This window comes from Cyprinus carpio, chromosome A16 (assembly GCF_018340385.1).
Source record: "Cyprinus carpio isolate SPL01 chromosome A16, ASM1834038v1, whole genome shotgun sequence".
Classification (NCBI taxonomy): domain Eukaryota; kingdom Metazoa; phylum Chordata; class Actinopteri; order Cypriniformes; family Cyprinidae; genus Cyprinus; species Cyprinus carpio.
The window spans coordinates 12602368-12674456 of record NC_056587.1 but is presented as its reverse complement, the minus strand read 5'-3'; the positions used below and the strand labels follow the sequence as shown (position 1 = coordinate 12674456).

Here is a 72089-nt window from a genome sequence, read left to right as displayed (position 1 = left end):
AGGTGCAGATCTGTCTGGGCTGTGAGTTTTCTGAGTCCGAGCTAGGTGTCAAGCTCTTTTGAAGGTTGTGAAGGCGATGATGCAAGGCTTCAGAGCTCCTAAGACAAGGCTGGCCGTCTCCACACTCCTCTCCAACCAGCAGCACGTTCCCTAGGTGCGAGATGTAGCTGGAGGCCAACCGCAGCGTCTCAATCTTAGACAGCTTCCTGTCGGCTGGTTCGGTAGGTATCAGCGTCCTCAGAGCAGTGAATGCCGTGTTCACACTGTTCGTGCGATCCCGCTCTCGGGCGTTTGCGGTGTTCCGCTGGCGGATCTCGACAATCTGAGAACGGAGCTCACTGGGAGCCGCTACCGGTTGGCAGCCATACCTCTTTTTACGAGCACCTAACTTAAAGGTGCCAAAGCTGTGGCCAGCCATTTGGAAGGACTTGTCGTCAGATCCAGAACCTTCACTGCCATTGTCGTCATCCTCGGAGTGCATGCTGATCTCAGAGCACAAGAAATGACCTGGAGTTGGTCGCACCATCGCAAAAGACATGCTCAGCACCTTACAGGACCCTTGGAATTTGCTCTTCGTCCTCGCACCAAAATCTCTGTTGAATCGTTCTACTTTGCACAAACACAAGAGTGAACTCAATCTCTATTTCTAATCGTACTCCCCCAGCACCAGGTGAAACTATGGTGTCTTTCTTGAGTCTACATACGAAGTGACAAGCTTCGGTAACCAGTCCTGCTTTAGGGCTCCAACCAATCCAGCGATGCTTGACCGAGTCACTTCTGACTCAGTCATTCATAAGAACTGCCCTTCTCTCCACTGTCATCAGTTATTTGGGCTAACAGCATGCCAAGCCGCCTCCCAGACTCTGTATGTTCGTGTGTGTGAATGAGCTTGTGAGCTCCAGATCCTTCAGTTCCACGTGTGATTTCAGCTGAGTGTTTCCTTATGCCTTGGATTTATAGTCAGGGGGTGTGGCTGGGGTCCACTCTCCCTTCAACCACTGTAAATGTGAAATCCAGTGAGCAAGTGGGAGGAATGAGAGAATATGGGGACTCTTTCTCTTTCTCCCTCTGTCTCTTTCACTCCACGTGAGTATTATTTTTTTTTAAACTTGACCCTGAAAGGCTTCCACTGAAGATTCATCTCTGTGATAGATTGGTTAATTTCTTGCAGTGCATTACTTCTTTTATTTTATTTCTTTCACACTGAAATTTCAATTCAATCCATTAACTTTCCATTTTTTTTTCTACTTTGTCAAAAACGTGAATTCTCAGAGCCAAATGCTTCGAACCTAAGTACATTCAGTTAGTAGACTTTATCCCAGATCGTTTTGCCTTCGGCACCACAGACACAGGAGACCTGACAAATGATTGCACAGTAATATCACTGGATATTATGCAACACTCATAATATTAATTCTTCATAATTCATAATATTGTGTATGGAGATTGTCCACTAGCAGCTCTAGTGCTGATTAAACAGGAAGAGCCCTGGGCTGGGGAGAGTTTGGACTGAAAGCACATAATGACGCTCAGAATGGTTGAGTGGAGGTGATAGGTGGATTGTTTGTTTGAAAAGCTGTGTGACAGTCATGAGCACACTGACATTTTCATTTGCCAATCTTGTCAAACGTTGCCAAAAATTGTGTGTTCATTATCTAAATATTTTTCAACTATTATAAGATCCTAATGCACTTACATTTACAAATCTGGTCTTTCCTGTTGTACATTTTGAGCTATGTATGTAACTTTTGAAAACTGAATATGTTTGGGGAAATAATGAGGTAAATTTAGCAATTGCTCAGTAAGGGATTGGGCATGAACTTATTTTTAATCATTTTTTTAAATTGTTATATTATCATACTAATTTCTGTTTTCAAATAAGATGGAATGTTTTAGAATGAGACAAACCAAGTAAAACCACAAAATATAATTTATTAAGTCCATTGTTGTTTAATATGTGATTTTTATTTATTTATTGCAGTTGTTTTCAAACATGATGTCACTTCCTAGTTGATAATACTATTTTGTACCTGGCTTTTATTAATTATTCACAAGAAAACACATTTGATTAAAAACGTCTGGTTAGACAAAAAATTTAATTTTTATTGTGTAGTTAAAACCTAGTAAACTGCAGACCATTCATATATACATATACATAACCAGAATGACTCATTTAGATGAAAGAAATAATAATAATACTCGTGTCATCAGTATGAACAAACTTGCACAAGCTCATTTCATTAATGCTGTGTATTCTGAAGCTTGATGTCTATAAATCAGAGCAGATCGGTAGTTAGTTCTTCTCTACATCTGATTATCATTACTTTCTGTGGAACATTTGTGGTAAAACGTCATCCCAGTATTAAGTGCCCTTCTCTTTGTGCCCGATGTAGTTGAACTCTTCTGGCATTGTTTGGGAAACTGTCAAAATCCATCACTAATCCTTTGCTCAGGACATCAGACGGTCATTATGGATGTCTGCCGGACTTACGTCCAGTCAACTATCGGGGGAGTCCGCTGTCTAGCCATAGTTGGGGACAGGCCAGCAGGCAGCAGCCACGCCTGACAGGACAGGGCCTCCGCAGCTGGCTCATTTAGTGTAAGAAGAGATGGATTTAGGGGTGGAGGGAGAGAGAGAGGGAAAGAGAGACCCTATCAGCTGTCTCATTTTAACGTGCATATCACTTTACGTGTCACGCAATAGGTCTAATTAGTAATGAATTGTGACCTCATCAGTTAGATGTGTAGACTGGGGCGGTTTCTGTCAAATGGGGCAATGCTGCTTACAGTAGGTCATGCAAGCTCAACCCCTCAGTTGAAATAAGACAAATAATTTGGCATCTCTCCACTGCTGACTGGTAATTGCCTTTCTTGTGGCCTTGCCTCTGACTTCCAACCCCTCTATTTCAGGAGCAGAAATGAAGTCAGTCTTCACTGAAATTCCATGTCGTAATTGTCCCGTTCCTCAGAAGCCAAAGAATTCAGACGGCAAAGCAGGTCAATGGGGTTTTGAGATGGAAAAAACAAACCATTTAGAAACTTCTGGAATTCTGTGCCCTTTAGAGCTTTTCTGACAGATCTTACCCTACAGAATCCTGATCAGACATTGATAATATAATATAATATAATATAATATAATATAATATAATATAATATAATAATGAAATAAAATATTTTATTAATATTTTAATTTTTTTTTATTTTATTTTTTTTTGTTTTATTTGTATTATATTTTTTTTTTAGTTTTTATATATAAATTTATTTTATTAGTGATTAATCTTTTCCAGTGAATATTTTAATACAGAACTTTGACTTCAGTACAGTAATAATATAAAAGCCACTTATTTCATTTGGCAGACAATATGTCTTTATATTTTCAGGGGTTTTTTTTTTTCACAAATGTAAATCGGTCTTTATGCTTGCAAATATATGGCTGCCTGTGCAGTATACATTAGTGAGGGGGGCCTTTGCAGAAAGATCATCATATTTTGGGGTCTGTGGACCCCTGCCATCATTTTGTGTGACAGGTTTCCCCTCAAACCCCATTAGTCAACAGGCATTTTCTCACACACTGGAGTGTGTCACTCAGAATAAGTCATTACAAGTGAACTGTGAGACATGTTGCTTTACTCACACTGTGTTACCCAAAGAAGGAGTGTAGCTCGTGGTGTGGCTGTTACTGGAGGGGGGTAAGTCAAGGCCTTATCTTTGAAGTTTGCCTTGTAAAGCAGGCAGCTGGTGAAGGCAATCCCACTGTGGCTCTTCAGCATGTGCTTGTAAAATCTACCTCCTCCCTTTGTAACTGGAGCCCTGGGACTAACCTGTGGCCCCGCTAACAATGGCTCACTGCTAATTTAGTGACTCTTTTTAAATGCATTCTCCTCTTTGTTCGCTGTTCATTGTGGGAACACTTCATATATCTGCTCCAGGTGCCACACTAGAACCTAATCTTAAAACATCTGCTCGTCATCAAGAATGCAACCACTTCACTAATTTGTGGCTTCACACCTTTTTTTATTTTATTTTAGTGAATAAATATTTTTATTATTAATAAAACGTTTTTAACTATACAAAGGTGTTTCAGGATTTTTTTTTTTTTTTTAAATATACTATTTTTACATTATTTGCTGTTTAACATTTGAGTTACGGGGTTTACAATTACATGGAAAACAGTGAATCAGAACTTATTTTAAATTGTGTGTGTTTAAAATTAGTTTCTGTCCAGAAAAACTTTTTTATATAATCAAATATATGTTATTAATTAATAGCTAACAGCTAATAATTAAGAGTTAACAATTAACTCCTGTTCGACCAAGGCAGAATGTCAGAGTGCAAAAGGTCACATATGTTTTCATTACAACATTTACCAGCATGGACCATGAAATATGTTCATTACATAGCACATTTTGAAATATTTGCATTACATAACGGAGTGCATCAGTGATTCATAGAAAACTCATAGTAACAGTGGGTGTACAGCCTTGACTGTCTATCCTCAGCATTTGTCTTTAATCTAAATTCTAATCGAATTAGATGCATAATATAATGTAATATAACTGAAATATACAGCCATGATTATACATAAAATTGAATGACCTTGCTTTTTAAATTACACTTGCTTAGCTCAGTAGCAGACAGACACACACAGACATCTCAAACATATCTGAACGGAAATAGACCTTAAATGGAAACTGGAGTTTTTCCTTTGCATCTCATTCCATCATGGACTGTTTCCAACACCGTTTCATCTCCATCAACACTGCACTTCCCCACTTTGCTGCTTATGGTCATTTGTAATGTAAGCAGTAGCTAACTGGCTGCTTATATCATCTTTTTGCAGAGAGACCAATTTTTTGGGGCTGTACGGTCCTGTTAACGTAGATTAGGGCCCAAAAACCAGTCATCCATTTTGGGTGTGGGTGAGTACACGCAGACAGATTTTTAGAATAAATATTTGCTGGAAACTCTCAGGGCTCCATTATGTATGGTGTAAAAAACTGAGTATAATGTACAATTGTGTCTGCTTTATCCTCAAGCGCTGCTGGCTCTTTCTTTTCTTTATAGTGTTTGGCAAAATTGTTTGACTATAGTGGCCAGATCAGAAATAATATGAAAACACTTATTTCAGGCCATAAAATGTTCAAATGATTTATAAAATGGCCTCAGTAAATTTGGCGTTGAAACTTATAGTAAATTGTCAATAAAATGTATGAACTTTCAGATGTACTTTTTGAAGCCTAACAGGGAGTTTTTGCTATTCGTTTATGTTGGTGCTTTAGCACGTTTGATCATGCGGTCTATTCATAATTTAAACTGATTCCTGTGTGTGTGTTCGCAGAGTTCGAAGGATCCTTAGGACATATGCTTGTCATTATCCATTGAGGAAAAGCTCTGAGTGAGTGTAAGGGAAATCCACAAGGCATATATCAGTCATAGACTGGCGGAACATTTGCCCTCACACATCCTTTTTCAAAATGTACATTCTCAATAGCATCCAAAAACAAATAATTGCGGTCACGCCGCCATCTGAAATGAATTGCCAGATTGCCCTCTTAATACTGCCTCATTTCAGATGAATTTGTGTTGCTGAGTTATGCCTGAAACCGGCCTGAGACAGAAAGGGGATATCAGCACTTCATCAGCATCACAAAAAAAAACTTTCTGTAAAAGAGTTTCATCAGATCTGGATACGTCATCATGGGATGATTATGGATGGACTGGATTTTTTACTAGTAATTTGTAATGATGCAGTGTGGGATGAAGCTGACCATTACAATTTTAAGGCGTTGTGTGGGCAGAGACTTTATGATATGAATGAGAGAAATCATAACACTCATTGTGGTGCCTGTAGGTTGTAGTTACAAGATTAAATTTTTCATGTTGTTTACTCATTGGCTGCACCAGCCAGAAAAAAATAGATATTGTTGGTGTGTAATTTGATGTAAAGAAGTACAATTTATGATAATATTGTTGTCAGATTTATTTTCTTTCCCCATTCAAGTAAATGGGAGCTGTACTTGAATTAATGGAAATTGCTGCTTGGAGATGGCCAAGATGGCTGCAGAGTGGACTGACTGACTGAAACGGGACTTTGGTCTGGGTTTCTGGGGTGTTTTTAAAGAGGTGAGTGACACAGAACATATATAAAAAAAATGCTTCCCACATCCTCACTTATCTCACGTTATCTGGATACCTCATTCATCATTTAGATTATCCATGATTATTTTGAAAGTTTTCATTTCAAAACTATTTCTTTTAGTGAGATGTAACTTGCTTAATCAGATGTGCAGTTTTTCCTGAAGATGGGTTGGAATGGTGCCTTGTTGATTTAACCTTTGCCCTGAAATGGTCTTCCAAGAGTATCATGAATAAGTTCAGCTGAAATGTCCTCACGGCAGCCTGCAGAGATTACAAATCACACAAATGTGTTTGTAATGGCTGTAAAATAGAAAATAAATGCAGGGAAAGTGCAGCTTACAGCTCAAATCCTCTGTACGCTTGATGAAATTCAATAAATTATGGCCAAAAAACCCTGCTTCTCTCTGTACTGGAACTTGAAAAATATTTGTATTCTTTTTTTCTTATTTAATATTTAAGCGTTGCTTGGCTATCTTTAAATGGAGAGGAGGAGCTTTAGGACTGAACTGAGAATGTTTCAAGACTTTTAATCTCTACAACATCCACTCAGGCGCTGATTAGTTCTCTTCCAAGCCTTTCAATGCTACCCTCAGGAGTGATTTCTGTGCTTATATTCTTCGTGGCGTAAGATGTTTTACTTACAGCAACACTGCGTTTTTATGGGCCTGCCAGAAACCAAAATTAAAGATTTTTCTTTTTTCTTTTTTCTGCTTTCCCCCAGAACAGCAACCATACTGATGTACTCTATCAGTTTTGGACTAAAGGCTAAATCAAATCAAACAATTTTGAAGAAACACTGGTGTTAATTTTTTTTTATTGTGATCTAATATGCAACAGTGGTGTAGTTCATTTATATCCTAGGCTTTTTACTTTTACCAATTGTATTTAGTCTTCAAAATTCATAAAAGTTGTGGTTATTTGTGAAGATTATTATTATCAAATTTTCACCAACAATATGTTTTGATTCAGTTCACATATTTATTGTCATGATGCACATTTTCCGTCTCGTCTAATCACTGACAAAATCAAAAACCCTTTGTTAACAAACTTTTTTGTCTGTAATTTCACGACAAGGTTACCAGTGCTTGTGGCTTGGAGAGAGATTGTAAGTTTGGAATTTATTTTCAGCCGTCAAGTTCACTCTGAAGTCATGAGCTAAGTGGCCTCAGAGTCTTTCAAGGCTCCGGTTCTGTGACTGTGGATATGCTTAGTTTCATTCACTGAGGTGATGCTAGACCTGACAGAGGATGGAGGGTCTTCCAGCCAGTGAAATGTGCTTCTGCCACTTTTGTCTACTATGCTCATAAAGTTCAACCATATATGCGTGGACAGAGGCTCCTTGTGAAAAACAAGATGGCCATGCAGAGCTTTGCCAAGAGAAACATAAGTAGACAGAAAAGCGTGCACAAGCCTGAAGAACATTCTTCTCTTCATGGCAGATCCATCATTTTTGAGTTCCACATGGTTTGTGTCTGAAACGTTATGCAGTGTATTATAATGTGTTGGGTTTGTTTAACCTTTCTTCTCCCTCTCTGAACCTGATACGTTCCTTTATTGCTGATTGACTTGTCTGATCTATTTCTTACATTTTATGAGTTGGAGTTATAATGCAACTTTCGCAAGCAATGCCACACAAAAAAATTGTTATTAAAATAATCTGTGCTTTTACATACTTGATATACTTTGAGAATCTGTCAAATGTCGTATTCAGAATGTTATATTTACAACACAATGTTACTTTCATTAAAACAGAGATTATTTGTGGTGTTCATTCACATTTATGCAGAGAATTTGAAGATACAGATTGTTCTGTTTGAGCCCACATACATATACATGTGGTTTTGATGTCAGCAAGATTCAGTATCACTCAAAATGTATTATGCTGAATAATTTAGATGCATGGAAATGCAAACTCTCAGCCAAAACAGTTTTCCGTCTTATTTTTTTTTCCCACTCAAGTATGTTGTTGTAGATAGTAATATCTGACTTGGCTGTACACAATGGCAAAACCCAATGTAACACCTTCTGCTTCAGAAAAGCACATGTGCCTGAATCAGTGTTATGTGATTCAGAAGTGAGATTTAACAGTGACTGGTTGCATAGATGTATATTCTGACATTTAATAAACTGTTATAATGAAGTGGAGGTCCATAGGGCTTACATTTTCCCTGATACAAAACATAAAATGTTTGATTTTATTATTGAAAATTCTCTATATGAGATATGGCTTGAATTTTATCTGTTTCCTTTCTTTCAGATAAGTGATTTTTTTTTTTTTTTGGCAGATCTCAAATATCACCACTGTTCCAGGATTATGGACTTCTTTTAAGGTGCGGTTTATTATGAAATAATTTATTTTGGACTTGATATGATGTTAGCTAATAAATATCCTCTCTATATCTATCTATGGAGGGAAGTCTAAATGATTTTTAAAAGTTTTACATTTTATGTAAATAAAATAATTCCCTTAGGAAATAGAATAATGCTGGACTGAGCATGAGGATGAGGCTGTGATTTCTCACATTCACTTCACTTGGAGAAATATAAGGAGAGATTTGTTAAAAAGTCAAAGTGTAAAAGCACTACTGTAAGAGCAGGTGCTGTAGTGTTTCCTGTGTAATTCATTTTCTTATGAGGATACCCACTCGAGCCACTTTAGCTGTCAAATTCTGACCATGGCAGCCATAGTAAAGCAGCTCTTCCTGCTTCCTTTCCTTGATTACCCTTTTCTCTCTCTCTTCACCTCCTTCATAACCGTACTTTGATTTATCCTTCCTTCGTTCTCAAGCATCAGCTGTGTATTGACCTTCAGCACAACAGGAAACCCCCAGAGTGCAGTGAACCAGAAAGCCAGAGTCCTCAGCTGGAAAGCACTTACAGGGATAGTTAACCCAAAATGAAATGAAAAATTCTGTCATTATTTACTCACCATCATGCTTTCTTTCCTCTCTGGAAAACAAAATGTGAAGTTTAGCAGAATGTCTGAGCTGCTCTCTTCCATACTCCATAAAGAGCAAGAAAGTTCTATAAAATTATCACAAAATTAGTCCGTGTGACTAACTAGATTATGAATCTTCTGAGACCATTTGTTAGATTTGTGTGGTGATCAGACTAAAGTTTACAGAAAATCTTACTTGAAAACTATGGTCACCATTTGTTTTTCTCCAATGGAAAAGAGAAACTTATAAATAACTATAAATAAATAACTTATAAATGCATCAGTTTGGAATGGGGATAACTAAATAATGACAGAGTTTCCATTTTTCTGTGATCCGTCCCTCAGACTTAGTGGTTTAGGATTAAGAATCTTGTTGTTTGCTATTATAGTTTGCATGAACATTGCACCACAATAAATCTCCTAACTTAAGAGCTAGACAGGCCGTTTTACACTCTTTAGGGATGTGCAGAATGACCGTGAAATGAATCCCTGGTCTTCCTAATATAAAACACATGCTTGACAAGTGGCTTACTTCCAACAGATGGCATTGGACTAGTCTTGCTCCCAAACAACAAGAATTTAGCAAGCAAAGACTGCTCCCTAATTTGAATAAAAAGGAATAACAATTAAATAATGTTTGAAATATGGCTAGATGAGGCTAAAACTTGTTAAATAAGCTCTTTGTGGAGCCTCTTTTATGCTCCCTGACCTGTTCACTTCTACAGACAGGTAGCAAAGAATGAGCTAAATGAAGTTCAGTTAAGTGGAACAGAATGCAGCACTCTTGGGATGTGTTTTAAATGTTCATTTTGTTTAGCTGTTTTTAATTTGACACAGCCTTCTAAATACAAGGCTGAAAAACCATTGGCCAAAGACATCCATCTAATGCATGTCTAAGCAACTAGATGTCATTGATATTCAATGAGATGCCTGCAGGGACTGTTGTAGGCAAAAATTTTGGATAGCCAAGTTGGACCATCTACTGGAGACCAATATCATGAGGATTCCAGCATTTCATTCACCATCACTAAAAGTGTCTCTTTTTCTTTAATTATAAAAACAAACAAACAAACAAACAAAAATCTCTATTGCAAAATGTATTGATGGATTAAATTAAATGGTTCATATTTTTAACAGATTGACAGCTCTATATATGAACTGTTAAAGTTGAAAATGGCTCGAAGTGGTAAATGTATTCACAGAAACAAGGATATCTTCAGATAAGCTCATTGGCTAGAAAGATTTAGGACCTGGCTGTTACTCCCAGGTCTTTTATGCAGTCTGAACATGTCCTTAGTGGATCTTTAACGGTTCAGGTTTTCTATCCTAAACGTTAGCCAAGCACGCATAAAGCATAAATTCATACTTCTGCTTTGTAATAAAGTATCTGGTAGTGCCAAAATTTATACAAAGGACAAAATGTTTCTCTCTTTCTCAGATTTCTCTGACTGTCCAATCTCAGCCACAGTGATTTAATTCATTGAATACTAAGAATATATTGTGCATGGTGTTAAAGAGAAATATTGATATGCAGGGGCATATTTATTTCAGGGTATAGTATGTGTTAAAATTCCTTTCATTCTTTCTGACTTTCAGTCTCACAGAAAAACTATGGAGCTTGTAAAGCATCATTATGTGTGCCAGGACACTGAAGCCTTTCTCTAGCTGCACAACGAAAGATAAAAAGTGTTTCACAGTTGCTGCTTTCCATTGTATTTTGAGGACCTCCCGGAAGAATGTTAAACTGCTTTCATCTCCTTATTATGTTCCAGTTTATGTAATACATATACAGTTTGACATATACACTTCAATTGCTTTGTTTTTTATTCCCCTTGTCAAAGCATTAATTTAATCCCAAATTTTCCATTAACTGAGAATAATTTTCTTTTTAAAAAATAAAAAAGGTTATCATAGAGTTCTTTATTCACTGGATCAGACATTCTTTGCATTTTGCAAAAAAAAAAAAAAAAAAAAAAAGAAAAAAAAAAAAGACAAATTTACAGTAAGTTTGAAGTAATGGGCAAAATGATGAAACTAACTATGTTGGCGGACTTGCATGGCTGGTGCTCACTTCAGCACTTCATATACAAAGTGCAGGTAAACTAACATCATTCAGTTGGCCAATGGATATTTTTTGGAATGGAATTGAGACACAGTTAAAAAAAAATAAAGCTGGAACAACATGATACATTTTTTAACCTGCTTTTAATTTAGGGTGAAAAAAAAAATAGAGCTGGAACAACATGATATATTTTTTAACCTGCTTTTAATTTAGGGTGAAATACAATAGACTGTATTTATGGTAAATGTTAATTTTTAATAAGGTATTATTGGAACAAATATTGAAATTTTAACTCAAATGGACCATCACGCTTGTTTATGTCCCTTGGATGTGATCGGAGTGTATAGAATTCTAGTTTAAAGGTTTTAATTAATTAGTTACGTCAACTGTGCTTTTGCAATTCACATCCCCGAGTAAGCACAATTAACTCCAAAAGGGCCCACCTCAGAATCATGATTAATATAATTCATGTGCAAAACGATAAACTATAAAAGATTTCTGAGCATGCCACTGTATCACCTTTCTTAGGGATTTGTAATGGGTCAGCAGGTACAAGTTACTCTTAGCCTTTCTTAAAGAATAAACCTGCAATTAAAGGATTCACTATTCAAACATGATCATGTATCATCTGACTCATTGCTGAAAACGGCCCAAAGCACACATATATATGAGCTCAGCGCTGCCTGGTATATGAAGACCAGCCTGCGGTGGCCAATCACTCAAAGCCCAAAATAAAACTTTATTCATAGAGATTTACCGATTTACAAGCTGGTGTCAGTGTCCAGGACGAAAGACAGGAGAGGGGTGAACTCATATTTTTGCAAGTGTTGAGTATCCTCAGGAGAAGTAAAATTGTAGTTCACAGCTGTTCAAACACAAAGCTATTTCAGCGTGCTTAATAAGAAAAATCCACAACGGCTGTAAAATATTGTGTAATAAAAAGCTGTGTATGTGGAGAGTTGCAAAGATCCTAACACTACACTGTTTCCATTCATTCTGATAAGCTAGTACCTTCCGCTGCTGGCAACGGACAGAAATAAAGAATCTTAACATGTTTTTTAAAATTTTTGCATCATTATTGCAATTGCTCATCATCTAGACAAAACATAGGCATCTAACTAGTTCCTGTTATTGGCCTTAAACAGTGCTGGTTATTGCTGAAAGTTGTGTCAGCCTTAAACAGGAAAAACTCAAAAAGTTTTTAAAAGAACTCTTATACTTGCCAAGGCTGGATTTATTGGATCATGAATACAGTAAGAGCAGTAATTCTGTTAAATATTGTTACAATTTTAAAGAACGGTTTTGTGTTTTAATATATTTAAAAAAAAAAGTAATTTATTCCTGTCATGGCAAAGCTGAATTTTCAGCAGCCATTGCGCCAGTCTTCAGTGTTACATTATCCTTTGGAAATCATTCTAATATGCCGATTTATTATTATTATAAGACAGTTATTAGGCTTAATATTTTTGTGGAAACCATGATATTTTTTTCAGGATTCTTTGGTGTACATAAACTTCAAAAGAACAGCATTTATTTGAAATAGAAATCTTTTAAAACATAATCAATGACTTAACTGTTACTTTTGATCAAAAGTTTTAATTTCTTTAAAAAAAGTGTAATATTGAAATATTTCCAAGAATGCCACAGTGCAGGATAAGAAAAAAAAAAGAATCATTGGAGAAATAAAAGAATTCAGACACACAATCCCATAGGTCACTAAAATGACCTCATTATCATAACTTCATTGTTTCCTCAGGAGCCAAATTCCACCTGCAAAATTTCTCACTGGGATATTTTACACGCAGCTATATCCACATATTTTAAATCAATGACAGTGACAACACAATTGGATCTTGGAGAGCGTGTTGTTTGGGACAGGTATGGTGTGATAAATCTGGCCTTTGGAACAGAGAGTTTGAGCGAGCCTGGATCTTTCAGATCTCTCTCCTGTGTTTGTGGATTGTATTAATGTCAAGAATGCTAGAGCCAAATTTTAAAAGTCGAGAAAGGCATGAGCATAAACTGCAAGAAAAAAATTCCAGGTTGGGCTGGTCACTTGAAAGTACGGTTCAAACAAACACACATACTGCAAAAATTTTATCTCATATTTATGCCTGATTTGCATGGTCTCATTTGATCCAAGACACATTTGTTGCCAGACTCTTGACAGGTAGATGCCGTATCAGCTTTCAGCCACGGGGCCCTCGTCATATGGATTGCTTTACCAGCCAACAGCACTGGATTCATTCCGCACACAAAAGAGGACCAAGGAGAACACTGGCTCCAGACCTTGCAGACAGTTTAATACCATTAATAAGATCATTTCCTCCTCTTCCAACCTCCCGCCAGTTAGCGTGATATGACATCACCACAGGTAATCTCCAGCTGTAGATATGTGACTTAAAAACAGTTATATTGGACTCTAGATTTCAGACCTATGGGCTTACATATTCTTCATAACGGCAATAACTCTGTCAAATCTGTCTAGTATAAAAAAGCATTAAAATACTGTTTTTAAACCAACTGTCAACAAATTCATCAGCTGAAACGATCAAGACCTGCTGTCGGTGTCCTCAGGGGGATGTGTCACTTTTAATAAAGCTAAAATACTCCTGCACTTTTTTATTGGGCAAATGTGTTTATGTTGTGTGTTTCATATGGAAATGATGTAGACCTATACATGTAAATGCAGATCAAAAGATCAAAAACACAGATCAATCCAGTTAAGAAATGAGACAGAAGTTCTCTTTTAATTACGCACAGTATTTAGTGCATGTGCACACGCTTGTGCTTTTGAAATCATGAGAAGTCTACAAACCATTCTTTTGGACGGTTTTATTCAATGAACCAGTCAAATGAGCAATTCAGCAGTTCTTTTACAGCACCGCGCATAGTTATCTGATTTTCTCAATTGTTTCTCAGAATTCAATGAATGATTATTAGACATAATGCTGAGAATGTCTCTAAATTAAAATGAGTAGTTTCTTTTGGACTGTTTGATTCAATGCACCGGGTAAAAAAACTATTGAGCTGTTTTTTTTTTTTTTTACATCATCACATAATGACTTCACTTGTACATATCTGTTTTTCTCAGTTGTTTCTAAGTCTTCACTGATTGTTTTTTAGACAATGCATAATTTTGATAATGAGAAGGTCTCTAAATTAAAATGAGTAGTTTCTGTCAGATGATTTGATTCAATGCACTGGTTAAAAAAATCTGGACTCGGATCAAATTCCACTCCTGTCTGTACTGATCCATACCACCCTGCACTAACAGCAAAACTGCCCCTGACGTAGTGCTGCCGTTTGGAATTTTTTCCCCCTACATGTGGTCTTGGTTTCTAGGGTAGATTTAGAGCTTTGGCGTGTGCCTAACCTTTATATTCATGCGATTCACCTTTCGTTTCACTGGATATGAAAATATTAATTCTAGGAGTAATGACAGAGGTGCAAGGGGCTCTAAAATTGGTCATGCCATTAAAGAGACTGAGTGCATTACAGACACTACTTTATGCAGTGTGAGGGACTTTTATTAACTTGATTTATTTATGTACATTTCAAACTTATAAATTCTTCTGCTGATATAAAGTCAGACCCATATGTGAATCTGATTGCTAGACATACGCCAGATTTATTGAGTGTGTAAATGTTATATGAATTATTGATCTATATTAAAGGTGGTTTGCATATTTTGATGGCAGCAAAGCCTATCATTTCCACATGAAAGCTGAAAAAATAATCCTTTCCATTATAACTGGCTGTTTAAACGAACATATATTAAGAAACATATTCAAAACAGTTCTAAAATGTCACATTTTTCATGACTGAAAATATCTCATCTGCTTATTTGGCTGCATAGAGCACACATGATTCTGTCACACATTAGGTGCCTTTTAGTAAAAGCAGCAGGTTTTTGTGAGCGATCCATTCTGAGTTCTGTTTATGAGACTGACTCTGTAATTCTCTTTCAGACCTAGAGTCCCTACTGGGGTGAAACAGAATGACTTTAATGGCTGCCAGTCCTCTCTATGCATTAACAGAGGAGAAAATATCTCAGTGGTTTTGGATTCCTAATTAAAAAGGCCACACAGTCTAGTGGACATTGGATTTTGTTTAATAAGTCTCAAAATCCCTGTTGTGTCTCATCAATTGCAGTAAAACTTTCATTAAACTCTCTGACAAGGCCAAGAAATAAAGGAGTGAAAAATATGGTGCATGCTGTGCAAATAAAAGCTGTGTAATTACAGCAGTGTCTGAACAGCAGGCCACACAAATCACTTATGCAATACATCATTTCAAGACATTTGCATTCAAAGCTGTGTTGAAATGCTGTTTGAATATTAGCACTTTAAAAAATGCTGGTAAAAAATTAAAAGACATTCAAACATTTAAAAGACAAGTTTATCATTAAAAATAAAGTTTGGATGATTACAGTTTGAGAAACTCCTCAAAGCTAAATATTTGTACAGAACTGATTTGTAAAAAGCCAAAAGTCATTCTTAAGGCCATATTTATTTGAGTGAAGTAACCATACTCTCAGTACTCATATACATCAGATGTCAAAACTTGTAATATAAAATGTGCATGCATGATAACTATTTATTTTATGTTGGCCAGATGCAGAATGCATTGCATTGAATTTTACAGTATTTGCAATGTGACTGTAAATGTTTGCAAACACGCAACTAACAGTCAAGCAGGACACAAATGATCACTGATGTACAAATGTCATTGTGGCTCACTGCAGGGTTAATGTAGTTAATTTAAACTATGGGGTCACACAGGGACTGGAGCACTTGTCAGGATAGAAGGAAAATGGATGTGACAAAGGCTGCAAAGCAGCAAAATGTGATATTTGGGGGGGTGATATTTTTCTAAACCCACTGCATAATGAGGGCAGGGATGGTTGTTTGTCACAGGGGAATTTTTTTTATATCTGAGAATAGTTGTTTTGTTTTTTTTTAGAGAGTCCAATTACACAAATGTGTTTTTAGACCCATATGGAAAAAGTTTTAAGGCCCAGGGATATGCCTGTCTGACAAAGCCTGAAAGGTTGCTGATACATTTCATGTCAAAAGAGCTCACTATCTTCCTCTAGTGGTTATTGTGTGAACTGAGAATAACACCTGTTAACTTCTAAACCCATTTGGGACAGGCTCACTGCAAAAATTCAAAATTTAAGTATTTACTATTTTTCGGGACATGGCAAATCTAGTAATACAGTAAGAATATCAAGTCAAGTCAAGTCAAGTCAAGTCAAGTCTGCTTTATTGTCAATTCTTCCACATGTACAGTACATACATACAGAGAATCGAAATTGCGTTACTCTCAGACCCCCGGTGCATACAGATAACACGAACAGTAGAGCCTAAAAATCTAGATCAAATATAAAATATAAGATAAAACTATACAATAAGGGAATGTAAAAAAGACATAATAGAAAATAAAAAATAAAAATAAGGTTAAATAAAAGCAGCGCAAGGCACATGGCAGATAGAGTGCGTGAACAAACAGTGCAGATAAAAAGATTTTTAGTGCATAAAAAAAAATAGCTTATTCAGTCTGATTAAAGTGACAAAGTGACAAAGGGCTCAGAGCAGTTATTTTATTAAACTGACTGATGAGGAGGTAGAATGATGTCAGATCCATGGTGAATGAGGTAGTGAGCAGACCACTGCTGCACAAAGTGACTGGTGCATGGGCGTCTGATAGAATATAGAGAAGGACAAAGTTTTCTTCATGACTCATGCTGCTTAATCTCTCTATAGTGGTTCCCAAATGTTTTGACCTCCCCCTTTTTCCAACACAATATTTTAACATTGGGGATAATTCTGATAGTTCTGCTGTAGCTGGTTGTTTTAACTAATCTGTTGAACTTGTTCCAGTGGAACAAATTAAATGCACATTAATAAACATTAAATTATTGTTTGTTTGTTTTTAAGCATGTAGATACAACGTGGGTGATATTTAGCCATCCCAAATTGTACGTTTTCATCGGACACGGCACATATGAATAATTAAGTAGATCGATTTGCATGCTGTGTTTTCTTCGCTGGTGTTTGGATGACTTGCGTGACAGACCACGCCCACTCTGATGCGTTCTTCCTGAGCAGAAGCACGTGATTAGGCGTGTTTACCTATGGTACAATGTAGCGTCTGTGAGACTATCAACCTCAGCCGAATAATCAATTATACGGTCACATTTGGGATCAGAAGCGGTTATTGGATTTTCATCAGGGCCTTCGCTGATTAGTAAATGCTCGATGCATCTGAGGAAGGGGAAGTCGTGTGTGTAGTCTGAGGTCGAGCGAGCCAGCCAAGCAGACAGACGAGGGGAAAGGTAACACAAGATTGACATATTGCGCATCTTTAGACATAAAATCATATTAAACCGTTGTATTCGTATTGCAGTCGTCTTGACCGCATAACAGCTAACGCTGGTGTGATGCAAACGCTGTCATAGTAGTTTGATGGGTCGCCGTGGCTTTGAGGAAGTTGACATTGAACGTGACTGTGGATACTAATGACTGTTGAAGTGACCTACGATGCTAGTACAATAAGACTGGAACAGACATTATTATGTGTCAGTATCTCGAAACGTTGTGTTTTCAATGCATATTACATGATCTGAGCTTTTTCTGTGTCATATTGCCTAATCACGTGGAACGCTGGGTCGGGCTGTGTCTCAAAACCTATTGAGCTGCCTACCTAGACCGCATTTTTAGGTATCATAGGTGCACTTGCATTATATGATACCCCACACCGATGGCTAGGCTTAAACACTGTGTAGTTTAGATATATTTTCTATGACTGGTACTGATATTTACAACACGTTGTTTTATATTTTAGATTTTTGACAATGATAATTAAATAATCTTTAGAATGCAACATGTAAATATGCAATGCATACTGCAATAACATTGATTATAACACTAAAAATACTAACAAATCATAAAGTTGTTGAATAAGTTATGGATGTCCAAAAGAGAACATATTTAAAGAAAAATGTGCCCTTTATTGGTAGGCCTGATATTACGAAATTTGAATAATAGTGGTCTAACTGATAATTGGTTCTGATTATCTCTAACATTGTTGGTTTATATCTGTAGAGTGGGCTCTTTTGAGGGATACTGGACCACCAGATGAATTCCTAAATCTTTGCTGCTAGCCTCATTATGGGCGTTATAGAGGAGACCGATGTAGAGCGTGAGTAACACACTTATCCACTTTGCCCACTATATACTTCATGCCAAAGAATCTAATGTCCACACACCTACACATAAGCAACTGTAAGCATGATCTTGTGACACTGAATGTGTAGCCTAGAGTTATAATATCATGTATGTTTTTCGTGTTAAACATTGAGTTGATTTTTTTATTTCCAGTGTCTCAATGTATAAAGCAACACTGGTTACTTGTAGTGCTTTTGGCTGCTGACTGAAACAGGCTATCTAAACATAGAGGTTAAGGCAGGGTGATGTAGTTGAAAATATATCTCTTTTTTTTCATTTGTATTAAAATTTTGTATTTGTGTTAAAAAGTTGTGTCGTGGAGGCTTTGGTCACGTTTAGTGTGAGAATCCAACTCTTTAACACTGTAAATAAGTCAGAATGCATGAAATAGCATAGACCTCCCCATTAAAATATAATTTATTCTTGTGATGGCAAAGCTGAATTTTCAGCAGCCATAACTCCAGTCAAATGTCATATGACCCTTCAGAAATCATTTAAATATGCTGATTTCTTATCATTCTGAAATTTTAAAAGCAGTTATTTTGCTTAATATACTGTGATACATTTTTTTCAAGGTTCTTTATTGGATAGAAAGCTTAGAAGAACAGCACTTATTTTAAATTGAAATCTTTTGTAAAATAAATGTTTTTACTGTCACTTTTGACCAATTTAGTGCATCCCTGCTAAAAAACATTTTAATGTCTTTTAAAACAAAGAAACTTTGTTTTAGGAAAAAATGTTACTAACTCCAAATTTTTCATTGTTAGTGTATTTAATGATTATTCATCCATTTTCGCCCATATCTGTACCTGTATATGTCTTTATTAATGTTGCTTGTTGATGCCAAAGGGGATATTTAGGTGCAAAACAAAAGCACCTGTTTTTCATTTAAAATGGACTCCCACATGAATCTAGTCACACTGAACAGAGTCATGACTCTCTCTTATCCCATTAGTGTCTTTCAACACTATTCTTTAGGTTGGATTTGAAGCTAATTGCCCAATGAGTATGTTTAGGCAACTCGTTTACTGCGCTGTAGGTAGATTAGAATAATCTAATCAGATGGGAATGTATGTGAAGATTAAGTGTGGTTAAAATGTCCAGATGTTGCAAAGTCTGTCTTAAGATATTCTGCATTGCAGATCTTCCCTGTTACGCTGTACTCTCTGTAATGTGAGTTTAGGAGCAGGAGCGAGTCATATGATCATGATTAATTGGTCACCCACTCACTAAAGAGATGTTTTCGAGTAGACAAGAAACAGCAGTTCCTGGTGTTGAAAGAATATGTTCTATCTGGATTTACCACATAGTCTGATATATAGTATTACCAATAAAAATATTTAAGATTAATCTGTCCTTTGAGATACAAACACAGTGGCAAAACAATGCAAAAGATGTACTTGTAAACAGTGCTGTCCAAAAGTTTGAGGTCAGTAAGATTTTTTTTTTTTAAAGGTATTATTCAGCAGGGATGCAAAAGTGAATTTTCAGTAAAGACATTTAAAACGTTACAAAAGATTCCTGTTTGACAAAAAAGCTGTTCTTTTCAACTTTCTAATCAACTAAGCATCCTGAAAAAAATTATCAATTTCAACAAAAATATCAGGCAGCACAATAGTTTTCAACACGGATAATAAGAAATATTTCTTAAGCAAATCAGAATGTTTTCTGAAGAATCATGTGACATTGAAGGAATTTATGACTGGTGAAAATTCAGCTTCGCCAGCACAGGGATAAATTACATTTAACATAGAAAATATGTACCAATATACATATTTTAGCAATTCATACCTATCTCCATAACGTTCTGTGCACAAATTCATGTGTTTGTTTTATCCAATCAGAGGTGACCCTGGCTCTTTTGGATGCTGCCAACGACAGGGATCCAGTGGTGCAGGAACAGGTCAGGAAGTCCATCTTGACACTTGGCAACCAGCAGCCTGATAAAGTCCTGTCCATGTGCCAGGACTACCTGCTCAAACATCCCAAGGTCAGTCAAAGAGTTTCCATCAGGATATACTACCATTCAAAAGTTTGGTGTGAGTAAATGTTTTTATTTGAAGAAATGAATAAGTTTACTCAGAAAGGATGCATTAAATTGTAGTACATGTTCATGAGTTTACTTGCAAGTCATCTTTGTCCTGTGTAGCTGGTGGTCGGGCACAGAGTGTTGATCTTGCAAACCATTGAATTGGTGGTGAAGAGCAGGATTGATGACATCAGTTACCCCAAAATCAAGAGTGTCATACAGCTAGCATCAGATGAGATGACTAAATCGAAGGTGAGACAGCTGACTTACACTTAGGGCTGGGCGATGTATCGCATGCAATTGTCACGCGCATTTCGTCAGTAAAGCCGGTTCCCTGATTAGCGCTAAATCGCCATCACCTGCTTTCAAATGGAGCGGCATTTAATATACAGAGCCGTAGATCACTGAAAAGCTACGCAATGTCGCGTTCATTATCGCAGATGAATCGCCTTCGATAATGAACGCGATATTGCGTAGCTTTTCAGTGATCTACGGCTCTGTATATTAAATGCCGCTCCATTTGAAAGCAGGTGATGGCGATTTAGCGGTAATCAGGTAACTGGTTTTACTGATGAAATGCGCGTGACAATTGCATGCGATATATCGCCCAGCCCTACTTACACTACTGTCCTAAAGTTTGGGGTCAGTAAGATACTAATACTTCATATTTCTGAAGGATCATGTAACTCTTTGCCATCACAGGAATACATGACATTTTAAATATACAGTAAAATAGAATACTTTTTATTAAATTGTAATAATATTTCACAGTTTTACTGTTGGTGAGTGTTTGAGACTTCTTTAAAAAACATGAAAAAGTCTTACCGACCCCAAATATTTAAACAGTTACATTAAAACTATAAAAAAATCTGTTTGAAATCTCTTGCTTTTAAATGACATTTTGGAAAATATTTATGTGACAGTTCAATCATAAATCTGGAAAAGTTTAGTAACACAAAGGATTACTTTTATTAGTTACTTATGTATCATTTGTGTATTTAACATACAACACAAATTATAGAATGAGGATTTTTATATTTAAACATATAAAACAAATTGTCCTCTTCTGTATAGGAGGTTGTCCCGGAATGGCAGCAAGCAGCCAGTAATATTCTGGTTGCTGTGGGAAACAAATATATTAATGACATCATGGAGGAGATACTCAGCAAGTTCCAGCCTGGAGTTTTGCCTCACTTTTTTGTGGTCCAAACACTAGCCAATCTCTCGGACTCAAATGGTAACGTATCAGAACTCCTAAAATTAGTTATTTCTGTTCTGTATCCTTACAATTTTATTTAATGTTTGGACATAGAAAAATGAAATGGAAGTTACAGTATGACCTGCAACCTTTTATGTTAGATTTGCATTTGACTTTTGATCATGACAGTTGTTTCTGTTCCTCAATTCGCCAAACTTAGTTTAAACTTATTGTTTATAGCATTATATGAGCGTTTACATTTTTATTTTCACTTGCTATAAACTTTGTTTTAACATTCCAGGTTTCAGTGGGATCAACACCACTGTTTCCCAAACTATTTTGTACCTTTGTAGCTACTTTAGCAAGGCTCATTTTTCCTTTTGAGTCAGTTTACCACATACAGCTTAAACTGTCCTTAGGCCTTTTTTTTTTTTTAAAGGGAAATAACATTAATAATAAAATAAAAGGACTTTGTTTAGGTCTTGGGTGGTTAAGTTTTTGACCTGTTTTGATATTTTGACCTCTGCCCACAGTGTATGGTATGGTTCCTTTTCTCAATGCTATAATGGGGACCATGTTGCCTATGCTGGGCATGACCAAACAGGACAACATGAAATGGGTCTTCTCTTCTGGTAAGCTCAGTTACAGGTCTGCATAAGTGTTATGCCTGTTATAAGCCTCCATTTATTCAATCAAAAAAAGTAATGTGTTTTCAAATGTTATTTATATATAACATATACTATATTTAATATATAAACACTGAAATATATTTTAATTAATATATATTTTTTGATTCTTTAAAGCTTAGGATGTTAAAAAAATAGCATTTATTTGAAATAATCTGTTTTTGCAGCAATGTATTTATCTTCACTTCATCCAAAAAAGTATAAATTGTCTTTTACTTGTATGAAATGCTTTGATTACTGTTAAATTTGTGTAGTGATTCACTTCTTCTCTCTTAACGTTTGCTCTCAGCTCTCTGCCGCTTCAGTGAGAGCATTCTAGAATACCTGGCCAACCTGGACAAGGCTCCGGACCCCACTGTACGTAAAGACACCTTCTCTAGTGAGATATACTCAGCCTACGACGTCCTGTTCAACAGCTGGATCCAGAGCAGAGAGTCCAAGGTACACTCAATGAGACGGAGCGCACAGCCAATCACAGCTAACTCACTTTGAGACTAAAGAGGGACATGAATGTGTGCCAACTGGGTTCAATTCAGTTTACTTTGGAATTGAAGCAGGAAAAAACATGTGAGATTGTTATCTAAATCCACTACTTTCAGAGAGGTGGATTTCTTTGATTTACTTTAATTGAACTACTTCCTGGTCAATGATCATTTAAGATTAAAAAATAACTTTTTCAGATTTTCTTGTTTGGTTGTCTTGTTTGGTTGGTTTGATTGTCTGGTTTGGTTATTATCTGTTTCAGTGTTTGTGTTCATTTGCTCTAGTGTGAGCGTGGATTCAAGTATGTGTTGCAATTGCTCTTGTTTGTCATTCTGCAGTTGCGTCTGACTGTTGCAGAGGCTCTTGGGTCAATGAGTCACCTGATGGCACATGATAAACTGGAAGAACAGCTTCCCAAACTCCTTCTCACTATACTGGGCCTCTATAAGAAGAATTCAGAACACTACATCATCACCAAGGTAAAGCCCTCCTCAACAATTTCCCTATTACGGGAAATGTTTGGTGGAAGTTAATGGGTCAACCAGTTATTCAATCCAATCTGCAATATGTTTTACACTCTTGTTTCCACATTGGTTTTGATGAAGATATGTATTTGTATAATTTTTTGTGTATTATTTAAGCAGTCTGCTGTGACTTTGACTGAATTAGATCAGATTTTAGGACCAATCTATGAGAAAATCCAGAACTCTGTACTGCCTAATATAGTCTTAATTCTGTTTGTTCAGAGCTTATGTCAGGTCCTGGAGGCCTCTGTGAATATGGGCAGCAGAGTGCTGGAGACACAGATTGATGTTCTGTTACTCGCTCTGCACCAGCAGGTCAGTGTCTCTCTCGCTTGTTCTTTATGTGCACCACTTTTCATATTCATAAGTCATGATGACAAATGCATTTTACAGACTTCTTCTAAATCTCTTGCACAACTTCTTGTAATTGTGTTCTCATTTTGGTGGAACAGGTTTTAAGTTGCCTAACCACAGTGTTACATAGAGAACAGCCTAGGGCCATTTAGCGGTTTACCATTATAGGAATTGTTCACAGATGTTCACCTCTATGGCTTAAGAATTTGTTTTGATTTAATTAGGGTAATATTTTGAATCCTATTAGAATAGTTGTTTATTGACTAATGTTTATTTCAAACCATTTATTTTGCAGTTTGATACATTTTTATTACAATTATTTAATTCCTTTTTAAATTAACAGCTTCTTGCAGTTTAATTCATTTTGGTCATTTTCATTTAGATTATTTATCAAATCAAAACTTTATTAAGGAGACACTCGGTCCAACAAAGACACAACAATAGCAACATACAAATACACACACAAGGACAAAATCCACAATATCACATATTTACCAGTGTACTAAAATGCCAATGATTCCACATATTTGAAAAAAGCCTGACTGAACTTAGTGCCAAGTTCGTCAGTGTTAAAATTATACTGTTTGTAGATTCTGATAACCTTCACATACACCTGTACATGAGATTACGCAACACAGCTGTGCAGGTTGGCACACGAGCACTGACAAACATTTGGCTTGCACTGCTCCGTCGTGGCACCTTAAGTAGCAATCACGTACCATCATTATAAGCTACATTAAGTCTCTGCATTCTGCTCTTTCTATAATGCCGCCACAAATGACCAGTATACATAGGGGTACAGAATGCTTTCAAAAGTTTAGTCTTCACAGATCCTGAGCACATGCCAAATTTGTGAATCAACATATTGGCCTGAGCATACAGCGCACAACACTGTCTGTAAATATCCCTATCATCAGACAGGTCATCTGTTATATAACGCCCTAATTATTTAACCTCATTACATACTTTAAGGACATTCCCAGATAGAGAGAAGTCAGGAAATGTCAGTTTCCTGTCCTCCCTACTCCTAACAATCATAATGTTAGTCTTTATGACATTATATTTAATATCAAAATCTGAACCATATCGAGAACAAATCCCCAGTAACTGTTGAAGACCAGCATTATATGGACAGAAAATCACCAAACCATCTGCATACATCAAATGGTTAATACTAGTAAAAAGGGAGACAAAGTAAAAAGGGAGACAAAATGCTTCCCTGTCTGACTCCATTACATACACTGAATGGAGCAGACACACAATTACCCCATTTTACATACATCAATTGATGAGCATACCAAAAAAAACTAAATTCTCACAAAAAATTTGGGAACTCCTCTATTGTATAATTCATAAATATTTTTTCATCATTTACACGATCAAAGGCTTTAGAAGCATCAATAAAACACATAAAAATTGTGAAATTATGCCTGTTATAAAAATCAAAAATCTCCTTTAGAGTGAAAATACACACATCAGTGCCATGTTTCGGTTTAAAACCAAACTGGTTATCAGAAGTCAGGACAAAATGTTCCATCTTATTCAATAAAATCCTTTAAATAACCTTGGATAAAATACTGGCCAAAGCTAAATGTTCAGCAGATATCTTATCCATACTACATGCCTTATTATTTTTTAGCATCATAACTGCATCATAAAATTCTTGTGGAGAGACATTCACAACTTCCTCATTATCAATGTTACCTACTACAAAAGAGTTACCCTTAACACAATTAAACAGCTCATAGTAATGCTTTTGCCACATTTGAGTAATCTCTTCTGACCCACTTATATTTGTTGGTAAAGATGTTTTACAATTGTTCATTCGCTTTATTTCTTTCCAAAAATCATTTTGATTATTATTTTGCAGTTTCTTTGCAAGAGAGTCAGATCTCATTATATTTTCATTCCTCTTGATGAAACGTAGTGCATACTTAAATTTGCATTTGTTTGTTTCTTATGCTAAAACAAAGGACCATGTTTATGTCTGCCTGACTCAACCCAAGCTTTAAAAGCCTTTCTAGCCTCAGCATGAAACTCTTCGTATTCATTACGTATTCATTCCAACCTGGCTTAGAGTTATACATCTAAGTCTTACACAAAGATCTGCCTGAGGTAAGAAGAGATTCCACAATGTTATCATGAAAGAAACATACCTCAATACCATGTTGCAGGTTCTTACAATTAATATCACAGCATATAGCCACGTCTTTAGGTAAATCTGTATTTCTCAACAACGTGTCAGACTGAAAACAATATAGTTTAAGTTCCTCCTCAGTCAAATTAGACCTATCCAATTTCTCTACCTGCATGTTGTTACTCATAGACAAAAGTGTAGGTAAATTGCCCAGATTTATAGACATAGAAAAAGGCACATGATCAGTAGTGGCAAACTCATAATTAATTCTCATGGACTCTAAAGAATCATGTGCATCAGTTGTGCAGATGCAATGATCAATCCATGAGGTTTTATGCCATGCATCACTGATATACATGTAACTTTTAACAGGTAAACGTTTAATTTTATTTATGTTATTACTTTTTTTTCCTTTGAAAAAGACTACTGTCAGTTACTAAAACAAAAAAAGCATATACAATAAATCATATTAAATAAACTCAAATTATTTTGAGTTGACACTGTTTTAAGGTACTCATTGTCATTAGATTTATACTTATTTTTCCTTCCAGGTATGCTCACCTGTGGACTTCAGCAACCCTCCAACTGTGAAAAATCACAACGAGGTCCTGCGATGCTTCACTATCCTTGGTGGGTCTTGGTTAAACCTTTTATTTACTTATTTTTGAAGGTGCATGCAAATGTAATCATCTGATTGAAATCTGTTTTTTGGACTAGTCATGTGGACATGAACCCAAGCAAAGGTTGCATTCTCAGTCAGCTGACTGCTGAAGCAGTATCCCTGTCATGTGCTAATGGAGTCTGTGCTGAGGTTAAGTTAAAGTGTCAGACCAGCAGACTTCTCCAATCAGTGTGATAATATCCTAGAGTTGTGTGCTTGGTGCTGATTTGAGGTGACACACACCAGCTGGATTGCTCTCCTCTCGCTTTTGTGTTTTATCAAGCAGATGCAAGGAGTCCAGGAGTTGTTTTCAGTGTGTGCATGTCAGTCATGATGTTTTAATCTTGAGATAAAGATTTGCTGTTAGTTCTAAACCTGTACTAATGCATAAAAAAATAGATATATAAATTAGAACAATGACTCCTTAAATTTAATATATATTTTTTTTTAATTTGTTCATTTTATTTATTTATTTTTAAAATTACCCAGGTTTTTAACCAATTAATGTTCAACTTAAAACCTTTGACTAATGTATGCATTAATACACAGATTTCGGTGGTTCACAGAACACTGTCAAAGCCTTTAACTGAGGGTAAACTTGACAAATTGCATTCATTTTAAGTTCTGTATCTGACTGTTTTTGCCCCCAGCCAACACGTTCCCGGACCGTCTGATGGTGTTTGTCCTCCAGAGGTTGGAGAACAGTAACGAAAGGAACAGAATGGGCTCACTGGCTGTTCTCAGACACCTCATCAACTCATCCAGTGAGTTTTAAATATGTAATCAAATACATCAGTGATTTCTTCCTCAGCCAGACGCTCATATCCAGATTGTCATACCTGGCTACAAAAGGATCAAAATCTCTATTTTTAAAACTCTGCTCTGTCTGTTAGCCTCCATTATGGAAACCAAGAAGCTCCTAATTCTAGCCAGCATCAGGCAACCTCTGGCTGATCACAGCAATAAGGTACATAAATACAGTATATCCTCTCAATGTGATAAGTGACAAAATATGTGTGTTTCATCAACTTTGGGCGCTCTTTGTCCTGCGGACCTTTACAAAATACATTTGTCATAATATCACTAGTATATTTAATTTGTCTACTAAAATGCCCAACAGTGAGTGAATGTAGATGCATCGTAGGAGGATTTGACATTGGCTGTGCTTCCATCCAAAGTTGCAAATTTAACTTATGCACTCAAATACAATATTGGATAGAATATTTGCGATTAAAAACGATTTCCATCTCATGAGTTCAAAAGAACAAAATCATCACTTTCTGGGTAACTGCTGGAAAGTATCAATAGTATAAATGAAAGATGCTGCAACAGGGGAAGCTTGTGGCTCTTTTTTCCTACATAATAAATGATGTGTGCCATACAAAACACAATAACAAACACTGTTCCAGTGCCTGATATATGGGAATGCAATTGTGTGAGACAATTATGGAAGGTGATTACTAAATAATTATGATGATGAAAAAATATGTGGATGGAAACATAGCTATTAACATTAACATTTATTTTGCAGTGTCATTGTCACCATATTTCAAGTTATGTATTTTGTTTAATAGAATAATTTGGTGTAAATAATTACAATTAAATTATATTTTCACTCTTTCTCAAGCGTGTCCTTCACAGACACCTTGGTAATCAAGTACACTAATATCTTGGTTTGTCATTTGTTGTTGGACAGTTTGGACAATTGCTTTAGACATTAGACCAGTGGTTCTCTGTTCATAGTTTTCAGTCACGTGACTGGCTCGAAGACCTGGCGGGCAAAACATCCTTAGAGCTGCAGCACAAGCCTGTCAATTTTCTATCTGTTCCAAAATATCCCAAAATATTTAGATCAACTCTCAAAAGAATAAAACAAAGATAGTTGAACAAAATGCAAGTTTTGCCCATTAGCAATCCATATAAAGCACCTGCACAATGTTTCAATCACAAAAACAGCAGGACATTCTAAAACGTTTAATGTGAAAACACTTAAAGTGCCTTTAAAACAGTGATATTAAAAGATCAAATTCAGTACACACCTTATTGATGATGTGTGCTTTATACAGGCAAGCAAATGAGCCTGGAATATGAATGCAGTGCACTAAATGGTTAAGTGTTTTCTTTATAATGGTTTTCTTTGGTAAACATTTAATATTAAACTTTGCGCATTGCATTTATATTCTCGGTTATATGCTTGCCTGTACAAAGAATGCATCATCAATAAGGTGTATACTGAATTTTGCCTTTAAAGGGGTCATATGATGCGATTTAAAATTTCCTTTTCTCTTTGGAGTATTACAAGCTCTTGGTGAAAGAAGAAGTAACATAAAGTTGCAAAGACTAAAGTCTCAAATCCAAAGAGATATTCTTTATAAAAGTTGAGACTCGTCCACGCCCCCCTGAAACAGCTCGTTCTAACATGCCCCCACATATCTACATCAGTATGTGGGAAGATTTGCATAACGCCTCCCAGATGTTCACGCAAAGAAAGAAGGCATACCTTTTATTCTCGTTGTAGTATTGTTGTTGCCGCCGCCGCCATGTAGTATAGATGCTGTGTGTTTCACTGTGAAAGCAAAACTACTTTGTTTGATCTCACTCTAGACATAATATACCTCTGTAAATAAATACAATTTACATTCACGTCTCGCACACTTTAATGCCCTTTGAATGGAACATATGCTCCCTTCGAACTGGAATCATGGCGGAATATCCTGTGATGTCCACTTTGAGATGCATACAAAATGTGCAGAGCGGTGGTACACGAGGAGTGGAATTGAGAACCAATGCATTAGACAATTAAACAACTGTGGTACTTTTTGTAAAAAATCTTTATTTTTTTCACACAATAAATATTTGTTTTCAGTCTTTGTTGACTATTTTATCATTTAAAAAATAGTTTATGGTGAAAATCAGATAAGGGTAAAGGGGTAAAAAATAGTTTTTATGTGTTTCATGTTTTTAAAAGTTTAAATGTGACTATAAACCATATAAAGTATCCATATAGTTATATAAATATATGTGATCTATTTTCTTTCATGTGGGATAAATGTGCTGAAATATATGTGCTCAGAAATGTTTTAATGATAGTGTTTGCCTGTGCAGGTGAAGAAGAGAGTGGTGCAGGTGATCAGTGCTATGGCTCATCATGGTTACCTAGAGATAGAGGGAGGAGACCTACTTGTCCGTTTCATCATCCAGCACTGTGCTCTACCAGACACTTACCACGTACAAACAAGCTTTACTGACTAACACTTCTCTTACTGCAGATCAGCAGTGTCACATGACTGTAGATCATATTTAAACTTCTCTTTGAGTTACAAATCTCCTTGATTTCCATGCATTGAATTGCAAAATTGTCTGTAATTGATTTGTTTGAGATCTATGTAGCAAGTTTTTTTAATTTAGTTGATAGCCCATGCTGTTTGTGTTGTATGTGAGTTCATTAGTTTTTTTTTTATTTTTTACATTAGCTATGGTGATTCCCTTCTGTTTGTTAGCTTTGAACTGTTATAAGCCATAGTTTTGCTAGGTTGTGTGATCCAGTATAGCTAATAAATTATTATTCACACAGCGAGGACAGCGACCTCCAGACCCAGAGGAAGTGAGCAACGAGGCTCTGCGTAGCATGTGTGATAACACATTGCACCTTTTCACTACCACAGTGGGTCGCCTGACAGATGTGAGTATATAGACGAGTACAAACAAGTGTACAGCTTCCTCATCTTGACACTTGAAGTCACGGTTCTTCTTTCAAAATGTGCTGTCCTCACCTCTGTTTTGCTTTATTCTGTTACTGTTGTGCAGCATTATGATTGACCGTGTTTGCATGTCATTTGTCATTTTATGCCCTTATAAGCGAGCTTGGTAAATGTCATAAAGCTGTTATATCTTAACTGTCAATCTTAACGCTGCTGATCAATCTTTGATCTAATTTTCAGTATTGGTGGGGGCCAAATGTAATAATTTAAAATCAACCATTTGAAAACCATTATTGATCACTCATTATTCTAAATACCCTTTAGAAAATTTGCCATGGTTTTATTACATATAAAATCAAGAAATAATGGTTATTGCATTGTTTTCCTACACTAACCTTAGTTTAACCATGGTATTTTAAATAATAAATCCACCAAAAAACCATGGTTTCCACACTTTTACTATAATAAAACCATGGTTAATTTTCATAAGGGGATTAGGGAGAACATCAGTGTCTATGGTGGCGACAGTCCTGCTGCCACAAAATCAGACACCTGCACATCTGCAATGCGTCTTATCCTGAAGACAACTCAATGAAACGCTTACATAGTGAGAGATGGTCTTTGCAGTCATTCAGCACAGTCCATCATCTTCACAGCCAAAGTCAGCAGCCCGGCCCGGCACTGCCGCTTGTAAGAAAGAGTGTCTAGAGAAATATTAGATCCTTTTTTCCTGTGAGCTTCCCAACATCAACAGAAGTCTGTTGACAGGAATCAGCAGACAGACGAAGACCGTTTATGTGCCGATGAGACTGTCTCCATTCCTTCCTCCAAAACGAATGATAACCAGGAAAATGTCAGGAAAAAATATACAGCCAGACTATTTTTAGATTTTTGTTGTTAACGTTGTTTTAAAGCACAGAGTTTAGACTTTTATGAGATTTATTGCGAGTATGGATTTATGTTTCGTTGGATTTATCAGGGTAGACACTGATTTGTTTTCCTTGAGGTCTTCCTTTGTTTTATGTATATATAAACTTTATGTATATATCACTTTAATGGCATAGAAAAGGACCTATACATTGCCATTAAAGTAAAGTTACTGAATTTAACATAGGAGCCTGATAAAGATGCTAATTTTAGAAGAAAATTTCAGACGGCACTTTTGCATCTGGACTCTTATACATACACACACACAAACACACGCATACATAATTATACATATTTATATAGACAAATATTTATAAATAAATAACGTATGACCTCAAGGAAAATGTCCACTGTAAAAAGGCATCATAATTTTAACAGTAAAAGACTAAAAATTCAACAGCAAAAAAACTGTATTAGTTAACAGTAACTCCCCTTACTATGTACAGTGAAAATTTTATAAAACGGTAATAGAAATTTAATGTAAATTTACAGTAAAATACTGTTAAATTTACAGTTTTTTGAATAAGAAAAGTCATTATATAATTTAAAAATAATAAAAAACGTAAATTGACATTCCCAGAATTCCCTGTGTAACACTTCACATTTGGTGGTTTTTCATTGAAATAAGTGGACTATTTCCTTTTTTTTATTATCTGTTATGTACATTAGGGTTTTATGTTACATTTTACATTCCTTATGTTTATTGCATTAGAGTTTAATGTAATAATTGTAGCCCTGATGGGAGGTATTAACCTTAATTGACCAAAACTACCTTTGGTTTACTTCATATAATTATTACATCTGAAATGATGTTATTTCTTGTGTAGGTTCTGTGGCCTATGCTGCTTTGCTACCTGACCCCAAATCAGTACGCCAGCGCCACTACCCCCTTGTGCAAGAGTTTAATCCTGCTGGCCAATAAGAAACGAGCAGCCCAAGAAGCCAGCTTCATCATCGACTTCAGTGCACAAGGTGTGGACACGCACACATACGGTCATGATGTCACTGATGAGCCTAGTCCCAGACTAAGAGCTTTTCCACTGTCTGACCTAAAGACACCTTGGAATCACACGTTCAGTCTTCTTGGCAGTGTGGCAAATGCAGCAGCAGTTCTTAAACCTTTTTTTTCCATTGTTGGCCTGAAACTAAATGGCACTTGCAGATGTTTTGTTTTTATTGCAAGTCGTTTGCTTTGCCTGTTGAGTCTGTTTCTAATTAGTTAAATGAAAAGTGGTATTTATCAACTGAATAAAGTGTTTGGGGCAGAGGGTAATTGTTTCTTATGCTGACAGTGATTAAATTGAACTCTAGTAGGACAAATAAGTCCCAGGTTCAGTGATTATTTATTCGTTAATTGTAATGCTTTTGGATCATGTGCTTCACTAATGGGTTACTACCCTTGTCTGCCCTCCCCCTCTCTCTGTCTTACTCTGTTTCTTCCTTCTTCCCACAGGCTCTAGTCTTCCCTCACAATATATCCTGATGATAAGGCTCTTGGTAAGTGTTGCATTCCTAGTGATTTTTTAATTAGATTGTTAATTAGAGGAGTTTTTAGCCGGGCAATGAGGTAAACAGTCATTTTATTTTATTATTATTTTTTTTTTTTTTATGTGCCTCTCTGGAATATATGATTCTTGATTCTGATAAGTATATATTTTTGTATAATGACCGTTAAAGTGGATTTTTTTTTTTTTTTTGTTTACAACATACCAGGTGCTACTTTCGTACACTAATGTTACTTAATGCTTTTATTGAGCAAGGATGCATTAAGTCATGCATTTAAATGTTAAATATTACATTTTACAATATATTCAAATAGAAAAGCTATATTAAATAAAAATAAGTGTATTTAAGAATATTACGGTTTTTACTGTATTTTTGATCAAATAAATGCAGTATTGGTGAGCATAAGAAAACATAAAAAAATCATACCAACCCTAAACGGTTTCTAAACACATAACATTCCTAAACACAATATTGATTTCAAGCTAACAAAATCCATTTAGTTGGGTTTTTTAGTCTTGATTGCTGCAATTTTTTCTTTCTTTTCTTCCTTTTTTTTTTTTTTTGAGGACAGCGATTTTTTTTTTTTGACTCTTCATACAATCTTTTGGATCATGATGTCATTTAGTCATTTAGCATTTAGCAGACCTTAAACATCTAAAATGAATGTTGCATTTTCCTCAGGTGAATGCCGCGTTCCCGTTTCGATGCAGGGGGCAAGGTGCTCCCTCCCTGAGTCTGCTCAATGCTCTCAGCCCTAACATTCACCCTAAAGCAGAGCCTCTGTGGGAAAACGAGATTCCAAAGCTGCTCAGTTATCTTGAAGGTTTGTAAAAATATACCTCAGTGATGCAGTGGAGGAGGTACAGCCTCATCAGGCAACCAGACCACGCCACCTATTGGTCATAACATCCAGCTTCACATTTCAGTGTTTCACCATAATTGCAAAAGTCCACCAATTTCAAAACTAATTTTGGACATCAGCTCTGTCTAATCTAACCTGCTGTGATATTTTAGAGAAGTAAGTTTTTCTGAAAGGGGTTTTGTTACCATATTTAGTCTAGTAACTGATACTTCACAGGTTCTCAAGCCTCGCTCTGTCGCTTTTTAGTTGAAGGAGAGGTTCTTAAATCATCTGCTATGATGAGGTTTCAGTGAAACCTCTCATGTGTCTTCCAAAACCACAACCACCTGTCCTTAGAGACTCACAAGACAACCAGATGTTTCCAAGATACAGCCAAAATCATATTTAAATTTGATTAATCGTATTTCACATTCTTCCAAGATAGTTACACGGCATAGCTTTAAAAAGTTATATTGGGTATCCCATTATCTTTGACTCTTTCCAGAGAGTGGTTTGAATGCATCTCTGACTGAATTTTGTCCTCTGTCTTCTAACCAGAATCAACAGATGATTCTTTGGATAAAAAGAAGTGGGAAGAAAGTTTACTTCAGGTCTGTAGTTATGTCTATGACTTTATAAATTGCAAGAAAGTCTATAGGAATAAATTGTATCAATATCTAGAAGAATAAGTAAAAGATTTGCATTGACAAGATGCAAACATCCTAATGGTCAAAGTTAATGGTGACTAATCAGACATTGATTTGTGTGATCAACTCCTGTCTAAAACTCTGGCAGCTATTGACGACAGCCAGTGGACAGGTCAGCTTGCAGTAGAAGCCACACGATACCTTCCTACCTACAACAATGCTCTGGAGGAGAAGGTCAGTTTAGAAATCTATCTGTGACTTTTCATATTATAGACCAGACTTATTATTTCAGAAAAGAAACATTCTAAGTCTTATAGGAATTCATTTTTTCCTCTCTTTTTTATAAGTCTCATTATATTTTTTCTTACTTTTTTTTTTTTTTTTTTTGTTCTAATTATTTTGTAGGGCTTGACAATGAATCACATAATCATCATTGTGATTGCAGCTGTTGCTAATAAGTAATCATTTGTGACTGTATACTGTCCCTAGTATTGATGCATTGAATGTATAAAAGTTGATTTGGATGAATATAAATGTGTATAAAACAGCTAATTGTTCTCAGCTTTTTTTAGATGATTGCCTACATAATAAATCTCCCATGCAGTTTGCCCAAACAAAGTATTTGAATGCAAATTTGACATCATTTCCTGGGTTCTTGTGATAAACTCTTCTTTCTTTCTATTTTTTCTCAGAGTTTTTTGTATAGGTGTATCGGTGTGATTCTGCAGCAGTGCTATAATAAAGAGCTGGTCAGGAAACAGCTGCAGGAGATCCTGATCAGCGCTCGTCACAATGATGCAATCGAAAGAACGGTATGCCACTGAGCACGTATTCGTTCACGTCTATCTTCTGAATTTAGAGGCATAACTTCTCCGAAGAGAGTTTACTGTGTTGACAATCCAATACTGTAGCTTGCTGAAGCACAGCCCTCTTTGGGGAATAATGTCTCCTAATTCATCACTTTTACCACACTGCCACAAATCAAATATTATAAAACATTCTAGATCTAGTCACTAATTGACTACTGTATTTTCCAGAAAATAAGTAAAAATATTTCTATTTCAGGAAATATAATAAATTAATTTTATTTATAACATTTCAGGTGATTAAAAACATGACTTCTGGAAAATATGGTAGTTCTGACCCATTGCTTTACCCAAATTGAGGTCATTCTTCAACTGTCTAGTGTCTGTTATCACATAATTTCCAATCATAGATTGGTATAAAATTTATTCAAATTTTCCACAGTTTGGTTATCTGAGGTTTTTTCAGTTATTGTAATAATAATGAACAGGCAGTAATTGGTATGCAGGGTGTTGCCATGGGAATCGGGCTGTGTGCCAGCAGTCATCTCGATGGCACTCTGGAAAAACTGGAGGAGTTTGGGAAGTCTGACGCCTTCAGGAAAGCTTCCGGGATATTTGGTCTTCTCAAAGTAGGCCGAGCTTCATTGTACTTCTCACATGATGCAAATTAAAACATCTTTTTGTTTCCCAAATTAGATTATTAAAAACTGTAACATTTAAATTTGGTTTGCAATGATTGTTTTAACATATATATATTTTAATAATAGTAACTGTAAAATGTAACTGTGCACAGTGGTTCATTGTAAGTTCACGTTTCTTGTTGTGTGTCACTTGTCTTGTCATTGGATAAAAATGATGTTGATGTGGAGAAAATGAAGAGCACTCTCATTTTGTGTTATGGATATGTCGCGTTGCATGCTCCAGAAGATCAGCTCCTCACTCGCATAGACAGTGACATTCTCCAAAACATCTCCAAGAACTTCAACACCAAGGTAAAACACATGGGGTTCAGTTGAAACTCCATTATTTGGATTGTCTATAGTATCTTTTTGTGGTTCAAAAATACAGCACTATTACTGTAGTGTTAGTGAGATTTTGTAGACAACAGTATTCTAAACCAGTATTTCCAAATTCTAAAGCCTTATTTATTTATTCCTCTTAAGTTAAATGTATAGTTTTGACAAAAGTAACTTCTAGCTGATTTTTTTGGGAAAATGGTCCAAAAATATTGATGACTCAACTTGCATTTGCATTGGATGCTTGGTGGAGGTTTTTGGATAAATTGAAATTTCCATGCCTCTGTAGTTCTATTATGTTAGATGAACAGCTCATTTATTCAATCAGAATTAATACATAAATCATTTCTCATTGTTTGTTACAGCAGTGAGGCGCAAAACTGAAAAATGTGTTGCTGCTGTGAGGTGTTTTGCTAAACAAGTCCTCTGAAAGTCCTAGTATATTGTTGACAAGATTCAGTTGGTTGCTTTTGAGGCTGACAGTTTGATCTAAATGATTTCTAATGACAAGGATCGTTAATTGTCTTTGAGTGCTGAATCATACCTCATCAATAATCAGAATGTAATTGTGCGATTTAAAATAATTTCACTGTTAGGGAACCATGTAACTCATTTTGTTTTAATGTTCTGCAGTACAATTTGAATATCAAAGTTGAGTTCATCTTGGTCTTTGTTGGGATTTGAGGAGAATTTAGCTTTTTTTTTTTCCACTGTGTTCACTAAACTGAGATTTTATATATACAACAGACTGAAGGCATTTATTAGATTTATATCTCAGTTTACAAACAGTATCTGAAGGGTCACATAATTCATCATTCTTATACAGTAATCCATTCTGTTGTTAAATAAAATGGATTATCTTTAATGTTTGTGAATTACATTGGATCATTACTTTTATTGTTGTACAGGTCCTGGGATTTAAAGTAGAGACCAAGGTACCGTGAAGGGAAGCGATCACAAGGAGTTTCTCTCACCTCTGACCTTTAAACTTTAACTCACTTTCTCTTCAGTCTTGATGCTGCAATCAAAACCTTTACAGTATAACCTTTTGAGCTTCTCAAAAAAAGTGCATATACCTCTCAGCTATCTCTTTATGACCCTGAGATGGATTTTAAAAAGCATTTATTATAAGCATCTTATTTTGTCTAGATCTTTTAAAAAGGTCTATTGATATATTAAGTTATATATATATATGTTTACGTTTAAACTCGCTTTACACTACACTCATAATTAAAAGTAAATTGTTCTTTTGAGAAGGTCAAAAAGTGCTCACTAACCTGATAACCTTTGTCTTACTAAAGCACCACAGTGTCTAGATACTTGGTTTTCTGGCTTTTGTGGATTTTAGGTGGCTTGATTCATCAGTTCAACTCTTTTTCTACTGAATCACAATTATATTGTCATAGACTGTGATTTTCTTCTTTTATAGCACTGTCAAATATGTAAATTGAGTTATAATGAGCATGCTGAGTACAGCTGTGACCAGGAAATACTTTCCTAATTCCAGGTCTTGATTTTGCCTGTGCTGTTTGATTGACATATGCACTGTTCCAGTGTGTGTTTGAGTCTGTGTTTACATCTCTTTTTGTGTGTTTGTGTGTGTGTGTATGTATGTATATGGGCACTTCATAGGACCTGACTATGAAGCTCAGTCTCATTCATAGTGTCGGACTCATTGCCAAGGCCATCAGACAAAGTGTTCGTAAACAGGGCTTCCTGTTCTCCCGCAAACAAGAGCTGATGGGCGTTATGATGGTGAGAGGTTTGATTTGAATGTCATTCATTTTTTTTTAATACAGTATACAGTATATGTATGTATATTTTCAATGTAAGAAAGGTTATAAACCAGTTTCCATTGGCCAAAATCTAGGAGATTAATATGACATCATGTGATATGAAATGAAGTGTTTTTTGTTTTTGTAAATCTCAGATCAGTTTCGGAATGATATGCAGACTTCTTTGACATTTGTGTCTTTTATTTACCTGCAGGATTTCATAAAAGCAGAACCAACAGATGTCATGCGGACCCCTATTCGCCATCTTGTTTTGACCACATGTGCCAACCTTATGTATCCTACCATTTTAAATATTTCTTTTGTTCATCTGTGCTTCTGTGTTCATTTATTTTCATTCAAAACTGACACATTTGACCATTGTGATGCAGTGCCACAGTCTGTTAAGAACTTGACTCAAGCCTTCAGAAACTTAAATCCTCCTTTAACAGAAAATGAAAACTTTGACTTGTTAAAAACATGTTTGAATGGAGTTTATGGGCTTCCTACTGTGGACACTCCAGACAAGGCTAAAGATGAAGAAGCCCTGGATCCACAGCAAAGAGAGGTCAGAATAAAATATGCATGTATTTACACATAACTGGGAACGTGACTACTCTCTCCTACATGCTTTAAACATGAAGAATATTTTTGACTGCAATGCTTTTTTTCCTCAGGTCTTATATTCAGATACTTTTAATGCTCTTCATGAATTGTTGAGGAATGTGTTAGCCAGAGACTTAAGTCCTGATGGTCTACAGTCTGTGTTCAAGGTAAAGGAGAAACTATAAAAATTTCCTGCCAATTTGTAATTCCCTTTGTCGGAGCCACATTTATTGAGTGCTTGTGCATTTTCCAGCATATAGAGAGCTGGCTAAGCTCAGGACAAGACCATGAGCGGGAGAGGGCAGTAAAGACCACAGCAGAGTTACTGCAGTTCTACTTGGACAGTCTCAGTGTGAAGGTAAGGAACAGCATTGTCTTATATATATGTATGTATGTATGTATGTATGTATGTATGTATGTTACCTACACATCTGTAAGATCCATAATGCAGTAATTAGTGATAGTTCTAATGTTGGGAAAGGTTTTGTTTAAAGGGTTGTGTGTTACAATGTTGAGTTACTCATATTATTATTATTATTATTAAAAATTATTATTATTATTATTAAATTTTAAGCATCTCTAAAATCCCCAACATGCTCAAACATATTACAGCTATTTTTATAATACTTGTGCAACCAACATGGGAGAGAAACATGGGTTTTTGTTTGTATACAAAGTAATAAATAGAAGAAATAGTTAAATAGAAAAGTAATTTGATCATGCTATAATTAAAATATATTATAGATTACAGATATTTAGTCATGTTAAGTAATTGTTAAAGTAATTATTTGTAGTAATTTAGAAATTATGATTTAAATTTAGTTAAGTGTGTGTGAAAAAAGTCTTCTGGTTATTTGTAGATTGTTACCCCAAGTCGACCTAGACAAATTTCAGTAACACTTTATATTAACGTGTCCTTGTTACACGTTACATGTACTTACTATTATAATAACAATTAATTATGCATAATTACATGCAAGTAACCCTAAGCCATGCCCTAATCCTAACCCTAACCATATGGTAAGTACATGTAATTAATTAATTTTAATAATTTAAATGTATAATTACATCGTAACAAGGACACCTTAAAATAAAGTGTAACCCAAATTTCTTACATCCTTTAGATACAAAGCATTCACTTTAAATGCATTCACTTAAATTTTACTCTGCCCAAGCTGAAATGTTAAGTATTTATTTTGCTCTTCCTTAAAGATGTTTTGGTTTCCTCAAGGCACTGTTTAATATAGTATGTGCTCTAGGAAACAAATGTAGTTTGTTTTTATTGGATCTCAAGCTCAGTGCTAATGAATCTTTCTCTTTCATTCTCTCTCTGCCTAGAATCTAGTGACATTCCATAATTTGGGAGCTCTTGTGGGACGTCTGGGCCCACGGTGCACAGACCCAAACCCTGAGGTGCGACGGGCAGCCATAGACTGCATCTATAGACTAATGTACATTCAGCTGCGCTATGAAGGTACTGACTGTTTTTTTTTTTTTATAGCACAACTCAGTTTTGTCTAACCCAGGGTGAGCTTCAGATTCACACTGTGTCAATATGAACTTGTTTACTGTGTTATGTTATGCTGAAATACATAGCAAAGTATCTTACATCTTTCATTCTCCTGACAGGCTTTTCACTGGACTACAAGGATGATTCAGTTGAGGGCCTGTTAGATGTTCGCGAGAAGCTAAGCAATCCTGACCATTCAGTCTTGTATAAAACATGCTCTGAGCTGACTAAGGTTAATTGTCCTGATGTTAAATACTGATACTTCCAAAAAACTTTACGTATCCTCCAGCTGTCTTTCTGAAACTGACTCTTTCTCCCTCTCCACTTCCTATGTCTTGTGTTTTAGATCATCAGTAAGCGTTTGCCCCAGCAGCAGTTGAGCACGCTGTTGTTTATGCTGTTTGATGGTTTGGTGGACTCCCAGTCCAACTGTTCCAGAGCATCCAGCGTGATCCTCAACACCTTGCTGAAGAACAGAGGTGCTGGCCTGCAGGATCTGGTACATTGCACTTTCTTCAGATTCTGGGAAATCAAACATTTTTTTTTAGTGTTAACAAATGTTCTGACATGATCAGTTTATATTGGCCATGAAATTTTATAGACCAGTGAACAGAGATAATGTTCTCTCTTGTATCTATCATCCTTTTTATTTCAGTGAACTGGTTTGTTTGAACACTTTATGTAAATAAACTACCCACAGGTTAAATTATTTTTTTCCCCCCACAAAATATATACTTAACACTGCTACAAGCTTTTGGATTCCGTAAAAGTACTGAAAAAGTGGTTCATATACTACTCTTCTAATTTTGGGTCATAAAGATTTTTTATGTTTTTTAAGTAGTCTCTTATGCTCTCCAAGGTTACATATATTTGATGGAAAATCAATCATCTCTTCAGCTGATTTGTTAACTGATCATTCAGACTGGTTTTGTGAACCAGATCAACTAATTGAAGAGACAATTCATTGTCGAATTGAGTATCACTTCTATGATGACCAAAGCAAGAAGCACTAGAGTGGATTTTAAGTTAATAAAAACTTAAATTTCAGTCCCTAATTTAACTACTAGTACCTTAGAAAACTAGTTTAAAAGTAGTTTCTCCAACATTCCCCCAAAACCTCACATGTGCGCAAGTGTTCTCTTCATGCTTCTGTTTTCATGTTCAATGAAATTGTAATTATTTTCTATTTTGGCAGATGTCAATTCTTTTGTCTTGACTGTTTGTCAGGTGCCAGAGATGCTGGAGGTGTTGCACAACCGGCTGCAGTTGATTGGTGAAGAGCAGGTGAAGGCAGCCATCGGTCAGTCCGTCCTCATCCTCGCTACACAGCATCTGCAGACAGTGGTCAACACGCTCGTTGCCTACCCACTACCATACGACAGGTAATTACTGTTTGTGTTGTTTATGTGCATAGCATTCATTGCCTGTCATGTGCTCCATGATGCACAAGCATAATAATAATGATGATGTTTGTGTCATTGTATGTTTTCTCCAGCTGGAGCTGTGAGATGTGGATGGCTCTAGGAGCAGACAGCACTCTGGCCCTGCAAATCATAGAGATGATTATCGAGAAGCTGAATGTTATGGTTCCCTATGTAGATAAGAAAGAGTCTATGTTAAGACCCGGTTTGACCAAAGTTGCCACAAGCCAACCACTTGCTGTAAGTATTAATATCTGTAGGATTTATATTATTTGGCTTTTGAAACCCCTAACGCCTCATCCTAACTAGGCACAATGTGTCAGTTATGCAGCGTTGAATAGTTTTTCTGTCTTCAATGAAGGAGAAATGCTGCATGAAGCAACAAAATCCCAACAAATAACCCCAAATTTAAAACGGAATGCTTAAAATGCAGCTTTGAGAAGCTGGATTTAGAGATTTTACTGTGAGCAGTGCTTCCTGTTACAACACATCAAAAATGGAAACTGTGTTTGCAAAAAGTCTTGACATGCGATTGTCTCTCACGGATATGCTAGTGAAAGCAATTCATTGCCATATTCTTTACTGTTACATTAGTTAGGAAATGGTGTTACACTTTAAACCTTTTTGTTCCATTTATTTATTCAATGGCTTACTCTACTGTCAAAATTTTGGGCTTGGTAAATTTTTTTTAATGTTTTTGAAAGAAATGCTACATTTATTTGATCAAAAATACATTAAAGCAGTAATATTGTGCAATACTATTATTACAATTTAAAATGACTGTTTTACATTTTAATATATTTTAATAGTAGGGATTTAGTTTTTTTAATTCAATGTTTTCTAGATGACCTGTGCCCTACGTGAGATGATGCTGAATGGCCAGTCAGCTGACGCCGTGGCATATGTGTTTCCAAAGCTCTTCAGCTCTCTACTGGTGCGTTTGGGCTCCAGTGTGGGAGTTCATCTACCTAAAGATCTCAACAGCAACAGCATCATTTCAGACCGCAAAACAATCAACAAAATTAATATGACCAATTTTGATGTGTGCGGGTGAGTGGCAAAAATATGGGATTCAGAATTTAGATATCTCGAACACTTTTTTTTTTTTTTATGATAGGTTTTTTTTTGTTAAAAAAATGTGCTCATAAGTTGTAAGCTTTGCAGCTTACTTTCAAATCGATCACTTATAAAGTCAGATGGTGAATTTGAAGGTAGCTGCTCATGCAGACAGCTGTGTTTCTCTTTGCTGTGTGTTCAGGGTGGCAGTGGAGGCCCTGCGGATCCTGCTGGGTCGAGCTCAGCTGGATGCTGTCGTGAAACCGTTAGATCAGGAGGGAGCTTGGGACAAGATGAAGGACCCGCAGCAGCACACAACAGGAGTCACTCTGCTCTCCAGGTACACACACCTGTCCTCCGTCATACCCCAGTCCTCTTGGACTGTTTGTTGTTTGCAAACTTTTCTGCTTTGTTCTACTTTGATAAAGGAGATCCGAATGATAGTAGACACATGATGTTTTTTTTGTTTTTTTTTTTTACCATATTTTGTGAGCGCCACACTTCAATTTCAAGCTTTTGTAAATGTGCATGATCTCATGCAGTGTGTTCAAGGAAATTAAGTTCTGACATATAAATTGAAGGAATTTGGAGCTAGCATGCTGCTTTCTATCCCACTGTGGTAAGATTAAGTGTGATCTTCTACAATACTTCATTTTGAAAAAGCTGTTCTTTCTATCAGAGCAATGGCAAAGCATGCTGGTCCAAGACTCCCTGCAATTGTGGAAAATCTGTGTCCTTCTCTCTGTAATATTTATGAGTGCCAGAGGGTCACAGTCACAGCATTCTTTTCTGAGGTGAGAACATTTTCTTAGTTCAAAATCTTAGTCTTGTGTTTGTGTGTGTGTGTGTGTGTGTGTGTGTGTGTGTGTGTGTGTGTGTGTGTGTGTGTGTGTGTGTGTGTGTGTGTGTGTGTGTGTGTGTGTGTGTGTGTGTGTGTGATTAAGAGTGTAATTGTAAATTAATATAAATTAATATTTCAGTTTAGCAAGGATGCAATATATTGCAAAATACTGCAAATATCAATCACTACTGCTTGTATGTTTTAATATTAATATTTTCTGAGGCATTGTTAGATCATAAATGAACCATGCAACAGCAATGTACCAAACAGAGTGTGGTGAACCAGACAGGTTTTTTTTTTTTTTAACAGGAGTCTTTTCACCTTTATTTGAATGTGTACTAATAACTGTTGTAAATTAGATGTCAAGATTTATTTGTTTACTCCATCGCTGCTGAACCACCATGTAGTGACTGAACTGATGATTTTGGACATGTTGATGAACAACATGATGGAAAGAATTACTGATACCTGCGGTACGGTTCGCATGCTGGCGGTCCGAGGCCTGGGGAACATTGCTGTGGGCTCCCCTGAAAAGGTATAGACACTCTGCTTGACATCTGAAAACACTTATTGGATGAAGAGTCTAGTTGATTTTTTGGGCAGTGCTTTTTGGCAGCAGTGTGAGACACATGGCTGCTTGTTCATGCAGCAATCAGAAAGGACGTTTGCAGATATTTATCTGTATTCTGAAATGCTGAAGTTCCCCATGTTGTTTGCTTAAGACGCCCTGCTCATGTTCTGCTCTGTTATTATTCTTTTCTTAGCAGTTAATGTCTTCTCTATAGTCGAGTGAAGTTTTGTCATTACTTACAACAGCATTGTAACAAAAGCAGTCAGTTCAGTGTGTAATTATGTGTTGCTATATGTTAATCTCACTTCCTCTGTTCCCATTCAGGTGAATAAATATGCAAAGGAGCTTTTAGCAGCCATGAGTTCAGGTATGGAAGAAAAGGACGATCCAGGGAAACTCATCACACTGGAGGCCATGTCTGGAATGTCCAAGATATTACTTTACCTGGACCAAAAGAACGTCCAACTGCTTGTGGTTTATATCTTCATGAAGATTAAACCATTTCTGGAGAATGTGAGTGTCTTGAGAGAAGACAGAATATTTAAATAACAATTGACCCTTTGCTGGGAGCTTGATTAACAGGCGATCTGACCAATCATAACATAGAATCTGACATTTTGTCTGAGAGAAATAAAAAAAAAAAAAAAAAAAGACAGGAGAGTAGATTAACATCAGCGGATTTGAACTTGGAAATGGTGTGTATTGACATCTTTCTGCGGTTGAAACAAAAGATAGCATCTGCTTTTCATTCATGTTTATTTCGTGTTATTAAACTAGTAAAGAGGAAGAGATGATCGGTTCACGTGCCGCTAAAACTGAATGTGTCACGACACATTAAAGAGCCAAAAACTGGTATTTATTGTTTGAATTTCTTTTAAAAAAAAATGAACAAATTTAAAAGCAGACAGTGTCCTCTTTGAGAACAGATGTGTGCCGTAAGAGCGCCATGCCTTGTTGGTCGTAGCAACAGTAACGAAGCGGGGCAGGGCGGTTCTTTGCTAAGGGTCAATTGTGAAGCTAGAATTTCCACAGAGTAGTATTTATGCTGCTACTTTAAGATAACTTCAGTTTGATTACTGATAAAACAGGTTTATTTGTATCACATTATTTTTTAAAAGCATAAAAAAGCCCAAATCCAGTGTTTTATTAGTAGATAATAGTTATGTTATGTAAAACAATTACCAAAAACTATTTTACGTGTCCTACATTTGGAACCCTTTATACAACATAATGGGAGGACATAAATAATTAAATAGATAAATTATTAATAAAAAATAAATAAATATTAAAGTAAAATCTAGTTTTCCATTAATAATTTAACTCATAAATATTTAAATTAATTAAACATAAATAAATTTTTACAATTAATTTGTAATAGATTTTTGTTTTGTGTATTATAGCTTTGAACTGTATGTAGAGACATCCCTAATGTTAGTAATAGGGTTGCAAATATTTTAAACAAAACAAATATAATATTTAGTTTGACCTCCTGAAGGTGACAATCAGCACACTAAAGGGTTAAACACCTACATTGACTGATAATTTTATGAAAAAGAATGATTTTAGAAAATTGAGATGTTTTAGGCCCAGTTGCATTCTGTTTGTAAAAATACTGTCTGTTTTTGATAAATACTGGCTATTAGAGAACAGTGTTTAAGCGAGCATGGGGTTTTTGTTGTATGGCTTCACTTAAAGATCTGTTGTTATGTTCTGTCAGGAAAACGATGAGATCCGTTGTGCTTCCATCATGCTCCTGGGGAACCTGTCGAAGTTCGGCTCGGGTGAGCCTGTCTTTAAAGATCAGATCCACAATGTTCTGGTCAGCTTGCTGTTGCATCTCAGTGATCCCAACCCTCAAGTGGTCAAGGTCAGTGTTTAATTCACACTCCTACAAAGATTGATTTTGTTGTAATGGCTATAAACACTGCAAATAAGTTACAAAGATGATGCAAAAGCTAGAATCTTTCAAGAATAATTACAGTATGAGGATATTTTTAAGTCCAAAAGTATGACGTCTGCTTGTGTGTGAGTTTAGTATGTGTCTCTTTGTTCCTTTAGGCATGCAAGTACGCCATGCGCATATGTGCTCCAGTCATAGGTTCAGAACAGATCTCTGCCATGTTCCAGAAACATCTTCTTGAGGAGAAGGGTCTGCATTATGGAGAGTTCATTAATGACCTCACCAAATACCTAGTACGGCAAGAGCCAAAGATTTCTTTATTATAAGAACACGTGTAGAATAACTGACTCAGTGTGCTTATGTGTTGACAGATTCCCTTTTATAAAGAATGTTATTATAACTGCTCCGTCACATTTGTATGGATTTTTTTTAATTCTCAATGTTTTTTCTGTTTATGAAACTAACAAACAGATGATTTTTTTTTTTTTTTTTTTTTTTTTTTTACTAATTGAATAGTTCACCCAAAAATGAAATGCTGATTTCTCCTGAACTATGATCTGTTTGATTAAGCTAAAGAGAAAAAAAAGTCATAATGTGTTTTCTTAAAGATCCAGGATTTTCCAGGCATGCTGAACTTCTACCACATCACAGTCATTCAGTTCTTCAAGAGTAACTGGGCTGAGATCAGAGCCAGTGCTGCCATGTTTATTGGTAAAAATAATATATATATATATATATATATATATATATATATATATATAATAATATATATATATATATATATATATTAGTTCAGTATTTAGTACTGCAAAAATTTGTGCTTCACTGAATGTTTTTTTTATTTTTTTTATACAGTATTTTAAAAATGTAGTATTTATGTCTTGGTTTTGTAAACGTGTGTGTGTGTGTGTGTGTGTGTGTGTGTGTGTGTGTGTGTGTGTGTGTGTGTGTGTGAATGTTTAGGGTTTTTGCTGGGGAACCTTCATGATGAGCATTTCTCCCATATGAACATGGGGTCAGTGACCAAAGGTAGGTACCACAGTTCTATAATAATATCTGCAGTCAAGAGATATATTTAAAGAAGGACAGCACATCCTTGTTTTGTTGCTACATTTGCTGTTTCGTGGCACCTAAGGAATCTATTATTTTTGCTTCTATTTTAATAGCGATATTGTCTGGTAAAATGCAGTGTAGAATATATTGCTGTTGTAACTATGCATTTGTTTGGTTATAAACTGACTTGTAAGTTCAATCTGTTTACTTTGATTAATGGACAAACTAAAAGACTTTTTTTCCTTTCCTCATGTCCTTTTTTTCTCTCTTCAGGTCTGGTGATGCTGCTGCAGGATCCAGATCCTCTCGTGCGGGTGAAAGCCGCTGAAGCCATGGGTCATTTTCACTGACGTTACCCTCCACTCTATAGCCAATCAGATTAGTCTTTGATTTTTGTTACTTTGAATAAGGAGGAAGCTTTGAATTGTTGTGTTATAACAAGCTTTGAAAGGTTTTTATTATTGACCAAAGACTGTGCACTTATTCTGTAAGAAAAGAGAAGAATAAAACGGAGGAGACATTTATTGACGTTACAGCACTTTTGAGTTTCACCAGTGGCGCTTTTCAATGTGAGGTATGTACCTGTAAGGCCTTTAAAAATAAGACTTACTAAAATAGTACTCAAGTACACTGATACTGCTGATATTACTTGCTTGACCAATCCTGTAGCGTGCTAAATGCATATCACTACTTTAAATCATTCAATCATTAAAATATATGTCGGATTAATCAATAGATTTTAAACCAAAACCAAAAAGGTTTTTTTTTTGGTAATAAAATCAGATGTAGTGCTCAATTAGAGTTTAAATCGCATAAAATCAGACCATTGAGTCATATTGACCACCATAAACCTTCAGCAATAAATCACCCTAATTGGGATGTGCATTAGCATTAACTGCAACTGAAATCTCCTGTTCTGAAATCACAATCAAAAATAATATTTAAATAAGCATTTGAAGTGTGTTTTTGCTGTGACATCTGTGGCTCTGAATGTATCTCATGCACTAGTGGAGCAATCACAATTGTGCTTCCTTCTCAACCAAGTCATAAAAGTAGACAAAAGCTGTGCCAAAACATAGATTTTTAAAGAATAAGTTGTATTAGAGTAGATGTTAAATGATTTCTGATAAGTTTCATACTCATTTTGTGAAGCGTCTGTGCAGCTGAAACACCAGTGCTGGCCCTTTCTATGGCACTTGTCTTGTTCCGTTTTGTAAATTGTATGTTAATTCACAAGTGTGGCCACGGTTTCAGAGTTTGAGCATGAAGAGTGTTGACATAAGTCAATTAAAGACATCATCTTAATAAACAGGAAAAAAGTGATGATGGTTTGGTAAATCAACTACTTTTAGTAGCTACTGTACTCTGTCCTGTACAGTAGAAATGGTTAAACATACTATACAGGAATAAATTACAATCAGAGAATTCTGATTCTCTATGAGATACTATGTAAACACAAAGTCATAAATTAAAACAGTTCATTTAACGGGTCTATTTCAGTGTAAATGACCTAATAATATTTAATGAATCTTGGCATTAAAGAATTAAGCAACAAAACCTTTGTAAACTGCATTGGTGTGACTCTCAGTGAGAAATAGTAAAATATTATATTTTGTCTTAGTATATACACTACTGTTCAAAGGTTTGGGGTCATCAAGTCTTATTTTAATTTATTTAAAAAAAAAAAAATTAACACTTATTCAACAGGGATGCATTCAATCGATTGTATTTCAAATAAAACTTTTTTTTTTTTGAACTACCGTTTCTTAAAAAAAATCCTTTATATATATATAATATATATATATATATATATATATATATATATATATATATATATATATATATATATATATATATATATATATATAATGGTTTCCACAAAAATATTAAGCAGCACAACTGTTTTCAATATTGACAATAGTAAGAAATATTTCTTAAGCATCGAAGAATGATATGACACTGACACTGAAGACTGGAGTAATTACTGATGAAAATAAGTTCATTGCAATATTAATATAAAAATATTTCATGGTATTACTTTTTTTTTTTTTTTTTATCAAATAAATGCAGCATCTCAAGAATAAGAGACTTATCAAAAACATAAATCTTATTGACCCCAAACTTTTGAATGGTATATGCCTATCTATAAATTTTTTTCTGCAAAACAGTTTATCCAGTTTGGCGTCATGAAGAAGAACTGAAGCTCTGGGTGCAGGGAGTGAAAATTTATTACAAGTCCTCTGTTGCTCAGAGTGTTGAATATGCATTAGCACAAGTCAATCACATTAAAGTGTTTACTAAGGACACAGACCATTAATCTAAACACTTTAGAATTAAGCAATTAGTGGCAGTTACTCCATTTGGTCAGGAACTCAGTGTGGTAATGATATTGGAATGCATTCCTGGATAAGTCACAGAAAGATGTGACTTGTGTTTGTGTCTGGGATGGATTTCAGAGCAATCAAACTGCCACTGAAGGTTTCTGCTGGGCGATCATAGTATCGGGCGTGGTGTCATGTTTGCATCTTCTCATTAACTTGTTTTTGTATATGTCTTTTGTTTCCTTTTGAGTATCTTGTAAAAGAGCTGATCTTTGGATGTTGGAGATGAGAATATGTATTAATGAGTCATTAAAGTAATCATACATGACTACACGGGAACTGTCATGTTTTAATTGATGAGTTCTGAAAATATCCTAGAAAATCCAACTAAAATTGGGTTTTATATATATATGTGTGTGTGTGTGTGTGTGTAAGTATTAATAAATAAATGAATTATTTTTTTAATTGTTAACACATTCAGAAAACAAAACAAACAAAAAAAGCTGTCACTGGGGCCCTTTCAAAATATAGAGGGGTCATTAAATTATGTCCTTAGTATATTTATTGTTTGATAATCGTATTAAAAAAGAAATAGACTATGGCCATACTACAGTATACTGACTCTTCATAGCACCTCCTCGTGGTAGTACGTTGGACAACTATATAAATACCATATGGTATTCTTTAAATAAGATTGTATTTACATAAAAGTATCATGACATTAGCATCTGATACTACTATCCGGTTATGGTCTCGCAACAGCACTTTCCTGTACTGTGGAACAAACTGTGTATTTCACTTCCAGAGGTGGCCACAAGAGGCCGCCACAATGTGTGTTAAAAGAAGCCCCTTGACACTTCCAGTACTAAAAGCTGACTAACAACATAAACGACCGGTTTAACTGAATGAGATTGCTCATCCAACAATAATTCTACTGGACCAAAAGGTCAAAGCTACCTTGATTAGATTCTGATTTTCAAAATCACATTGCATTTGCATGGCAAATAGAAAGGCCTTTTAATCCTTAATGAAGGTGTTTGAAAGATTAGAGGCAGGACTACATGAGATTGTGACTGTGGACACGTGGTGTGTACCTGAGGGTAATTTTCTTTGTTGGATGCGCTGGCCGTCCTTCTCCCTAATCAAGCTGATCTTGCCTTTCGGCTCACGTCTATTGACTCTCTCCACCTATTCTGCCGGCTATAGCAGCAAGATTAGCCTTCATTTGTTTGCAGTTTGATAACGTTTTCATTCTGCACATCCCTCAAATTTTAAAATAGGCTGAGAATGGGGAAAGATTTGAGTGTGTGTGTGTGTGTGTGTGTGAGAGAGAGAGAGAGAAAGAACTGGAGCACATGGGATATATGAACTTTTAAAGCGTCCTCTGCTCCATCATCTTATGTGTCTGATGATTCAGGTTGTGAATAACTCTCTTCTGTTATTAATTTAGTTGCTTTCATCATAGCAAATTTTTATGACAGGGCCTTCTGCATTAAAAACAAGTTGAAACATCAGAAAACTCTTCAAGGCTTCATTTAAAACTGCGAGAGGAGCCGAGTTCTGTTGTTAGGCTGATATAATCAGCACATGCTGTACTGTATTCCTGCAGTTTACCTGCAGAACTGATCTTGACACTGCACAATATATGTAATATTTAATAATATCATTTATAAATGGCTCAGAGCTCTTGAGTGCGCCCGATTCTGGCCTTATAAATAGTAATCTTCTAAAATTTCTTTGTACCCACAGAGCAAAAATGAGAGTACATGTTGTTTATTTACTTTTTATCGACCCTGTTTTCAGAATAATTTTCCAAATGTTATTTTCTGTCAGTATTACTTTACAGAACCCAGATCGTTTATTCTATACAAACGCTCCGGTTTCTGCACCGTAATGGTTTCCGCACACTTTCAAGGGAAAGTTTCTATCTCCCTCTCATTCCCTCTCTCTATCCATCGTTCTGGCTCTCCCTCACCCTTTCTCTGAAATTACACTCATTCATTCCCCTGTGTCAGAGCAGGAGAGAGAGACAGCCAGTGCGTATCTGCAGTTGACCTGGCTCTCTGAGAACATATGGATCTAATCTAAGACTCGATTGCTTGGCTCACATGTGATAGTGCCCATCAATTCATACCCTGTGATGCAATGGGAGAAAATCCTTCCAGAGTTCTGAGGGTATTATATTTCAGTGCAGATGATGCCGGAGCAGACCAGTGGCCTCATGGATGTTACAAATGTTAGCTGCTGCTTTTTCATGAAATATCGCCTTGGAGATTAGTTAAACATTTTGTGTAAACAGTGTAACCCACGGTAAGTAAAGTTGTATTTCGTGATGACTTGATCCAGGCCTGTTGCTTAAATTCAGAACCCCAGGCCCAATATTTTTTTCTTAACAGAAATAAAATATATTCCACTTAGATCAATATTTCGTGAGTGAGTAGATGCTCTGCGTCTGGGTTTGTTTTGCAATAATCACCTCCATTCATCTGTACGTCCACCTGTCTATTCATTATTTTATCTTATTATCAATTTATCAGTTTATCGATTGATTGAGTGAGTGAGTAGATGTTCTGCATCAGACTAATCATGGTGTATTTTGCAATAATGACAACAATAAGAATTTTTAAAGCATTGCATTTTATGTATCATAACATCTTTTATGAATATATGTACTACACACATTATCTTAGGCAACGCTCAGTTTTATAGAAAGTCTACAGAGCTGTAGATATAAAACTCTCTAACCAGCGAGACTCTTTGGCCAACACTTTTAAAAATAAAGGTTCCAGAGGTTTTTTTTTCTCGGCGATACAATAAAACAAAATTTAAAAAAATTAGTGTTCCCCATAATAAAGCTTTCAGTGATCAGATTTTAAAAGTACCATATATTTTTTTTTTTGTGTGTGTGTAGTGTGAAGAACATTTTAATAATAATCTGAAGAAATATTTTCTATTTGAAATTTCCATATATTAAAGGTTTTTCATGGAGCCACAGGTGCCAATAATGAAACTTTATTTTTAAGAGTGAAGAAAAGACTGGGGTAATGGCTTGACTGAATCTTTTTGAGGCAATTTTGCATTTTAATAAACCCTATCCATCTGTACTGGGCATTATTTGGTTGAAAATGCTTTTTTTTAATGAGGAATCACTACTGTTAATAAAGCCTTAATTAATCAGAAATCACTCACTCCTTTAAACTAATTAAACAACATTTTATCAAAAGGACTCTTAAATTGTTTTCAGTAGTTGGAGAGGACAAACGTCCTTCAGGGAGAGAGGAGAATTATTTTGTCAAGAGGACATTCAGAGAATTACTCTGCCTTTACAAATTAAACGTCTGGTTGAGCCACTCAGAATCAATTTAAAGTGTCGCTCTGGTAGAGGACAAGCTACCTTTGCGTGTTAATAACTGTCAATTAATGAATTCAACTCTCAGATGGTTAAACTCATCACAGCTCTGTGCCGTTGTCTAATATTAATGCTAATGATGTCAAGATCTTCTGAGGGCAAACTTCAAACATGTTGAAATTACTCATAATGGTTCAGAAATATGTGTCTAAGGAGTGGACACCCAATCTGGAGACTAAGAGGTGATAATTGCATGCTGCTGTGATGTCAGCATGTTCTGTCTCTGACCCAGAATCACAGAAAAAGGTTAGCCTCTGTTTGGGTCAACAACAAGGCATTTGGAGAGACTGAGAGAGAGCGATATTAGCCTTGCATTCCAGGACAAAATCACAGATTCAGAGACAGAAAAAGACTTTAGTCAGTTGTTATTAGCTTTTTTAGGCCACTGAAAACTGTACATTAACTGATCTTGTACATACAGTTTTATTGCTTGTGAACTTGAACGTTTGGTTTTCCATTGTGCATTCTACATTGTTGTTGCAAATTCTGTTGATTTTTCATCATCAGAATTGCTTAAAATGTCATGTATGCCAAATAAATAAATAAAATGTATTTTTAATAAAAATAAATAAATACAAATATAAATATATAAAATACATAAAATAATAAAAAAAATGCTAAAAATAAAAATGTATCTTTTTTGTGGTTGTGAAAATGTTGTTCATTTGGAAAAATGCTTTATTGTTGAGTTCTTTCCATATATAAAATCAGCAGTAAAATCTGACAACTATCATAATTATTGCTTTAGCGCAAATCTGGTTCAGCTAATGTACATTTGCCTTGTACAGTAAACAAAATTGCAACTCACTTTCCCCTTATAATGCCTCAGTTATTTTATTAAAATATGTTGGACCACAGTGCTGTCTTGCATTCCAGCAAACAGTGACTATGAGCCCTGGTCCAGTTCGTTTGCTGGAAGTGGCCTAATACATCCTCGTTAGGCTGCTGGAAGGACTGTTGAGTGATGTTGAGCTCACCAGTGATCCCACATACACATTCGGCTGCTTGTTAGTCAGAGGAAGGCAGAACAATCGAGAAGTGTAAGAGTAAGAAAAGGCGAAGAAGACACAGAGAAAGAATAAAGTTTGTGCAGGTCAGACTGATGCTTGCGGCCCTCTGTGTCCTGAGTTGGCTGCTTGTTAGTACGCTAGGACCTATGTCTTCCTTCGCCTCCCCTCCATCTCTGCTGGCCCGTGTGCTCCTGGATGGCCAGGGGTCACTCCCAGCCAATTTAGAGTGATGCACATCTACTCTGTCAGCCGCCAGCTTCCACACCGAAAATAATTACCGAGTGAGCATCTGCTGTCCCTGAGAGACGAACGATAGAGTCTGACACGAGCAGGACGGAGAAATTCCAGACTCTGTTTCTCTTTCCCCCTCTAAATGGTGGAGCGGGCCCAGAGGAGGCTATAGAGAGAGAGAAACACCTGGTGAAATTCTCCCTAAGTGATCTGTGCATATGCTTAATAACTTTGCTCTTTAGTTAATTGGAATAATTGCTCGGAATGCTCTCGGAGAAAAAGAACAGAGATGCCCTGAGGAGAAGGGAGGAAAAGACTGCAGCACATGCATTGCAAATACTTTACATGTTTCTGTCAACTCAAGCTCAAAACACATATAGGCTGTGTCTGAAACCTAAGGCAGGTGCCTTGTTGCCTCACTTCCAAGCATAACCTAAACTTATATTTTTTTCTACATTGAAAAAAAAAAATAATGTAGGGAATAATTGACTCCGGGCTGATGAATTATTAGAAAAATAAAGCACACCCGAGTTGGCGATGCACCTCGGGTGTGCATTATTTTTCTGATAATTCAACGACCCGGAGTCAATTATTCTGCTTGTGTACGGTTACCTCAACTCAAGACATCGATCAGATCATATATTTAAAGTGATTTGTGTGGTTTTTGTACTTAAACCGCTATTGTGAGTAGGATTATTTCTTCCGCATCTCATCAAACGCCTCTTGCTAGTTCCAAAACGTCATTTTAAAGCTGGTAATGGAGGTTTGAGCCATTAATAGCATTCTAATGCAGTTATTAATGAAGTTATTAGAAAGAGAGTGAGAGAGACAGAGACACACAGAAAAAGAGAAAGAAAGAGAGACAGGGAGAGCTTGTGTGAATTAGGTTACCTCGTGTGTACCTCAACAGTGTTCTGCAGCAGCATCTCGTGATATGTAGTGATATGGAACTGTAATGCGGTCAAGAGAGCTGCTTGGAAGTACGTTCGCCATGCGTTTCGCTGAAAATAATTGCACACCTCAGAACATTCGTGAGCCAATCAGATTCAAGCATTGAACGGTCCCGTAGTATCCACCTTTTCCCTCAAGCGCGGAAGTGAGCCTATGGGTGAGACTTCCGGGGGGTATTCCAGAAAGCAGGTTATGTGACATACCCGGGTATGTTTAAGAGTAAGTAAGTGGATAACCTCAACTTTCGGTTCCAAAAATGGAGGTAACTTTCAGGGTATGTTAGTAGTCATAGCAACTCACTCTCTGAACTTAACCTGCTCCGGAGCAGGTTATGTTCCAGGGTTAGTTCACTTCAGCGAGCCTTCAGTGGGCGTGACAGATAGCGCACAGCATTATATAATATTACAATATGTAATATAGCTTATTATATATATATTTTTTTTTTTGATATGTTAATGAGGAAGCACTAATATAAGTAATAAATAAGGTAACATTATTCTAATATGATTATTTATTTTATTGCCATATATAAGAGTTATCTGTATAAATTATAAAACACTATGACAAGGTAATGTTTAACTTATAAATATTTATTTATTTTATTTATTACATGTTATATTATCTCACACATGGATTTTCTATAATGTCTAAATTCTAAATCAAAATACATATCTGATATGACTTAATATATAATTAGCATAAAACAAAAAAATATAATTCACATTCTCAAGGATTAAAGATTACATGGAAAAAAAAAATCACGGTCATCAATTAGGTGGCGATATGCACTAAGCATGTAAACAACTAATGAACAAAAGAAGAAGAAAGAAACAGCTTGGCGTGCTTTTTCTTAGCGTCCGTTTCCATAGTGACTCGTCGATTCGTCGCTCTGTTGAGAATGTCTCGAGTCTTAACCAGGAACATACTCTGAGTTGAATGAACTTACTCCCGGACGCATTTTTGGAACCACATACCTCGAGTAAGCAAGCTTTGGGGTTAATCAACCGAGAGTTCAGGGTTTAGTTCACGGTAAGTTAACCCTGCTTTCTGGAATACACCCCCGTTTCATTAGCCGCTATAGGTAAACAACGAGGAGAATAACAACGTGCAGTAAACGGTAAAACTGTTTGCAGTACAAACCAGTGTGTTCTTAAGTTAACAGATTAAAACAATATGATAGGACACATAAATTGTCAGTATCAAGCAGCAAAACTGAGTGTTTTGTACAGCTAAAACTAGCTGGACGCAAATGAGGCCGGAAGCTTTACCCATATAATTTACAAATGGAGTCACCCATTTTTCCGTCAGGAAACATAAGATTATTTTATGACACGGCTCTGTGGAATACTTGATTCTGATTGGTCAGTCGCGACATTCCGAGGTAAGTTATCCCTGGATAACAACCTGTAAAAGCTAATAACACAGGTTCATCCGGGTAACAGCAGTCGGCGCTTTACTCTTGCTTGAACTATTTTTGTTCTTGGTGGAAGCTTTGCGTTTGTTTAGCTAACAAAATATTTAAACTCGTTTCAAAATGGTGTACAATTGTTTAATTATGTCATCCTGGTATCGCGGACTCGCTCTCGTTTCATACAAACCCAGCTGCTGCCATTTTGCTACGATTGTTTTGTACGCTGTAATGGATTATAAGAGAACTAACGAAACTGGTAAGGTTTTAAAACATTTTCGCCTTAATTATTTTGAGGTGAAATGTTGTGTAATACGTGGTTTGACTGCACCGTTTCCCTTAAATGCCCGTTTAGTTTGAATTTGCCGCTTGCTCGCAACTGTTGTCTTCACGGAAGCTTTGCGTTCAAATATTTCAACTCAAATCAATATTTCGCATCTAATCATTCAAGCCGTGTAATAAGCGGGATAATCCAGCCGGTTGTTCTCGCAGAATAGACCCCGAAGCAAAGCGTCTAAAACAAAAAATATTATTTAACATCACCAAATTAACCAGAATAGAATAATTTATACCAGTAAAACTTTTAAATGGCTTAAATCAGGTGGAAATAGCTCTTTAAGATAACAATTGCAGGTTACCACTTATTATATCATACCTTATTCCCCAGTAGAAAAGGTAGGCCTATTGAAAGTTAAGATTTTTTTTTTTTTTTACCCCTTTCAAGAGTAAAGTGTAATCTGTAATCGCATTTAAATACTATTAATGATCAATATTTATTATCTTGTATTATTCCTGTCTTTTTTGTATCACATATGACAGAATAACTTTATAGAAAACTTTACTTAAATATTAAAGGAGCTGTATGTAAGATTTCGACTCTACTAAAGCATACAAATACCATAATATGTTTGCAGATATTTTAGAAACTTGCTAAGTTAAAATACTTGTTTATCTGAAAAGCAATGCTACAGTCAGTTATTCTCCTTTGAAAATGTGCTTCTGGGCCTGAATGTCATTTTCAGTTTTGGTTTGTGAAACCCACCCACTGCCAGTTTACCCAATTGTATTTCGGCACCCCGGGTTGCCAGTTGGCGGAAAAACACAGCGTATTTCATTTCATTCAAGTGTGCTCGTTCCTGTTTGTGTCGTCAATCTGGCAACCTACGTGCCTCAAGTATGAGGAGGAGGGGCCTGGTGAAAAAACCCTCTCCAATATTTTGAATTTGGACTGCAATACCTAGTTCAACCACTCTGTGTCAATCCTACATACAGCATCTTTAAATTATAATCAACTTAAATTCTAAAACTGATCAAGATCAGATACAACAATATATTTCATATTGAAAACACCTCATAGACTATGGGCCATAGTGTCCTTATGACATTTTGAAATGACTAGGCTAATACGTGAAGAGTTTGCTGAAATCACGTGACTTGGTTAGTTGGACATGCGTTTCGAACAGTGATTCATCATTTAAAACATTTTTTAACATGACACCACGTCTTAAAATCGTGACGCTGAAAATGCAGCGAGGGGGTGCAAACAAACAACCCCCCACCCCCTAAAAACAGTGCAGTTGACTGCAAAACCTGCACCTTTTCAACCATAGGAATCGACATTGCCATAGGTTATTCAGCCTTTTCTGTTAATGGTGCATTTCTAATGATCATATGGCTTTATGCATCATTTCTCACTGTGTAAAACTGTATAACTTGTTAATATTTTTTGAACCTGTGTCACCTTCATTGTTTTATCTGTGCCTAATAACAGTGTTTGCTGTCCAGATCATCCCTGGTTGAGTGTCTTTACACTAAAAAACAATGCCATGTTCATGCATGCTTGCTGTGACCTGTCATTAATGATGAACCGCTGATGGGGCAGAAAGGTGAGCTGACTGTCCTTACACAGAGGGGTTGCTACCCTTTTCTGTCATCTCACTGTATCTGAACCGCACTTGATGCGTGATACAAGCCACTACAGGCTTGATGTCTGTACCTGTGGTAGATGTAGCTACTCTTGGAAAGGCCCCTTTTTCTTATATGTATAATTAAAAATGAAATACTAGAGAGTGTTAAAAATATGAAATGTTTCAAAGATTTAGGTGCTTACAGGTCCTATCAGAGGATAAGACTGGAGAAGACTTGACACTGTTTCTGTTAAGTGAATATTGTGAGCAGCAACTGATTCTCACTAGTAGTTCATTCCTGGGGAGCGATGTTTCAGTGCATTGGAATGATTTTGATAATTGGACGGCCCTGGAAATGGCTCACTTGTCTGTTGTACTTACTACTTATCTAGAGATGGATTGAGACACAACCTAAGATTCTGTTAATAATGATAGGAATAGCTGAAGATCTGCCGATCTAGATGAAGCAGCAGATGATATTCTATAGGCTTCTACAGCCATACATAATATTATGTTTTTTATGTTGGAACAATTGTTGATGAAGTTGATTTTGTAAGAATACACAACATTAAGTGATGTACTTTCATGAAGAAAGTAAGATATCAAAGTGTTGCCGTCCGCGGGGTCTTAGAAAGTATTAAACGTTGATAAATCAATTTTGAGACAATTAAGGGCCTTTAAAAGTATTAAAAAGTCTTAAATGCCATTTTCCAAAGTATTGCATTTTGTTTAATCTTTTCATTATGTATATTTGTACGAATAGTGAGGTTCTATGTAGTTTATTTATGGAATCCCGCGAGATTTGACGTCATCGGTTACGGTTACTGTTACGTCATCTTGTTGATCCCGCTCTCGCTGAATTTCCATTACCTCCCGCTCCCATCTGCGCCTGCGATTTTTGTGTCCGCTCCCCCAAACATTCTAACATTATATAATTTTTGCGCATCAAGGCGCCGCTATCATATATGGGGTATTTAAATTTAAAATGTAAATGACTGCTCGCAGTAAGTCCAACTGAAATCAAAATTGACCATATTTACTTTGTTTGCCTAAATTGACCGTTTTGTGGTGAACAATTCATCCATGCAAGTCAATCCACACAAAAAAATTTTTTGGCTTCGCAATCTTTAATGAAAATCTGAAAATGCCCCTCCCCTCTGCATTGGAGGACCTTCCCTGATGACGTAGGTTTGGCGGTTTGGGTGTCTGCTTAGCATCCGTAACCACGCCCCTCCAACTGACAGTAGACAAGCTGCCTGTGTGTTTGCGAGCATTGACAGCGCGTGAAAGGAGAGATGGCGAAGAGGTGCATTTTTGGTTCTAGATCCAATCAGGTGCTAGTTGGAAAATAAAGCCACGCCCACTATTTTTCCTCATTTAGTATTCCGTTTATATCGGAAATACGTCACAACACTGGAGAAAAGTCATTTGCAACTTCCGGTTCACGCAGACTTTAATTTCGCGATTGCACGCACACTGTGTAAAGGGAGCACATCTTATGATAAAAGATATTTGTCAATGATTTTAAACTGCTGATTTGAAAATGTTGCCATGGGTTGATTTTCTCCTGTGGGTTAAAGGTTTAAAATATTGCATAAATTACATTTGACTGAAATGCTTTTACTCAAACATTTTGCATTCTACCTGTAATAAAACTGTGCTAAATGTTTTGTGAAGGAAGGCCACTAGGAAGCTTTTGAGCTGTGTTTATGATCATTGTGCATAACATTAACTGTAAAATATCTAATATAACATAATACATATTTTACATAATACATCATAATACAAATATGTATTATGATATTTGAGACATGGTCATTGTGCTACTTTGGGCTGTTTTTTACTGGAATGGGAAGCACAGTTGAAATAATGTAAAAGTTGTGATCATTATTTTACCTTCGTCATTCTTGCTTGCTTTGATTCAGACTTGTGTCAGTAATAGGGCTACTGCACCTGATCAAGTCTGAATCAAAGCAAGCACTCTGTAATCACAGGTAAATTGTAGGACCAGTCAGGTGTTTGTCATGAGAAGTATTCCAAAAAAGAGTTGATTTTAACTATTATGAGGTCTTAAAATGTATGGAAAGAGTCTCAAAAGATATTAAATTAGACTCCATGATTCCAGTATATACCCTGTGTTGAGAAATAAGAGACAGACAGTTAAAAAATACAGAACGGGTCCAGATGTTGTGCTTGTGGACAGCTTATTAACAGACCTAAGTGTGTGATGCTGCGCCTCAGGTGCTAAAACGTCCCAGAGCTCTGCAATAATGTCCACAACAGAGACTAATTATAAAAACACACACTTCCACACTACTCATTACACAGCAAGATGAAGCAAGTTAAAACTGAAGTTTGAATTTGATTAAGGCTTGAAATACTACACTTAACTCTTGTTAATCTTTGGGCTGCCTTTTGCCTTAGACATGTCAAACATGCCTTGTTTCATTGGTTTAAACTGCACATTTTTTATTTGTATTTAAGCGTAAAGGTTTTTTAGTTAGTTACATTGTACATTATAAACTCTTTTTTTTTTTTTCTCTCTCATTGTAAAATCACTTAGATGAGATTCAGACAACATGAGGGTGGACAGAATTTTAGCTGAAAGCGAATAATTTGCAGAAAATGTAACTTGACGTGGCCTATGTATATTTTATTGCATTCAGTAATTTTTGAAACGTAAAATATTTATTTATATCTACATCTATCCATGTATTTACCTATATTTTTATAATAAAATGTATTTATACAATTTTATATTTTTAAAAAATATTTATGCAACTTAAAAAATATATTTATATAAGATATATAAAATGTATTTATTTATTTATTTTTTAAGTTACATTTAAAATTGCATGTGCTCTCTCAGCTTGGATGGGCATGATGCTTATGTATACAAATATAGGAAAAGGGACTGGAGTGATCGATTGCTGCAAGAGCAGTAATGACCCATCAGTGAGTGTACAGAGGCTAATGCATGCCATGTGTTTTATGCACTGTTCATTTATTCAGCCGCTCAGTACCTACATTACCCTTACAAGCATTTTGTATGTTGTATTATTGAACGATTAGTGATCTGTGCTGCTTTACTGTACATTATTCAGTTGCAGCTTATCCTTGTAGACACCAGCACACATGTAACACAACTTCATACATATGTATGGGTGCTGACACACTGCAAGGCCGCATGTAACAGAGGCCATGTGCCTTGCGCTTCTTCACACACGGTCTTACACGCCTCTACAAGAAGAGCTCTAAACCGTTTGTCAGTTTAATATATTTATTTCAGGACTATTTTAATTATAGCTCATTGCAGTGTGTCACTTCACTTGTGGAGTGTGTGCGTGCAAGTGTTTGCGTTTGAGCTTGCTGGGTGTAACTCCCAGGTCTTTATGTGAGAGAAGTACTCGTTCATCACTGTCTCGGGGGACAAAGGAAACCTGTAGCGCATGCTAAGTGGCGCAGCCCTCCGCATGGCTGTAAGAATACATTAGGATACACACACACAGACTAGCACATGGCTGCCAGAATACATTAAGCTCTACACACACAAACACACTCACACACACACACATTTCCCCGTGATAATGAGTGCTGAATTCTTGATGCTTTCCTTTCTCATTCTCTCATATCAGCGCTCCACAAAATCAGTATTGAGTGGACTTATAAGACACTCATATGGACAATAGACACCTCCTTTGTTTGGTGGCGTACTTGTTTATTATTCAGGTGCATTGTAGGACTGCTTGCTTTTGCTCCCTGGCATGTGCTGTCACTTTCTCAGTGTCTCTCATACGCACACACACTTCTCTGACAATGTCTTTTGTCTTCTTTCTTGAGCATAAGCAGGTATTCCAAAGCAATGCTTCTTGAGCGTTCAACAGTAAAGCTAAAATTATGGAAAACCCTGAATCTGGAGGCCATCAACCCTAAAACAATTTAGTTCTGTCATAAACTGTATCCCAATATAACATTAAATTTTTCATACAATACATTCCGGCAGCTGTTTTGTACTTATTTCTTTAAAAATTATTCATTTAATAAATTACAGCTAATTTCACCTATAAAAAAAGGATAAAAATGACGTTATAACTTACAAATGAATATAAATTATATAATTTCATAAATTAATGTTAAAGCAGTCAAGTTAATTCTAGAGATGAGTGGATATAAAAATGAACTAAGCTAAAAAATAAACTAAAATAAAACATTTTAACTAAAATATTAAGATTTTTTTTTTCATTTATTGAAACAAGCTGAAATAAAAGACACTGAAATACTGAAATAAAAATAAATTAAAGCTAGATAGAAATATAAAAAAATTATAAAAAGGACAAAAGCAAATAATAAAGTTACTAAAACTTAAAGGAGCTGTATGTAAGAAATCTATTTCAATTAATCATAAAATGGCCCTGATGTGTCACTAGACATTAAGAAATCATGTTCATTTCAAATACTTATATCACTGACAACAGTAGTCCGGCCAGGATGTTGTCATTTAAAAAGTGGACTTGCAGCCCTCAACTGATGTTGATGTTGTCATTTTGTGTTTTGGCCTGACGCGCCTCCCTCCACCTATCTACCAATCACGAAGTCAGTAGTGTTTCGGGATCCGTGTTGCCAGCTTTGCTGTAATCTACCCTAACTCCAGTCGGATAAAAATGTCTAATGTTACTAAATCAAAAAGACCTCGTTATAATTCAGAAATTCGTCGTGAAATAAAACCGAAATAATCCGAAATAAAACCAGAATTTGTATTGGAGATGCTTTTGAAAGATGGAGACGGCTGAAAACGGAGAAGAATTTGAACACAGATGCCAACGTTGCTAATTTTCTCCTGGACAGGTAAGGTTCATCTATGCTTGGCTAACTTGTACTTGATGTCAATGGACATTTCATATATTCATGACAGTTGAACAAAGTTATGCATGTTTGTGCAAAGTAACATAACGTTAGCTCACATGGACGTAATGACAGATAAATAACGTTACAAGTTAGACTAACAGTTACCGTTCTGTCTGTCACGTACGAGCATAAATCTTTACGATTATACTGTCACATACGAGCATAAATCTTTACGATTATATTTAACTAATGACAATTAGTACATTTTTTAAAAAAATAATTACTTACCAAAATATCTCTCATGAAGCATAAACATAATTAACAGAAAAAAACACTTGCTGTGTACGTCTGTTCGTCACTTGCCATTGGAAGCTCGTTGAAGCAGCCTACATTTCTGCTGAATCCTGCAGCTCATCTGGCAACCTCGAGTCAGGGGATAGGGGGAGGGGATACACCGCTCTACAGTATTTTTATAGTGATTGCAGTACCAGTTTAGGCCACAATCCTACATATGGCTCCTTTAATAAAATATAAAATTGTCAACTAATACATAATACAGTAAAACAAATAATACTAATGCTTCTTATACCTGATAAATAGCAAATATTACAAAGATACTGATACATATTATTCTGATACTCTTGGCCAATTATATGATCAATTTATTATATTACGTCAATAATATTATTTTATTTATTTTGATTTTTTTTTTTTATCACTCACTCATGTCACAGACCACTTGGAATCCTTCACAGACCACCAGTGGAGCACAGTTTGAGAACCATTTTCATTACATGTGTCATTGGTTCTCTAGTGGTGGGGATATTCTCCATTCAGTGCCTGTACAATTGTGTGTGTGTGTATGTTTTAGGATGCACTCCCATCAGGCCTAGCTTATCAGACAATGTCAGACCTCTGGGGCTGCCAGTTTGTTTCGTACTGATAGCGTCTAAATTAAATCTAGATCCTCAACCAAATATTTCCCTTATTGTGACAAAAATTATCCCGTTAGCACCCGCAAAACCATAATCCATGCTCAGCCAAGGCAACCCATGCCTGCCGTATGTTTTGCTCTTGCTTTTGTTTGTGTTGGCCATAACGGCATGTTAGAAGTGAGTTGATGTGTCCGTAAAGCCTATTGCTGGCTGTTTTTGTGTGAAGGTCCAGACTGCTTTTCAACCCTGCCAGGCTCTTTTGTCACTGAGCATATATAAGCCCCCCTCTATACACTCCCACCTTCCTTTGCTCCTCTCTCCCTTTGTTGCTCTAGCACAACATTAATATGGTCAGTAGGCACTTCAGGGTTATTTGGGAGCTTTTCAGGGAAGTGTAAGCAGTAGGGAGAACGAATAATGAGGTGTGGTGACACAAAACCGACTAAATGAAGAGATAAGACAAGATGATTATTGTGGAAATGGCAAAGTCAGCAATCTTCCTTCAGGGTTCTGCATAAATCTAAAATTACAGAATTATAAAATTATAAGAAGCAGCATTGGCGTCTCATGCACCAACCATCTTGTGAATCTTTACTTTATATCACTACATTTTATTTCATATTTCTTTTTTTTTTTTTTTTTTTGAGTTGCATGCACATGCTGCGAATGCTTTGAATTTCAAAGAGTTGCAAGTGCTGAATTATTTGTGAAAAAAAAAAACTCAAATGCTATGGATTTATTCATCCCAAAATAATCATGCATATTCATAAGTCCCGTCTGCATAATATTTGGGGGGAGGGACAGACACAATAGTGGGTACAAAGCAAATCTGGTGTCTGATATCATTTGGGACATTTTCTCTTGAAAATCTTGGTCAGTTTTAGACTTTCTTTTCCCCCCAGTATAATAATGAATGAAATTTAATGCCAAGATTTAATTTTTAAAGTTTAATTAGGCCATTTACAAGTTATATGTGTATGTGTGTATATATATATATATATATATATATATATATATATATATATATATATATATATATACACACACACACACACACAGTAAAAGCTTTATAAAACCTGTGACCCATGTAAATGGGAGATAAGCAGGTTGAAAATCAGCCTGCAGCAGCAGGTAGCCTGTATCGAGGACAGCAGACATCACCCCTCCTCCGTAATACAAACAAACCCAACACACACACACACACACAACGCTCTGATTCTGAGCTTTGAGGAAGCAAAGACTTTAAAAGTTTATTCTACTGCAATATAGCCTTCGAGAACAAGAGTGGGTTTACACATAGTTATGCTGTGGAAGCAGAAGTGTTTGTCTATAATAAAAGCTCCTCAGGGAATTGCTTTTGTTTGTAAATGCGGTGAAGTGGTTGGCATAGGATTCCACAGAGTTCTGTAAGACACATCTTCACTGCAATTGATTTCATTTTAATGGGTTGTGTTCTTTGAGAACATTTTTGTTTCTTTGTTTTTATTTCTTTCCCTTTCTTTTTCCTTTTAATTCCCACTTTCTTATATACATTTTATATACCAATTGTCTTCCTTCCTTTTTTCCTTTTTTTCTTTTTACTGTACTTTCCTTTATTTTCCTCTTTTCCTTTTTTCTAATGCTGTTTGTTTCTTTTCCCATTTCTGTTCCCTTTATTTTCTTTTTACTTTTATTTCCTTCCCACATCTTGCTTGTCCTCAATTTGCTTTTTCATTTTTCTTTCTTTACTTCCCTTTCCTTTTTTGTTTCCTTACCCTTTTCTTTTTCTCTTTTCCTGTTTCCTTTCCTTACTTATCCCCTTTCTTTTTTTGTTTCCTTTCTTTTCCATGCCTATTTCCTTCCCTTCCCTTTCCACTTTCATTTCCTGTTTTTCTTTCCTGTATCCTTCCTTTGTTTTTTGTTTTTTGTTTTTCCATTTTTCCATTTTTCCATTTTTCCATTTTTCCATTTTTCCATTTTTCCTTTTTTTTCTTTTTTTCCATTTTTCCATCCTTTTTTTTTCCTTTTTTTCCTTTCCTTTCCTTTCTTTCCTTTCCTTTCCTTTCCTTTCCTTTCCTTTCCTTTCCTTTTCCTTTCCTTTCCTTTCCTTCTTTCCTCCTTTCCTCTCCTTTCTCCTCCTCTCCTCTCCTCTCCTCTCCTCTCCTCTCCCTCTCCTCTCCTCTCCTCTCCCTCTCTCCTCTCCTCTCCTCTCCTCTCCTCTCCTCTCCTCTCCTCTCCTCTCGCAAGTGGTTTGTGACTTAGCATGATGCTTCAAATTACATCTATTAAAGGAAAAATGGACCCAGTAGATAATATTAGATGAGAACTGCTAAGGGCAATCCATTTTTTTTATGATTTTGGCATTCTATCCTCGTGTATTTAATCAGAGAAAATGCCCTCTCTTCGGAAGTTTTGGGATTTTGACCAGCAGCTGAAATCAATCCCACAACTTAAATGGTATGATGATATTGGACTCCCCATGAGGAGCAGGTTGGTCCAGGGAGACGTGGGTGAGATTTAGCTATACTCTCATCTTTTTCCTTCTTTCTTCCCCCATTACACATCTCCTTTATCCTGGCAGGTTGTCAAGCAACCGTAAGGCAGGCAGAAAAAAAGGGATGGAAAATGGAAAGAGAGGCAATGGGGAGAGAGGAGACAGGCAGATAAAGAGCAATCTCCTTGGCTGGTTGTGAGGATGTAGGTACAGTCCAGATGGTGACCCAGAACTTGATGGGCTACACTGTGGAAATAACTCAGAAATCACTCGTGGTCCAATAACAAACCTCTTTCTCTGAGCCATAGCCACCTCCATCACAACAAGGACACCTTTAGAGAATAAGATTATGAGCAGCACCTGTAACAGTTTTTCAGTTTGCTGGAAATCTCCCATTACGAACAACCAGCTCATGATCTATCAGAAACACGAGTGTAAAAAGGTTCTGACATTCATGATTAGTTTAGATTAGTCAAGTTTAATATGTGCTTTTATGTGCTGTTCTACAGAAATATTTTGTAAGAATTCTATGGATAGCACTTGGAATAATTTGCTGCCTAAGGAATAGTTGCATTAAACTTTTAGCACTATAGTACACTATAGTTAATTGTTTGTCCACACTTTATTTCATAATGTTCTATCATAATTTACTCACTCTGTAATGTAAAATATGATATTTTGCCCATTGTATGAACAAAAAAAATACAATGGAATTCAAAGGGAACGAAAACTGGGTTACCAGTATTCTTCAAAAAAATCTTGTTTTGTTTTCTGGAGGTGTCAGAAATGCATACTGGATTGGAATGGCAGAATTTAATTTTTTTTTTTGAGTGGAATGTCCCTTTAATCTTTCATTAAAATATTACTATTTTTAGTACAGTTTAGGGTAGCAGAAAGGGATGAAGGCCATAAAGAGAAAAGAACATTTTAAGCTTGTCTCAGCAGCCCACACGAACAGATTTCTCTCTGCTTTGGGATATAACGGTGGATTTTTGTCTTGCTATGTATTAAAAAGGTGTTAGTGAAAAGATGAGAATTTGATGTAACACGTAATTTTCATAATTAACAGCGTTGTCATTTCCTTAGCATCACAAACACAATCAAATCTGCTTTTCAGCTTTGTTGACTAAAATGCCCCCGCCCCCAGTCCCTGTGAGATATCCAAGTTTAAATGATCTAGTCTTAATCCATATCACCTCACTAAGCTTTACATAATCAAGTAAAATCTGCATGCTGCAACCCCCTTTCACACCTGCTGTGCTACAGGTCACATGTATGTTGCATTAATATGTGCAGTGCTGCTCTGTTCCTTAAGAGATCCGCCGGTTCATCCGTGTGACTGGAATCCTGATAATTAACTTGTGCTTTACAGGTTAAGCCACCTGTATTCAATGCACATTTGCATCAAAAATCATTGTTGAAAACAGTTGTGCTGTTTAATATTTTATGGAAACTGTGATAGGTTTTTATTTTCAGGATCAGTTTAACACATCCTGCCTGAATAAAAGTAAAATTTTGTGTTACTTTAGCCCCAAAGTTCTTAAAGGTAGTTGTAGTGTAGTAAAATATTTCAAAATAGATTTTAGAAAGTTTCACGGCCAGTGAAATTAGTTTTTCACACTAAATAAAACCTTTTATGCTCATAAACATCAACAGAAGTTGTTAAGATGAACAAAAGGAACATCTCACCGCCACCGCTGAGACCTTTAGAGTTTAGTAAGAGGAACAACTACACCCACAGCAAGCAACCACCTGCTATTTCATATCTCCCACCTGTTAGTAAAAATACTAACTGAGATTAATTCTGAAGTACAGTAGAGTGTTTGCATTTGAGAGAAAGCTAGGTCGGTATTGTAGTTGCTGAATGCAAAGTGGTTCTTCACCAGTGTGTCTTTGTGCAACATACAGTATAGAGACTGAGAAGAAAGACAACAAGAACTCATTGAAGTGAAACAAAATAAACAGTGTCTTCTGGAGGGCTGTTTATTCATTGAAGCCACTGAGGTAAAGAGCACTCTGTTTAGAGTCAAGGCAAGTTCGCAATAACATTCACAACCCTCTTTCTCAGGCCTAATAATAAGAGTACACAAAGAGAAAGTGAAATAAAAGTAAGAGTGAGAGCACCTCTTCACTCTACTATATCCTTATTATTATTGTCAACTCATCTTGAATTATTGAACACTACAGAACTTGTGATTACTCAGATGTACTCAGAGGCTGAACAGTTGACTCAGCTTTGACTTGTCATGGTTACTTGCAGCAATTTACTTGTTATTCTTGCATTATCGATTGATAAGCTATTGCAAGAATATAAACAAGCATGTGTACTAAGATAACTCTGACAACTCGACCCTCAGTTTATGCTGATATGTCTTTATTGTTTTCATGTTTGAGGCACCGGTGACACCAATGATGTATGTCTAATAATAATAAAATAATAATAATAATAATGAAAGGTTCAAAATTATATATTATTTTTCCTTTATAGTTTCTCTGACTTGATTAAAACATGATTTACTATTATATAATATCAACCATTTAATAATATTGTGACAGCAAAACCTGATGTTGAAAAACACAATGTGTATTAATGTTAGAGAAGTATGTTTGGCTTGAAAAGTGTTATAGTTGAAGTCATATAATCAGTTATAATAAGAATTGAAAAAGTCATGAAGTATTAACCCAAAAGCTTCCATGTTGAATTTTTTTGAGCTGTGAAAATGGACACCCAAAAATATGGTTTTCAGTTCATACAGTATCTCCCTTGTATACTCACCATTTTGTTAATAGATCTCCAAAGTAAAACTATTTGCTCCTTCCTGTTGATTCTTATCACCAGAGCTGCTTAAAACCTGCTGCTTCCACAAATCCATTTAAAAATCATTAGGATGCTCTTTGGCACATTTCTACTGACACTTATGTTAATCAGTGCTGTTAATGTAACCCTGTTTAGATGCTGGGATGACACAGGAGGCTTACAGCCACTGATAGTGACATTTCATTGACTTTTGCAGGCCTGTGTCATCCTTTCTTTTACCTAATCGCCCTGAGTTGGACAGCCAGGATCGTTTTCATCTGGAAATGGTGCATGCTGCCGTTGATGATAGTTTACACACAGACACAAACACTATGAGACACTCTATATTAGCGATGTGACCTTTAGTAAAAATAGAGGGTGAAAGAGTTGTTTGTATGCTGGGATGTTCTCAACTTATCTGCGCTTGTGTTATCATTGAAGAAGCAGACAGAGTAAAAGTCTTAGGCTGCAGTGTACAATCCCAATCCATCCTGGTTGCTTACAGTAGATGTACTGTACATTACCATTTTAAAGTAACATTTATATATATATATATATATATACTGTATGTATGTACTGTTGAAATTGTAATAATAATTCACAACATGACTGTTTTTTGATTTAAAAAAAAAAAAAAAAGAGACCAACACAAAGTTTACCAACACAAAACTTTTAAACAATAATGTATCCTTTACTGTAAAATGGAAAGATTGTATACAGCAAAATATTGGTGAGTGTTTTCTTTTGAGATAAATGCAAAAAACATATGTGCCAAGTGTAATCTGATTCATGAACAAACTCTTATGAACTGGTTCTTTTTAGTGAATAAAATCTTATCCAGTTCACAAAGAGAACTTACTGGTTTGAATGAGTCAGACACATTATATAATTATTGTATTTTTTTATGCAAGCAAAATTTAATTTATAACAAATAGATGCAAATGAATCTGAATCAAATCAAACAGTGGAAATTGGAATAGAAGTTTTTTTTTTTTATATACCCTTTCCTATTTATAAATCCCTTTCATTTTTTTTCAAAATCAACTTATGACTCCATTTCTTCCCAGAAGTAAGCATTTTAGTCACTGATTATTATTATTATTTTATATATATCTTACTGAATTCGTTGTTCATCATGGTGCTTTGGAAGCCTGTCTGACTGGGCAGCTTCCTAAGATTTAGGACACAGCCAGAGTTTTAATTGTGCAGCAGTTTATTATAGATATCAGAATGTTGGAGCTGCACTGCTGAGGACGAAGAGAGTCAAACTATAGTAGGTGAGATCCAATGTGCTTTATGTCACCCACTCATTGCTGCCACAACATTTATGCCAAAAACAGTATGACATCTGCCATTCTTTTTGACAGTGTATATTGAATGTGTTCACTGGCCTGACGTTGATCTAATATAAATCACAAAAATGTAGTAAGCTGATGATATGCTGATCAGCAAACATTTAACTGCATTGAAAGTCATTGCTTGAGAAGTTGTGCAGGTTTTGTTGTATTTGAAGAAGCATCATCAAGTAATGGAATTCCATTCATGTCCATCTGTAATAATTACTTAACATCTGTCAAAGCTCTACAATTATCTTTCTTTATTGAGCAATGCACAGTGAATGGAACAAACAGTTCTCTCTCTGTCTCTCTCTCTTTGCGTGTGTGTGTGTGTGTGTGTGTGTGTGTCATCCTGCACCATCTGGAATAAAGGTGTTCACAAGCATACTTGTGCGCTATGGGAGGCTGTTAGATAACCACGCCCTAACAGACAGAAGATTCATATGATCCTTCAAGAGCCCATTTAATCATTCGCTCTGCTGATAAGAGCCCAACTTTTACATCGCATCTCTAAATCGAGTAATGACACGTGGCACATCTAATTATAACACCTTTTAAGACCATATCAAGGTTAAACGGGTTTATAAGATGTACACAGATGTTTAGAATGTTGATTAATTGCCTCAACTAATTCATTTTTAATCCGTTTTGAAATCTCGTATATTCCCAAAAAGCTCTTGTAATTCACTGATGATTAAAAAGAAAATATCCAGGCAGCAAGACGCAGAGTGTTTGAAATAGGGTAGTGAAGGAAAGATGTGGCTGCGTTGAGTCTGTCTTAGCATTTAATTATCAGCCCAGTGTTTTTCTGCTCATTATCTTGACTGATTTTGCCATCCAGATTCACAGTGTGCAAGTAAACAGCGCTCTAAACTGCACCTCTGTTTGTTCATCATAGTCTTGCTTTAATCAAGCCAGTCATTCATCAAGGGAAATGTGGAGGGATAAACTCAGCATGCGATTTCAGTCTAAACGTTAAATGTTTATGACAGTGGGGGCAGTGCCTCACCACAACACAACAAAGCCTTTCTTTGGGGAAGTCGTGGCCTAATGGTTAGAGAGTTTGACTCCTAACCCTAAGGTTGTTGGTTTGAGTCTCGGGCCCACAATACCACGACTGAGGTGCCCTTGAGCAAGGCACTGAACCCCCAACTGCTCCCTGGGCACCACAGCATAAATGGCTGCCCACTGCTCCGGGTGTTTGTTCACTGCAGTGTGTGTGTGTGCACTTTGGATGGGTTAAATGCAGAGCACAAATTCTGAGTCACCATACTTGGCTGTATGTCACTTCACTTCACTTCACGTCACTTCACTTCACTCTTTGTGGTTTGGAATGGCCTTTGTGTCACACGAACACACACGTTTGTACTGTAAGCGTATGTCACTCTGACAGTAAACTCTGTGATTGTAGTGTTCGTGATAGAAATTAAGTAGTCATTTAGCAGGTGCTTTAAAAGTGACATACATTACAGGAACAATCCCACTGGAGCAACCTGAGGTTAAGTGCCTGGCTCAAGGGCACAGCGGCCATAGTTCCTGGATCACCTCTTGCATGAATCAAACTTTATTTTTTTACCAGGCCTGATCCTATGCCACACCACCTCTAAATACTTACAGTGGTGATCCAGGTGGAATCACTGACTTATTCTCCATTATCTCTGATGATACTAGGGGGAAATATCTGTGGAATTCTAGATTATAAGCATTCAAACATAATAAATACACAGTAACCTGCATCGTTATTTTAAAAGGCGATTTTTATCTAATTCGATTCTGAAAATGTGGTTGTGTTGGTATAATCTATAGTAATGTTTTTGGCTAGAATAAATATTAATTTAGCATTATTTTC

At 36.0% G+C, this 72089-nt stretch overlaps 2 protein-coding genes across 3 annotated transcripts in view; one reads left to right on the top strand and one right to left on the bottom strand.

Moving 5' to 3' along the window:
* The window catches only part of LOC109105578 (basic helix-loop-helix transcription factor scleraxis-like), a 4211-nt gene extending 2717 nt beyond the window's left edge, over window positions 1–1494 (bottom strand). Inside the window, exon 1 of the mRNA XM_019118854.2 lies at window positions 1–1494. This exon is cut by the window's left edge and continues 26 nt beyond it. Coding sequence (XP_018974399.1) covers window positions 1–538 — 538 coding nt within the window. The 5' untranslated portion in view covers window positions 539–1494.
* Window positions 1495–17237: 15743 nt separating this feature from the next.
* On the top strand, window positions 17238–47149 carry LOC109104841 (maestro heat-like repeat-containing protein family member 1). Of its 2 annotated transcripts, XM_042772726.1 has the most exons (43): window positions 17238–17478; window positions 18248–18344; window positions 20215–20360; window positions 20520–20651; window positions 21474–21636; window positions 22131–22229; window positions 22573–22724; window positions 23105–23245; window positions 23513–23605; window positions 26333–26411; window positions 27093–27206; window positions 27336–27409; window positions 29548–29670; window positions 30017–30124; window positions 31898–32042; window positions 32524–32567; window positions 33258–33399; window positions 33976–34028; window positions 34191–34298; window positions 34757–34876; window positions 35377–35499; window positions 35716–35862; window positions 36795–36821; window positions 37519–37641; window positions 37876–37955; window positions 38088–38226; window positions 38336–38431; window positions 38518–38622; window positions 39603–39738; window positions 39894–40006; window positions 40121–40273; window positions 41002–41156; window positions 41270–41435; window positions 42040–42245; window positions 42454–42591; window positions 42931–43045; window positions 43481–43627; window positions 43988–44176; window positions 45381–45530; window positions 45722–45856; window positions 46172–46274; window positions 46527–46592; window positions 46890–47149. In XM_042772726.1, exons 2-43 carry the CDS (start codon window positions 18314–18316, stop codon window positions 46964–46966), a joined length of 4956 nt encoding a protein of 1651 aa, XP_042628660.1. In that variant the 5' UTR covers window positions 17238–17478; window positions 18248–18313; the 3' UTR covers window positions 46967–47149. The 2 variants fall into 2 exon arrangements, with proteins under 2 accessions (XP_042628660.1, XP_042628661.1); XM_042772727.1 differs by lacking the exon at window positions 36795–36821 and having other exon boundaries at window positions 42931–43044; window positions 43480–43627.
* Window positions 47150–72089: the final 24940 nt, after the last annotated feature.

Coding starts and splice junctions, on each gene's coding strand:
- LOC109104841 (XM_042772726.1), top strand. CDS start 18,314: ATGGGCGTTATAGAGGAGACCGATGTAGAGC. Junction 20,361..20,519: donor ACCTGCTCAAACATCCCAAG/GTCAGTCAAAGA, acceptor TGTCCTGTGTAG/CTGGTGGTCGGGCACAGAGT. Junction 32,568..33,257: donor TCCTGATGATAAGGCTCTTG/GTAAGTGTTGCA, acceptor CATTTTCCTCAG/GTGAATGCCGCGTTCCCGTT.